Source organism: Mustela lutreola, chromosome 9 (assembly GCF_030435805.1).
Source record: "Mustela lutreola isolate mMusLut2 chromosome 9, mMusLut2.pri, whole genome shotgun sequence".
Classification (NCBI taxonomy): Eukaryota; Metazoa; Chordata; class Mammalia; order Carnivora; family Mustelidae; genus Mustela; species Mustela lutreola.
Genome location: NC_081298.1, coordinates 48406317 through 48478405, shown reverse-complemented (window position 1 = coordinate 48478405; position 72089 = coordinate 48406317). Strand labels below are relative to the sequence as shown.

Below are 72089 nucleotides of genomic sequence, written 5' to 3'. Positions count from 1 at the left end.
AATCCATACAGAATAAACGATGCATTTAGATAAAACACCATTTGCAACTATAATAATAATTGATTCAGGCAACAATTACTACTGAACGCTAGAAAGTGAAAATCAGTTAAAAAAAAAAAAAAAGGCAGGGGGCTGCCTGGGTGGCTCAGTTGTTAAACGTCTGCTTTCAGCTTGGGTCATGACCCCAGGGTCCTGGAATCAAGCCCTGCATTGGGCTCCCTGCTCAGCAGAAAGCCAGCTTCTCCCTCTCCCACTCCCCCCACTTGTGTTCCCCCTCTCTCTGCATCTATGTCAAATAAATAAATAAATAAAATCTTCAAAAATATAGGATATAAACATGTTTTCAAAGTATTGTTTTATGATACTTATTAATTATTAGGGACGAATATTAGCCTTCCTGACACATATGTTCCAAACCTAGAGATCAAAGTTAACCTCTCTCAGCAATGGGACAAACTGAGATTACAGACCTCCTGGTATGATGTACTGAGGACACTCCTAGTATGATGTACTGAGGACACATAATTTTCCTGCAAAAAATGAATAGCCCGAATCTAACCCATGGACAAACTCAGACTGAAGACATTCTGTGAAACCACTGGCCTGTACTCTTCAAAAATGAAGGATCATGAAGACAAGAAAAACTGAGAAGCTCTTCCAGATTAAAGGAGACTAAGAAGACATGACAACAATTGATAATGACATGGATGTATGATAAATACAACTGATAAATGCTTGAAGTCTAAAGTAGACAACAGTACCTACCCACATTCTTTCATGATGGAGATCATTACACCAAGTTTGTATAGAGGATGCCCTTGTCCTTAGGACACACAGAGGAGTGCTTAAGGGCAAAGGGCATCATGTCTGCAACTTTCTCTCAAGTGGTTCAGAAAAACCTATAATTATATGTATATGTGTAAAACAAGAAGGATAAAGCAAATTAGCAAAATGTGAGCAATTGGAGAATCTGGTTGAAGGGTATAAAAGAGTTCTTTGTATTAGTCTTGAAGCTTTTTGTAAACTTGAAATTGTTTAAAATAAAGGTTAGCAATAAAAATAGAAATTAAAATTAGAGTAATGTCCTGTTTTAGGACTGACAGTCCTAATCTGGATCCACAGGTTGGATGGGTCAGATGCCTAAGAGATCACAGAAACATACCACATGGTTTTCCCCAACACAGCATAGCATGTTTAGAGGAGATAGCCATGTTATGTGCTTTTTAAATTTCAAGCCAGCTAATTATTAAGGATAAACTTCAGCAGCTTCCACATTTGACTGTTTCCTTAAAGCAAGGTGTTAGGAGCTTGAGGGTGGGAGGGACTGTGGTGGTAGAGGTGGTGGTACAGGGGCAGAGGGGCTGAGAAAGAAAGCGTCCTTTGCTTTGGCCAGACTCCATCATCTCATTCCATCCTGAACTTCCCTGTGCCAGGGGATGGATTCACTGCTATTTTCTATCCTCATTCGTCTGTTTAATCCCAAAAGGCACCCCCTCACTGACATCCAACACCCCATACCAGGATTTGGATGTGATTTAGATAGCACAGTAGCTACATGCCTCATGAGTGGTTTGGGGGGGAAGGGCAGGAAAAGGGATATATCCTTCATCATGAAGAACTCAGCAAGCAATGAATCACAAGGCTTCGGGCTAGAAAGGACTTTGATAAACTACGCCCTTTAATCTCTCCATTTTTATAGAGTAGGAAGCTGAGGTTCTGGAAAGGGAAGCTGTCATCATTTAAAGAACCCCTACTCAGGAGCCATGGCTTCCCAGATATCCCAGGGTAGTGAAAAGAAGATAAAGAAAAGGCAGTCTTGCCAACAGAAGTGTAGCCAGCAACTGCCAATGTGAAATCCACAGTTCCATGGAAATATGTATGCAATGACACATGCTCATTCTAAGGAGAATCTTGTTTTCTCTAAGATTTGATTTATGTGATAAAGACAAGGACAACTTCTTGGCTGAAATAGAAATTACACATCTATGCCCTCTGCCATGTGGCTTCGCAGCACAACCTTCTAGAAAATGTGACATAATCCTCCACCTCATTTCCTTTGAGAATGATCGTGTGACTTGCTTGAGCCAACAGAGTGTTTACTGCGTCTGTGTGATTTGGATGGTCCTCCTGCTCTGCTTTGAGCCTCCAGACAGTTAATGCCCCTTCAGCATGAAGACACAAACTGTGCAGACCAGATCAGCTGAACCACACCTACCTGTGGATCTGAGAGCATGAAAGGGATTATCTGTTGCTATAAACCACTGATATTTTAATGTGTTTGTTATACAACAAACTAATACATTGCATGTTTTTAAATCTTTTCCCAAATGAGCAGTTTCCTGCCCCTATTACAACTCATATTCCATATGGAGTAAGTAAGGTGGTTACCCTTAAGACCAGAAGCAGGAGCTTCAAATGTTTCCTTCTATCAAATCCTAGCTGGTACCCATATCTATTTGGAAACACAAATAAATATAGTAATCCTGATAGTTTGTGCAAATCACGATAAGTGTGTTCTTACTACCAGATACCAACCCCCAAACATAGGAAGTCTATTACCTCATTATAGCACATCAGTCAGGGAAAAGGGGAGGAGCCCAACCCAGATACTCAAACCATGCCTTAACCTATAATAAAATGCTAAGACACAGAGAAGTAAAAGGAATGCAAAGAGTCATTGAATGGGTATACTTTTAGGTAAGAAAATGCAGAAAATTTTAGGAAAATTTAATCCATTCCTAGGTTTATAGATTGATGCACAAGAGAAACAAATAGGATTGGTGATTTCCAGGTTGGCTAACCCAATTCTTTTTGATTTTCCCCTTTCTAATCCAATCCAGAAGGAGTGATTTGATCCAATCACATGATGAATAAGTATGGAGACAGGATGGTCTCAGTTCTCCTGACTCCAGACCTTTAACCCTTCTTCTGTACCTTGATACCATTATTAAGAAAACCAAATCTTCTCTGTCCACATATTAGAGGGAACTTTATTTTCTTCAAATAGCAGTCCTTAAAAGTACAAGACTGAATTCATGACTCTTCTACTGAGTTCCATGTAGATGTAGCACGTGAATGTATTAACAGCCCCCCACCCCACCCGTGCATCAATACTGGGGACACCTACTTCCTGTAAGCCCCTCCCACTCTGACTTTGGGCTTGTCCACGTGACCTGCTTTGGCCAATGAGACATTAGCAAACATAGTGTTTCTCAAGGTTGAAGCCAGGCTTAGTCATTGGAGCTTGTTCTCTCAGAAAGTTTTCTCATGTTAAGAAGTACTCTATATCCTCTTTGAGGATGGAAGACTGCATGGAAAGACATCCAACTGTGTCTGCTAAGTCTATCCTCTGATCTACTGTCCGACTGAATGCAGTCACATGAATGAACAGAGGAGGAATCAGCAGAAGAGACCCACACACAACTACAGAATTGTGAGAAACAACAGCTCATGTTGTTTTAAGCCAATGTTTGGAGTGGTTTCTTGTGCAGCAAAGATAACTGAAACATTCGAACATCCCAAGTACCTCTCACTGCAAAGACTGTACTCCATCCATCTTCGGATTTAGGAAAGTTCAATCTCCTTGATCCATAGGCTGTGTGGGGTCGTCTGCAGTTCATGATTGATTGCTATGCTAGCTTGGACCTCAACTCTTTTCTCCTGAATCCAGTCTATATTTCACTGTTCTCCCACCTGTCTCCTCCTTTCAAGCTTCCATCCTCTTTCCAAAACACTGGTATATTTAGAAACCATCAAGCTGTATCAGACAGCATCCATCTTCCAAGGGACCCAAAAGAGATCCAGAACCAGTGCACACAGGATTGCAAGACTATGTCCACATAATGTTTATAGTCTCACCCTAAAGACCAAGCCAGGCCAGAACCCAACTGCCTGCCAGCTGCATCAGGGAGCAAGAAGGAGCATGATCACAATGTTATATGTCATGCCATATACTAATCAGAGTTTTAATTTAAGTTAGAAACCATTGAAGACTTTAAGCCAAGAATTGCAATTCCCTTACTGCAATGGGTTGGAGGGCAATGGAGAAGAAGTGAGAAGCACAGTCAGGGAACATTAAAGATAATTCAGTCAAGGGACATCCATGAGCTTTCTTATAGCTGTGGCTGTAGGGGTGATAGTTTCAAAATATATTTATAAGAACTTTACACATCTTCAATTTTTCCTGGTTAGGGAAAGATGAAGAATAGAGAGGGAATAATATAAGCAGATAGGTAGGTAGACATGTACGTAAGTTGATGGGTAGAAAGATAGGGGAAGGAAGGACAGAAAGAAGTAAAAAGGGGGGGGGGGAGGGAAGAACAAAATGACTGTACTGTTCTAAGCATTTGTATCATTCAGTTGTCCCAGCAACCATAGGAGGTAGTATGACACACTATTGTGCAGCTATGAATTATAATTTAAAAATATTCCCTCCCTCCCCTACCACCACCATGCTGGAGTATACTTCATCACTTCAGATGAGTCGGACCCTGTGACTTGCTTTACACAACATAATATTAGCAAGTGAATATAACAAAAGACTTTAAAAATGTACATTTTAGCTTGTCCCTTTGTGCATCTGCCATTGCCATGAGAGAATGTGGAAAATCCAGGCCTTTGGTCCATGCTGAAGGATGAAAGACATATGGAGCAGAGCCAGCCCATTTCTGATCTGCTGACTCCCAGCTAGATGGCAGATGTGTGAAAAGTAGAAGATAACTGTCCTATTCCAGTGAGATCATGTCACTACTTGTTACACAGCATATCGCAGTAACAACTCAATGATGCAGGATATCATTGTTATCCCTGTTTCATGAGGACACTGAGACACTGGGAAATTAAATAACATGACTGATGGTAACTGCTTTGTCTCCAGTGAGAATAACCATGGAGAATGGTGGTATCATTAACTGAGATGGGAACACTGGTTGAGGGGCAGGGCTGTGGGCTAAAATGATGGACTTAAGGTTGGACAAAGGTGGTGCCTGCAAAATGAACAGTGACTATGTCAGCAGCCAGAGGAAAGTGTGGATGTCCTGTCTGGAGCCCTGAGCATAGTGGAGGCAGCCTGGAAAGGAAAGGGTTCTGAGGGAGAGTTGCTGAGAGCTGCACCTCCTGCCTGTGAGCCACCCCCGGTCCAGGGAAGGTCACTCTGAACTCCCTTGCACACTGCAGGAATAAGAATGAAGAGCAGGGCTTGAATGATTTTTAAGTTTCTCCATTATGAGAAACAATCACCGGGTTGGGAATAAACCGACCAGCCCTTCCACCACTAGGTTTCTCCTTCCCAATGTAACCCAGAGTCACAGCATACATTTTTCCATATTTATTCTTAGTATTGGTTTTCCTATCATGGGATAAATGACAAACACCAGCTGAAACAGAGCTCTTAGTTCCATTTGCTCTCAGCTGAACCTGGTGATTGAAGAATGCATGATCATATTATTTTGGCAGAGGTCCCTTTTCCTCTGCCATTATTCCCTGTGTGAGAAACTACAGCATGCCTCATCTGCTCATCTACCTTGTTTGTGGTGGTCTTGGATTGAGTTGTCTAGAAGCAGAGCCCAGGGTGGGATGCTTTCAAAAATGCTTTCCTGAAGGAGTGCTCCCAGGAAAAAATTAGTGCAGGAGTGAGTAGGGAAGCAAGAAAGAGCAGAGGAAGCAGCCAAGCAGAGGTGGGTTTTGGGTGAGCTCCAGCCTCAGGTTGGCCCCTAGGATTCCTGGAGTGAGTGACAGCACAGATAGTGTCCCCTGGAGGAACATGACTCTTGTCTCTTCCATACCCCAATCACTGTTGGGCCTCTAGTGAGTCAGCAGGCCCCCCAAAACATATCTAGGTGAAGCTGTTCCCCTTAGCCAAGGAGCACCCCTTTAGAAAGTTGTGTGAACCCCTAGTAGCCAACATCGCAGGATTAAAGAACAGGTGTGCCAGTCCTATGAGGGATCTAGGCAGGACATCAGCAGAATGCACTATAGCAGGAATCCTCTGCTTGATATAGAGAGGGGGTTGCCATGAGATTAAAGCCATGGCACTGGAACCCATGCCCCTCACTTTGACACGCATTCCCAGGCAGGACCTAAAGGAAGTTAGTGTGGCTTCCAGGGTGAACAGCATCATAAAGAAAAGGCAAATGACAATCTCAAACAGGAGTAATGTCACAGTAACACACATCCACTCTACCTGCAGATGCATTACTGAAGATGTGCAGAGAAGCACTCTGCAAACCCATGTGGGTTTCTCCCTGTGGCCTTCCCCTTGAGTTCAGACATGGGATCTCCCCCACCACAAAATACCTTGTTCCCTAAATACAATACAGGATACTCATTTCATAAGAAGAATTGAAGCCCTAGGTTCTAAAGTACAAGAACAGTTTTGACTGTTTCTTATCCATAATCTCTGTGGCCATCAACGCAGAGCACAGGGAGCTCTGCCACCAGCACACGCCCCCAGGAAACCACAGCTGCCTGAGGTTGGGCTGTCTCTTCCCTTTTCTACAGATGACCTGAGCATTTAGGAGGGAATAAAAGGAAAAGGAGGGTGAGTTCCAGAAATGAAACACAGAAAAAATAGTTTACTTTTGCTGCATGATTTCAAGAACCAGATTCAGTAACAGAGCTGTTGACGGGAAATGTTTAAAGTCCCCAGTTCAAACCGCATTATATATAAGACAGGTCACACATAGAAATGTAAATGAAATTGCAAATGGGAGACATGCAAAAGCTTGGCTTCACCTACACTTTTTGTTCTAGATCCTCAGTTTCCACTATTAGGTTTTTCCCCTCTATGATACTTTGCTGGGATGAACAAAGAGGTGGGCCAGTGTCAATCATGTACTGGCTCCTCTGCCTGCTGTTTTCTTGCCTGAGATACTCCCAAGTCCCAGCCAAATTCAAAGGCCCGAGTTTTTTTCAACCTCCCACTTCCCACCTCTACTTTTGCCCCTGGTACTGTGTTCCTAACTCACCAAGGGGCTGAGCCACACCTGGGGTCCAACTGGATGAGAGGAATGAGGTAGTTCAGGGTTCAGATGAGGTCTCTGTGGCCGCAGGCTGCAGCAACCCAGACTTACAGAGCCCCTGTAAAGCCCCTATCCACCCAGCTCTTATTAGAGACAAATCTCAAAACTTTTATCATTTTCCTAACCCCTACATCATTTAGTTTCTTCATGCAGATAAACCAAGCTTGTCTGGGATGTCTGGAGCGATGCAGCAGATGGTGCCATGATGACCCAAGCCTCAGATTCGTGTTTTCATGCAGCACAGGTGGAAAGCCAGATGCCTGGGACACAAAATGGACATGCCATGTGGGAGAAGCCAGGTAAAATCCATACCTCCTGGATGAGTAGCATACCTCCATGTCCCATACCTAGAAGACCCAGTCATGCCAGCCTGCTATGGGAGTGTGTGTGCGTGTATATGCGCATGCATGTGCATGTGTAATTTCTTGTAACTTTCACTCAGTGCCCAATCAGCATTTCCGAAACCACTCATTAAACCAGGGTTTGGGAAGTTTAAGAAATTCCTTCAGTTACCTTATCAAGCATGGAGAAATTCAGTGTTGGATTCTGGTGCTTAAAGGCGTTAGCTTCTTAAGTTTTATTTTCACGCAAATAAGTTTCAGTGAATAGTGAGTAACTTTTCACCTTCATCATTAGAGAAGTAACATGGAACTCATGATTCCATAGTTCTGATTTGAGATGGCTTTGTCTTGGATTTCTGCCTAAAATGTCAAGAGTGAGAGTGCATTTCTCATTTCCCTTGGAGGCACTGTAGAATGAACAAGGAGGGGGCAAGCCTTGAAATGCACGGTCTTCCCATTCTGGCCTCAGTTGCTGGTACAATTAATGCAACATTTGTATCAAGGTAAGGAGCTGGAAATTGAATGTGCAGTAAGTGCCAAGATAATTTCTTCTCTTCTTTTGTCTGCTAGCCCTAAAACCCAGGGGCATCTGTATGGCATCTATTTGAGAATGTCAGTGAGCAGTGAACTTTCACCGAGGGTGATGGCTGGTCACACATCAGAAAACTTCATGATGATTTGATCTAATGTCACTGTGCCTGATGCTGTCTGGCAAAGGAACCCTGCAGAATGCCCAACAGCTTACCTGGGGAGATGTGTCACCTTCAATTAGTTGGTTAGAAAGTAGTCCAATGGAGGGAAATAACACTGTCGCTGAAGATGCTGGTCTTTTCACTGTCACTGTCTTCAACTTAGTGCATCTGGATCTCAGGAGACGAAGCCATGCCCTGCTGGAAGCATGTTCTCTAGCAAATTAGCACATGGTAGTTGGACAAGATACTTATTAAATACACACAAATCATGCTCTAGGAATTACAACAAAATGGCTTGTAGTTGTGTGCTAATTATAGCTCACAATGGCTGTACTGTCTTTTTATTGAAAATAATCAGAAATCCCAGAAGTTCCTGAATCAGCAGTTAGTGGTACAAAAAGTGAGGAAACTAATGAGTGTTCTCTTTTTTACCTGTAGTGGGATTTTCTAACGGAAAGGCTCACAGAGCCCTGCAAGTAATTGAAGCCAAGTCTAAATGACTTAACAGAAAAGGGATTTATTTGAAAGGAAATGGGGTGGTTCCAAAACTTAAGGGAAGCCTGGATGGCCAGACTCAGAACATGAGCATAGACAGAGGGCATCAGGCAACCAGAACACAGCTGTGTCACACTTCATGAAGCACCTGGTTAAAGCTGCACCTCCTTCCACCTGGAGGACATGGACATACCCTTAGCACCATGATGCAATGGGTGGCAAGGAGGCTCAGCAATGCTGCAGAACAGTTATGGACACTCTGTCACCCTACTTCCCCTTAAATCATCCTCATCCCTTTGTCTTCCTATTCCCAACTTAAAATCCATCATCGAAATGTCTTATCGGCCTATCCTAAGGCAGGCATCTGTATCCTACCTCTCAGGAGACAAGAAGAGGTGTCTGACTTGGTGAGCTTGCATAAGAGAGGGTGGAACCCTGACTTCCCCCAGAACACATACAAGGAGGAACCCCAAAGTGGAAGCAGGTTCAGATGCGAGATACCCTAAAAAAGTAAAGACTAAGACTTCAATTATTCGGTACAGAAACAAAATAAAATTTGAAGTTTGGCTAAGGATCTAAATAACTAAGATTTTTTCAGTAGTATAAATTAGCAAAAAATTCACTAGGCTACTCTGAAAGAGTTTTTTTGTTTGCTTTCCCTCAATGCCTTTCTGAGAAATAACTAGGATTGCTAGATTTACAGTAATTGGAGCTTTCAGATAATAATGACTAATTTAAAGTTGTTGTTTTTATGATATTATTTAAATGTATGCACATATTTTGTGTTGCATGGCGGTTGAACAAATTTCACTTGTGCTTGTTAAGGGTGCTAGTGCAATGCTAGTCACTGCTCCTTTGATGCACAGGCACTCAAGCCTAGCCATAAGCTCCTACTTACATGTACCTCTAAATGCCAAGATAGCCAAACAAGGAAACTAGCGAATCATCCAACAAGAAGCATAGCAGACCTCCCAGACTGAACCCAAGGATCGACTCAACATTACTAATATTGGTCTTGCTGCTCATGCCCTGTGTCTGCAGGATGCCATGTCCACAGTCTGGCAGCATCAACTTCACCTGGGAACATGCCAGAAATGCAGATTCTTAGGTAGGTAGGCTGTACTACATTTTGACAAGCCCCATAGACACTTCTGGTACACATGCAAGTTTGAAAAGCTCCCTCTACAGCACCCAACCACTGGACAGGGATAGACTTCAAGGGAACTCACTTTCCTGTCTGGGATGCTGCTCACCAGCTCTGTCCACCTTGTCACCAGAGTCCCATCTCCATTCGTTAGCAAGGATGGACCTAGTGTTGAGATTGTTTTCTCACTGGGTTCCCTGACTTGGCCTCACACCCCTGTGCTGTGTGCAGACTCTGTGTTATGACATCCTGTTATCTGTCATCTTGTGATGTTCAAGCCTGTTTTTAGCCAGTGAGATTGTTATCAGGGACTCTACACAGGGCTTGCTTCGTATCATACCATTTCCCCTCCTCCTCTCTCGGACTGCTCTCCAAAGAGGCACGCAGGGAGAAGGATGCCCAGAGTGAAGGAAAGTTCCAGCCTGGTTTCTGGACAGCTCCCAACACCTCCCAGGGTGGGTCTTTCTGGTCAATTCCAAGTTGCAGACCCAAAACTGTTGCCCTCCCTCTCCATCTGGACTGCAGGTCCACGAGGTGAACACGGGAAGAGTGGTCAGCCCACCCTCTGGGCAGTCCTCAGCAAGCACTCAAGGCTGGGGAGTGGGAAGTGAAAGAGGAAAGAAGGCGGCTCAGACTTCCTCCTAGTGTTGGACCAGGATTATTCCGGTCCCTCAGTGAGGAAGTGAAAGAGGAAGAGCCTGCCGCAGGAAGTGCTGGACCTAAGGAAATCCCCATGACTCAGCGAAGACCCTGTTCACAAGTGGGCTTCTCTGGATCCTCTGCGGAGTGGCAGTCAGGGCTGTCTGTTGAATGGTGTTCTTAGGGAGCAGGTTTGCAACACGAAGCAGAGGAGACCATTTTACTGGGGGGATGTGCACCGAGTCGATTCCACTTGGATTCCCAGACCAAGAGCCATATTCTAATATCTGCAGTGCAGGGAAGGCCTTCTCATATATGTTGTGGACACTGCTTCTTCCCCATCCAGGAGAGTCGAGTAGCAACGCCAGCAAGCCTGACATCATCTGGCAGAGATTTCTGCCACTCAGTCTTAAGTATAAGAGAGTCAGGCTGAGAATAGAATCCTTTATTCTACTCTCTTCTGTTCTCAAGAGGAGAAATTTAAATTCTGGAAGGGACAAAGCTTGCATTTATCCAGGCCAGTTAATGAGGAATGCCTGACTAAATGTTGAGAATTCAGACTGCTTAATAACTCAGCTTTAGAATCCCCAGAGGATTCCACAACTGAGCCAAGAGCATTTTTCCCATCAGTTATTTGTGTTGTTTTAATAAACCACTTCAGGTCAGGATCACTAAGCTCACCAATAATCATATCATTTAAAAAATGTATTATCTACACTCATTTTTTGTTTGTTTGTTTGTTTGTTTTCTTGAAGAATCAACACTGAAACCTTGAGTGTATTTTATAATTGATTTAGTCCTTCTAAATTTAGATCTTCGGGACTGGAATCACTGAAGGTTACAAGTGTAACCAGAGAGGCAAGTGTAAGCTGAAGGTTACATGAACAATTACAAGAATACCTGGATGTTTACAGATAGTGATAAGCCTGATTATTTCCATGCTATCTGTGCTGTGGCTGGCAGAGCGAACACTGACACCCCTTCCCAGCTCCCACCCTGGCTGGATGTGCTCATGGCGTCCCCAGCTGCAAACCCATCACTCCCTTCTTTGTTTCCTGCTGGGCCTCACCCACCACTTTCTAGACCCTACTGCAGTCTCCACACTCAGCTCACTTCCCACTTGCACAGAAAAGGAACAGTCTTGGTTTGCACCCCCTGACTCAACATCTACAAAACAGGAGTAGTACCTCCCAGGATTGTCTGGAAATTAAATAAGGAAGCACATATGAAAGAACCTGGTACAAAGCTAGGTAAGCAGTAGGTTTTCTCAGAAGCATTCACTTCCTCTCTCTTTCTCAGTTTCTGCCTCCTGCACTTTGTTCACACCTGTGGCCCGTTGGGTCATCCCAATGTCCTTGTCCTGCTCCATCGCCCTCTTCCCACTCATGTTCATGGCCTCAGGGTCAGAGGTGTTAAATAACAAAACTTCAACTAAGTAAATTTGAAGAACTAATTAGGTTTATTAGTCAAGTCGTGAATCAGACAGCATCCCAACTAACAAGTGGAAAGGAGCTCCAAAGGGCTACAGGTAAGGAAAGACTTTTAAAGGTAAAGATAAAGAGGAAAAAAGGAATTAATAGCGAAGAAGTTTTAGCAAAAAAAAAAAATGCATTGTTTTAAGCAAGTTTGCCCTCCTTTGTTTTCTTAAAGATTTTATTTATTTATTTGTCAGAGAGAGAGCACAAGCAGAGGAGAAGCAGACTCCCCACTGAGCAAGGAGCCCAATGCAGGACTCAATCCCAGGACCCTGAGATCACGACCTGATGACCTGAGCTGAAGACAGACACTTAACCGACTGAGCCACCCAGGTGTCTGGAAAGCTTGCACTCCTAAGGGGAGTGGAAGGGCCTATCAGTTACAATTCCTAGTGCCAACGAGGAAACTTCCCTGTGGACTGTTAAAGGCTACATTTTGGGGGGTTGAAACTGAGGGCAGGTTTGGCATTAAGTCATGGTTTACTCATATGGCCCATACTTTACCAAAGTGACATGTTGGGTCCATTGTTTTTCATTTTGTTTTTTTGCTTTTGTTTGTTCGTTCGTTTGTTTGTTTGTCTAACACTCCCTCCCTTTGATAAGACTTAAAACTTACTTGAGAGATATTATCAACACTTAAGGCATGAACAAAATGTCCAGCTACCGCTCTGTGGTTCTCAAAGCTTCTCTTCTTTTGTGTGGCATCATGACATTTTTGCTTAACCTCTATGACATTCACAGGTTATGACTTGGTAAAATTTTTGTTCCTTTTCTCATGTTCCAGTCATAGGAGATTTTGCTTGGTGGTTAGAGGCTGCAAATACATTCACTGAAAGTTTTTAAGAGAATACAACACACAAAGGGGATCATTATGATTACTATAAGCATGATAATGCCTAATGTTTGGACTTCACTTCAGAGCCATGGTCCCTAAGACTGAAACCAATCAAAACCAAGTAAGTTAAAGAAAGACCCTTTAAGCCAAGGGTCTTCCTCAGTAATCTTATGTAACTTCCCCAGAGGTGTTACTCCAGGTATAGCAGGTGGGGTTGGCTCCAGCAGACACCTCCTTACTTAGCTAAAAGATAATCAAGAGCCATTCTGTTATGAAGAACAACTTTGGCCAGAGAGTCTAAGCATTTTTATTGGGCAGCTATAGCCTTTGCAGTGGGTTTTGCAATATGTTTAAGGATTAAGGAAAAGCTTCTGAGTAATAGCTTCATATACCTTATCCCCAGCCAGCAAAGTAGAGACCTGCCAAAAGGAGAGAATCCTGAATCTTGAAAGTCTGCTGATGGATCCTTCCTAACTTGATGATGTAAATTTAAAGAAGATGTCTTATTTTACTTGTGGAAAGTTAGGGCCCCCATTAGATTTTCTCCTAGCCTGAAATAAAATGGTTTTTTTTTTTAATTCCAGAGGTTGCCCCCTTTAGTAATGGCCTGGGAGATACAGATGAGGCCATTATCTTTCTAAGCGAATGGCAGAGTAAAGAAAAGGAAAAGAAGGTCAAAGGGTTTCATGTGTAGTTAAAGTAGGAAGTGTGATCCATCATCTTGGGTGGAAGCAGTCTACCTCAATGTCAGCTACTTCTCTTCCTCCTCAATTTGATGTGGAAGCCTCCAGATCTGTAGAGGATCGGATGTCAGGTGGAGCCTCCCTCAGCTATGTGGTATGTACCCAACGCTCAGTGCCTTCTAGTTTTGCAACAGTGTTAGTCATCAAGAGCCCCTTATAAGGTCCTTTCCATGGGATTTGAGGGCCATCTTCCTTTGAGAACATTTCCATTTTACTAACCACCAGGTTCTAAACTGTGACTAACAGGATCCTTTGCACTGGGATCTAGGAAGTTTTCCTTAACCTATTGATAATAGGCTTCAGCATAAATATCAGAGACTTACAGTTGCTGGCCATACAAGCATGAGACAATGAGGGATGGGCAGGTTTTACACTGATAGAATTTTAAGAAGTCTGCAAGATTTTCATTAAGTCTCAAGTGATTTGCCCAGTGAAGTGGGTGCCTCAATCACCAGAGATTATAGAAGGTATACCCCAAGTGGGAAACACATTTATTAACGTGTCCCCTCCCCCCACTGTGAGGGCATCAGCCTTACAGCAGGGAAAGTCTTTAAACCACCTGGAAAACATACAAGCACAACAAGAACATATTGATAACTGTACTAGCTGGCTGCTGAATGAAGTCCATTTGTAGTTATTCAAAGTGTCTGGAAGGAGGAGGTCTAAGACCTCTGAAGACAAAAACATTTTCTCTAGGATTATGGACCTGATGAGTCAGACAGGGTTGGTAGACTGTTAATTGTGATATTACAGAAGTCTCTGCACCAATGTGTACTTATAATTTGAGTCATCTTAAATGCCCTATGGTGGGCGAAGGAATGTAAAACCCAAAAAGTGGGTTTTGTCAGGTAGCCAGGAAAAAACAAACTTCTTTTTTAGTTTTCTCATAACCCTAACTTTTTAAATTTACTGTCATTGTTTGACCACCTTACTTTCTCTGTGTCAGGAGAAGACTGTTGCCAAGTTGCAGGGACATCAGGACGGTGAGTGTGGCAACAAGGGGACATTTTTTGTAGAGGCGGAATGGACTTTACCCACATGTGGCAAAGCCTTACAACATAAAGAAAACTTGGAATTACCTCGTATTTGACAATGCTTTCTGTGCTACTGAATATGCCAAATAAGCCTAATTCGTTTAGCAAAGCCTTTGGAATGTTCCAGGTCAAAAAGATTTAAGCAGACCAAAAGTTTTTTTCAAATTTTAATTTTGCACCAGCTTACTTTTGATACTAATACTTATTTAACTTTAGTCAGTCCTGACCATAAATAGATTTCCCAAACATTCTTTTTCTAGAAACCTTCTACAACTTTTTTTTTTAACATTCAGATTTTGCCCTGAGTTTTCTGTCTTTAAATAACCAGACTCGCTTTAGAACAAAATTACTTTTTTCCCAGCAAAAATGTGTTTCCAGTTTTTATACTTTTTTTAACCAAAAACACACATCTTACTTTCCTTATGTACCAAATTCTACTCCTTATTCATATTTTTAACTTTTAGAAACCTAATTTCTAGTGGAAGCTAAGAAGTAAGCAATTGTGAATGGTTTGTTATACCAGCATTCTTGAGATTGGCAAACTGATGAATAAATTTCATAATTTTTAGAAATGTACTTTTTCATAATGTAATCTTTTAATAAAGCACAAAAGATGTTACAAGCAGACCCAAATTTATCTTTAGCTTCTCTGTATTAAGATAAAAGTAGGTAAACCTCTGTTCCATAATTAATGGTTTAGTATTCTTATTTGGAAATGATCTAGGTATTTAATGAATTTAAGTTTATTTATTATTAAACCTAACTCAGCAGAGTGTCTGCCTGGTTCAGTTGGGGAAATGTTCACTCTTGATCTCCAGGGCCATGAGTTACAGGCCCCTGCTGGGGATAGAGTTTACTTAAAGAAAATAAAACATACCTCAGCAAAACTTTAAGATTTAGATTAAGAAAAAGATTTGGGAGACTACTTAAAATTTTACCTACTTTTTAAAAATTTTAATTATGCCTATTTAATTTACTTGTTCTTAACAATTATGTGCAGATTATTGGAAATCTTATGAGACATTAAAGTCAGTCATTCTCCCAAGCTGCTGTTTTGGTTTTTTTCTTAATATTTTGTAGCAAAGAGCACATCAACATATTCTTTTAGTAAACTCAGGCAGAATAAAGGTTTTAATGCTGATAATTCTAAATACATGTCTATTTGATTAAACAAAAAATTAATATTTTTCTATATCACATGAACTGAAAAAAAATTGGGTTACTTCTATTTTTTTGAGCATTTTTGAACATCCAGTCCTTACAAGTGCTTGCCTTTAAACAACTAAATACAACTCTTTGACAAATTAATTTTAATAATACCATCAGAGCTGGAAAAATATCTTAAATTTACAACATATGTATATGGACACACAAAGAGACAGGTGTGAAGACTCTATAGTTAACTAATGTTTGTGAAGATTTTAAAGATTTGTATTTGTCCCTAGAACTGAGCTTAAGTTTGGAGGTGCTAGAGTTTGGGTACAAGAGCCCTTTTAGAAGTTTGTCTTTTTAAAAGGCCTCTCTCTTTCTTTTTCTGTTTTTTTGTTTTGTTTTGTTTTGTTTTTCTTCTTCACTCTCAGGTGTATCTGTGGGCTGTGTTCACATTTTAAAAACATGATAAGATGTATAACTTAGATGCATTAAGGGACAGAGAAAAAAGGCAAATCCTTCCAAGGACTTTGGTTTTTCCTAAAGCCAATAATTTGCAAGCCATTTAAGATAAATAGGGGAATTGGCAAAGAACAGGTGACCTTTGAAGTGGATTTAGAAGTACATTTCTAGTTTTGTAAAGATCTGTAAGATAAGGACAGTTGCCTTCAATTCCTCAAAGAATTGGGTTGTAACTTAAATGACATCGTGATTTACCTGTTCAACTATATTACCTTAACTTGTTTTTTTTTTTCTTTGTGTACATAGTTCTAATTTTAAATGTTCCTTGTAGTATTGAATAACCCCCCTTTGGTATAAGAGGAGACCCCAAAAAGGGTCCAAAGAATTACCAGTTCAAAATCCAGAGTCACTCTCAATGACAGCCAAAAGAAGACCAACAACCCGTACATCCCAGGCAGTTAGAAAGCCAAGCCCAGTTACCGAAACCAGATAAGCAAGAAGGCAGTAGGTATCTCTGGGACAGAGAGGATCAATAATCAAGGGGTTTGGATTTGGAAAGGAAGAAACAATGAGAAATTTTATTTTCTTCTCTCAACTGGGCCCTACAAGGCAGAGATTTGGAAGAGTGGATTGTGGTGAGAATTTTCACCCTTTACTGGCTTCTGCCCGTTTTTCCAGGATCCCCTCTGGGGGCTCTGGTATCCACCCTTTTCCCCTGATCTGTTTAAAGGAGTGATGGAGCACGTTCCGGGAACACCCCTCGGGGTTGTCAGCGCTGGGAGGGATCCATTTGCAGGTAGGTAAGAGGGGAGGTAAGGACCTTAACTTGGTTTGCAGCTTCAGAGTGGAAAACCATTCAGGCAGGAGATTAGTAGAACGAGCAAACAAAGGAGGGCAGAGGGAAGAAGTTGGAGTTTCGTAGGTACCTCTTCCATCTTCAATTCAGAAGCCTTTTGCAATGAATCTTTCAATGAAACTATTTGGAATTTGAGACCTTTTGGAGGTTTCTACTTGCCAATTAAAACAGGTATCGTGTTCTGTTTAATTTGGGGACCACTGCCTATAAATGTACTTCTTAAAGGATCTTACATAATTGGAACATCCCCCCATAAGGGCCATTGCATTTCTAGCTGGGAATTCCCTTGAGGGCTGGGAGCAGTTTGGTAGGATCCTAGCACCATGTGGGATGTCACTCACATTTCTGCCTGGCCTTATTTTGGGGCCTCAGCTTGATGGCCATCAAACCAAGTTCCTCAAGACACAAAACAAGCTTAGTAAGATGTTGCCATTTTGCTAGATGCCCATAACTTCCGAGACTATTGGTCTTAGCTATAAACAAGCTAGAAGGTGGTGCATTTGACTCTAGATTTGAAGGGTGCCATTAGCTAAGCTTTTAGGTCTCTCGTAGCCCAACTAATTCCTAAGTGATGGGCTGTAGGGTTGGGATTGTGCATATTTTCCTGTTCACTCACTGCACGGAAGTTTTCTTTAGTTTGGCAGGTGACCTGGTGTTAATCTAAGCCATTCTGAGAACCAGCTTATCCTACCATGGGAGTCTTCCTGAGGGGGTGAGTGCTCTAGCAGCCTTTCAATGCTCCGCCCAGGCCCATCAAATTGATGGCATTTGGCACCTGAAACCCCCATTAGCAGTAGCCTCTATTTACACAAAACAAAACGAACACATGCACTTTATTGCATCTGTGATAATGAAGAGATGTTACTGTATCATGGTCACAAGAAGGCCCTGTGTGCATCACCACCAGATCCCATGGAAACTTGCTGAAATGTTCAACCCAAAGAATTGTGGTCTGAAAACCTATGGGCTTGGCTCTGGGCCAACCCTTCTGCCAGCCCAACCAGGCTGGAGGCAGACATGCCAGCTCAATCGGCTCTGGTCCTAACCTTTTGCCCGTGCACACAGACCTGACCTGCGAAGGAAAGCCAGTTAGACCAGGAGCTCTAAGGCAAAACATGCAGAGCTCAGGGAAACTTACCCACTCCAAGGGTTTATGGGACTAGGTCTGGGTTTCTCACTGTCCCCAAATGCTGCCAGAAGATCACTTCCCTCCTGCTACTGCCAACAAATCTGTTATATAACAAAAATTTGTCCTAATAAGTTTTAAAGATCTCATTGGCTTTATTAATCAACTCATGAGTCAGGCAGCATCCCATCTAGTAAGCAGAGGGGAGATCCAAAGGGCTATCAATGTGGAAAGGTTTTTAAAGGTAGAGAGGGAGAGGAAAGAAGGGAATTATTAGCAAAGAAACGGTTATTTTAGTCAAGTTCACCATCCTAAGGGGGCCCCGGGATCTGTCAAAACATTTCCTCACGCTTACCAGGAAACCCTGGGTACTGGTTAAAGACTACATTTCTAGGGGGTTGAAACTGCAGGTTTAGGTTAGGTATTAGGTCAGAGTTTACTGACCTGGGGCCTTGAGTCACACCATTGTAGGCCTATGTTTTTGGTTTTTTTATAAGAGGGAATTAATCTCCCAAACACCATGGTGGCAATTTTAGGAAGAAACCCACACATATTCATAGGATGAGCCTTCCAGCCACAGATCCCTTGACCTCACTTCCCCATATAGCCCTTGGACACTCACTGCCAAGGGAATTTGTGTCAGCACAGCCATGGGGCCAGAGTGAGCACTTCTGACTGGTAAACTGTGGGTAATATTTGTTGAGTGTTCAGCTTGTCAACACAGAGGAGCAGAACTCCGAGACCACGTTTGCCTCCAGGTTAGAACTTCAGAGCCTGCTCCCCACCCCACCCCCAACCACCTCGTGCCCTGAGAAGCTTGCACTTGGGACCAGACTGTGATTTTCACAAGATCTGCACCCAAGACTCGGTGAATGGTGTTTTTTATAAAAATAAAAATATGTGGTAGCATGTGGGTGTGCATTGTTCTCCAACAGTGAGAATTGTCTTGTTCCAGGAACTTTAGCCAAGCTCTATGTGGCATTTGGGTCCAAGCAACAACCTGTAGCCACCACTTCATCCCTGCTCCATGGACCATGACCCACCTGCCTCTGCTGCTCCCTTCCCACCACAGCTCAAGGGCTTGCTGCCATTCTAAACAGGACATCTGAGACCGCTAGGCATGAGTTTAAAAGAAACTTTAGAGCCGAAGCCCCCAGCACCCTCCACTGCAGACACTTTTGTGTACTTTTCAAAACCCAGGCCATATTAACTCTCTCACTCATGTGCTTTAAACTTTAGCCCATGGCCCTTGATGCTCACTGCCCTATTCTAGAATCACCTGTGAACAATGAAAACCATGGATGTCTGATCCCCACCCCTGAGCATTGACCAGATTCTCCTGAGCGATGTCTGGCCTTGAATGGCAGCCAGAGGATCCTATCCAGTGACTAGGGAGAGAACCACTGGCTGGACCATGAGCCAGACTCTCAGAGACAAGCTCTCAGAGCTGTCAGCCTCAGGCAGGCTGTGTACCACTCCCCTTGTCCTGACCCCAGAGGGGACAAAGGAGAGAGTTCCTGTGACACAAAGTGGGATCAGGGAACACTTCCGTCCACTTATGGAGGACACAGAGATCACAGATGACAGAGAATGGGGTGGGGTGAGGAGGGGTGAAAGCAAGGTGGGAATCAATGGCTAAAGAAATGTAGCTTCAATTAAAATCCCCTCACAGCTTACAGCCCACTGACAGATACTTGAAACATGCAGAGTGCGACTTCCTCAAGGAATTCATGGCTGCCTTGGAGTCTTAATGGTTAAAAATAGCCTTATCTTGGCAGCAGTGGGCCCCTCAAGGCCCTGAAAGCCTTGCTTCCAGATTTCTTGGAGATTTGTGCTCTCCCTAACTCCCACTAATTCAAAAGGGGGTCAGTCAGTCCTCACAATCCCAGTGCAGCTCTCTCTGCCCACAGGTCCCGTCCTGTGAATCCTATGAATAGGGAAGGGGTGAAGGTCTAGGCAGGAGACACAGGGGCCTCCTAGACTTGGAAACTCTGCCTGGCAGGTGGGGATTCTGACACAGAGTGGAACAAGAAATAGGATAACAAACCAAGACAGCATGAGAATCTCAAGGTCACGAGCTTCCCCGTCAGTTCTCCGTAGAAGACTACCCGTAAAACCCTAATGGCAACGCATTCGGGACCCCTCTCACTCTAAAGGGTTTTGGTGGTTTTTTTTTTTTTTTTTCCTTTCCTTTCTGTTCTCACCTTCAGTTAACAAACTTTTACTTCCCTTTGCCCTTTTGTGTCCGGGTCAGTGAGATAAGAACCCAGTAATCCGGCAACAAGAGGAAGGAGGAACAATCTGAGATCTGTCCCGAAGACCAGGATCTCCTGCACCTGTGGCTGCAGGAGCAGTGACCCTCGATGTAGTTCAGAAACAGAAGGAACGGGGGGAACAGACTGAGCCTGGGGGAGTGTGTGGGTGCCTTGGGCTGTCCCAGAGACTCAGTCATTAGGTCCCTCCTTCAGAGACCCCTAAGATTCATCCTCACTCTTCTTCAGCGCCAGGCTGCCCAAACACAAGCACCAGTCCCTCTCTTAAATACGTATTTCCTAATTAATTACTCTGGTGTATTTCAGGCACAGCACTGGCTTCTAAATTTAGACTACTGTCTTGACCCACTTCCAGTGACCACTGGACATATTTAAGGCCTCTATACATCCATGATTAAAGCAAAAATATGCCTTTATAAGTAGCATTTACCAGAGGATCCTGAAGTCCTGGAAAGGGGCTTGCTAACAAAACTCACCCAAAGAGCCTCACTTATTGCTCAGAGGGAAGGGATGTTTTGGTTGACGTGATTTGTGAGTGATGGCTCCCTTGCAGCCCGGGTTCTGTGCCCGGCACTAAGCCCAGAAGGAGGTCACCTCCCCACCCCCCACAGCCCACTGCAAGCAGGAGCCTTAAGGCAATCACAGGCTAACAATACTAATAGGTTTGGATAAGAATCACCAGTAGCTGCTAAAATCACTGGAGAAAGTGATTTGAAAACAAGGTACTTACAGAGTTTCAGAGAATCCTCCTACAGATGACTTAACAAATTACAATGTGAGCAAGATCTATGGAGAAACCTGTCAGACTCTACCTTACACAAATGATCAGAATCAATGTCACTAGCAAGGAGGCAAACCCACACGGTGCATCTCCTGATATGATGTCCTGAGAAGCACAAAGCATCACCCATGCGGTGCTTCTGCCAAAAATGTGTACCTTGAATCCAATTGTCAAGAAACCATTGGGCAGACCCAAATTAATAATCCAAATATAATAGCATATATATATATATATATATATATATATATATATATTTTAAAAACTTTATTTTCTAAGTGATCTCTACATCCAATGTGTAGAGTTCACAACCCCAAGAGTCATATACTCTACCAACTGAGCCAGCCAGATGCCCCTATAAACTATTATCATAAACAATAAAAATGTGCTGTGTACTCTTAAAAATATGGCATTGAAGACAAAAGCAAAGCAGTTTTTTCCAGATTAAAGGAGATTAAGGACATAATAGCTAAATGCAAAGTGTAATCCTGCCCCCAAACCTGGACCAGATGGGAGGTGGGGGAGGGAAATGCTGTCATGGACATTATGGGGACAACTGGAATTTTTAAGAAGAACTGATTATTAATGATAATAATATTAATGATGGTGGATCAGTGTTAAATTTTCTGAATTTGATCATTATGTTGTGTTTAGATATACATTTAAAAAAAGAAAGAAAATCCTTTTCTTAGAAGTACTCCTTTCTAAGGCAGAAGTATTTAGGTGTAAAGGGCCATAAAATCCACACATCTCAAAAGGGTTAACAAGAAATTACAATTAAAATATGTATTTGTGTATATAATTCTGTATTTTAGATGTCCTTCGTGACTCTTATAATGAGCCTGCCTTTCAGAACGTGTATTTTCTTTCAAATTACTGTTTCTAATGGCTTATGGACTAGAAAACCAAAGAACAAGATTTCTTTGAATTGTGTATAAAGTTAAGAGTTAATCACCTCTGAGTGGAGCCTTGGGGACTTCCTGATGAATAAAGTACATTAAATAAAGCAACGGGCCTTTTGTCATCTATCTGGGTATGTAGGGTCATTTTATACTTGCTTTTGGATTTTTGGTTTGTTGATTTCCTGGAAAAATAATTTTTGGATAAAATGTACCAATTTTAAAATAATTTATTAGTGATTAGAAAATTAATTTATTAAAAAAACATTTCTTAGAAAATTTCAGATATGTTCCTGAAAAATTCTATGCAGCACAATTTTTGTAGTCTATTTAATGGGACCTTGCAATGGTTCTTTCTGTGAAGTATAAAAGAATTCAAAACCATATGCTTGTTCCTCCAAAGTTAACTTGCTTAGAGCAGGTCATGTTGGGCTTTTAATTTCTGAGTGTGCACATTAACCAAGCCTAGGAAGATCACAGAAGGACTTGCATTTCCAGGAATCAGGATCAGACCAACCTCCTACAGGAAAGAGTCAAACATGTTTACTAAAATTAAATGTCTTTAATTTTGTTTTGTTTTACTTCTTAAAAGCATCAAAGATTTGGCAAGAGAGTAAAGAAATAAAGTCCAAATAAAAGGGAAAACAAGATCTTGAAAGTAATGTGATATCCTAATGCTGTTTTGAACTAAGGGCATTTGCCAATGTGGGCCAACTTGAACTTTTAATTTGATGTGTTTTTGCCATATGTATATATATGTGAGCATACATGTAGAAGAGAGAAATAAAGCAAAGCCTGGCAAGTGGTATATGGCTGTATATCCATCCAGTTTAAACCAGAGAAACAGAACCAAAAGAAATTTACATTCAGAGGTTTACAACAAGGCATTGGCTTGTAGGGTTGATGACCGGGTGGGCAGTACAGAGAAAGCACTCAGGAAAGGCTGGAAACAGGTCCCTAGACAGACAAGACCAAGCCTGCCTGTTACCTGAATCGTCTCCCTTCCTTAAAGCAAACCGACCATGAACTTTGATCACACCTACAAAATGCCTTTACAACCACACCCAAATAAGCATCCAATGAGGACAAAGAACTACCCAAGATAAAACTGACCATCTATTTTTGCAATGTGTCTATAATTTTGAAATCTTTCTAAACATAAGGTGTCGAACACTCCGCTACCCAATTCCTTTCTCAAACCGGGTGAAATACAAGAGTCTGAGGACCCCTCAGTCCTCCCACCTCACTGACCCACAATTCTGACCCTGTGGTGAATACAGCAGCGATTTCAGGACCAGACCTGTTTCTTTAACACCCTGAAGAAATTAATTTGCAGCATTTGTGATGGGGTGGTATGCCTCAGTCACATGAGGAAGTGCTTCTCAAACTTCAGTGTGACTCATTTGTTCCTCACGAAGAAGGAAAACAATCACATCTACATAAAGAAATGGAGAGAATGAATAAGTGAAAACAAAATAAGATGAATTATTTTTCTTATTTATTTTTCTCTCAATTCCTGCAAGCTAACCTGGATCAGAGGGATGCATTGTATATACATGTTAGTATGATATAGGCTTCTCCCCAGAATAAAACTTATCTGTGCTTTATTTTTATCCTGGCTTTTTTTTTTTTTTGTGGGGCATATCCCAAGGGCAGGGCGGCTTCCCAAGTAGCTCATGTCTTTCTTCTCCGTCTTGCAGATTGACATGAGTATTGTGTACACTGGCACATGAACACAGTTGGCTGTACTTATAAGCATTAGTATTCTAATGAGAATACAATGGCTGGGCAGTCATTGGTGCTGGAGAGATACTTTTGGTTTTTCCACAGGATCAGCTGGTAAGAAGAGCTTAAGGAAGAATATGGGACAAAGGTTGGTGAGCACAAGCAGGTGGTGGTAAAGATCAGGTCTTAGGGTCTAGAATGTGACATAGCCCCTGATGAGGGAAACCAAGGCAAGAGAAATGTGAGTTAAATTAAATCTCCTTACAGGGGCACCTTGGTAGCTCAGTGGGTTAAGCCTCTGCCTTCGGCTCAGGTCATGATCCCAGGGTCCTGGGATCGAGCCCCACATCGGGCTCTCCGCTCAGCGGGGAGCCTGCTTCCCCATCTCCCTCTTGCCTGCCTCTCTGCCTAGTTATGCTCTCTGTCTGTCAAATAAATAAATAAAATCTTAAAAAAAAACCTCCTTACAGCTTACAGCCCACTGACAAATATCTGAAACATGCAGAACATGACCTTTCTCGGGAATTTGTGGCTGCCTTAGTGCCTTAATGCTTATGTTATTAAAGACTAAAAGTAACCTTATCTTAATGGCAGCTAGCCCCTCAAGGTTCTGAAGGCCTTGCTTCCAAATTCCTTAGAGACTTACATGATTCCTAACCCCCACAAATGAAAAAGGATATGGTCAGTCACTCCTCACAGTTCTAGCGCAGCTCTCTCTGCCCACAGGTCCTGTCACTGTGCTATAATAAAATCACATTTTTGCACCAAAAGCATCTCAGGAATTATTTCTTAGCCATTTGTTCACAAATCCAAAAACTTCCAAATTTCATCAATAACCTTCAACCTGGGGTATATCAAGAAGAGCTCAACACAAAGCAGTTTTATTCTTGTGATGTCCCTCTGGTGCAGAAAACATGCTTCTGGGGGAGCCGGGCAAGAACCAGAGGAGAATAGAATTACCTCTTAACTGTTCGTACCTTAATAACCAGCTATTGTCAAACAAGTATATTCAGACCCTGACTTCCCTAAGGCAGTCCTGTCAGCCCTCTTTTTACCCCATTAATATAAACTTAGCTCTGCATGCAGGTTTCATTTCCTACAATTTGAGACATTAAAAACAAGTGATATAATGACTGTTTTCAACTCTACTTCTTTTTTCCCATGTCCCTTGGGGATTCATCCTTCCTTGTCTCACTGAAATAATTAACTCCGATTCCATAAGACTAAAGCTATAATGGAAGGAAATGTTGACATCATTTTCTCAAAAACAAGCTTAAGAGTGTCAGCAAGCTCTCTTGCTCAATTCTAGGCCCCGATAGTTAAAAAAACAGAAATAAATAAGACTGCTTAACTCATGCTCTAATAAAAACCCATTGTGCTTCTTTCTTACCGCACTTTCTTGAGGCATTGACAAAGATGTTTTGCAATGACCAAAACGTCCCAACCTCCAGACTAGAAAAGCCCTGATAGTGAGGAAATGCCTAGAAGACCATGCCCCATTGGCCCCCTTCTCTGCCCAAGATCTTGGGCTGAGCACTTACAACCCCACCCATGGTCACGTGCTCTCTACAAGTACCTCTCTGAACCTCTCTCTACAAAACTGTAGGGGTCCATTTTGCTGGTGGGAGGTCTGATGTTAAGGTTTGAGCCTGCCACCGCTCCTGGATGATAACACCTGAAATAACTCTCTCATTTTCTCTTTTCTAAATCCTTATCTCTTGAGCTATTGGCTTCTCTTGCAATGAGTATATCCAAGTTTGTTGCAAAGTTCCGACACAACAGTGTTGGCAAACCTAGCCAAGAGCTGCATTTTCAATTTGTCCAGCCCCTTCAGGACTCCCCAAGATAGAACAATGGCCATGGCAGTGCACCAGAGCTCACCTGTTCATTTCCTGAGTCAGTGGCTATGATAGACTAATCAGTAACAAGAGCTACTCCAGTTCATTTATTAATGCAGCTAACACTGATCCTTCTTATGTGCCATGCACTGAGAATCACAGTGAACAAAACAGACAAAATATCAAGTTTACATTCTGGTTGGAGAGAGAGAAAAGAAGAAAAATATAAATTAGCCATTCAGAAGGTGCAATGGAAAAAATAAACCAGGAAAAGAGAATGGGAAGGTGGAGAATGATGGGGGCAGAGGGCAGGTATCACAATTTTTTTTAAAAAGATTTTATTATTTATTTGACAGACAGAGATCACAAGTAGACAGAGAGGCAGGCAGAGAGAGAGGAGGAAGCAGGCTCCCCACTGAGCATGGAGCCCAATGCGGGGCTTGATCCTATGACCTTGGGACCATGACCTGAGCCAAAGACAGAGGCTTTAACCCACTGAGCCACCCAGGTGCCCCAAGTTGTCACAATTTTAAAGAGTGAGATCAGGAAGGGTTTCATTGATCTTTTAGTAACTGCCCTTATTTGAAATGGGGAACACCTGAGTGTTAGAGGGAGGTACACAATTCACAGTTTAGTTTGGGGTATGACCAGCTTGAGTAGCTTGGGCCACCCAAGCAGAAAGGCCATCAGACAGATTTGGAGGTAGGTTCTGGTACCAATTTATAATTCTGGTCACCAGTTCAGATATGTGTTTTTTTTTTTTTTTTTTAAGATTTTATTTATTTATTTGACAGATAGAGATCACAAGTAGGCAGAGAAGCAGGCAGAGGGAGAGGAGGAAGCAGGCTCCCTGCTGAGCAGAGAGCCCGATGCGGGGCTCAAGCCCAGGACCCTGGGATCATGACCTATGCCAAAGGCAGAGGCTTTAACCCACTGAGCCACCCAGGTGCCCCTGTGGGGGTTTTTTGTTTGTTTTTCTCTACACCACCAAGCCGAGTTCCAACACCAGCTGGGTGTCCTATAATTTAATTAAATTTAATTCAATTAACAATCTACCTGGTGATTGTTAAGGGCTCAGTCCTACAAGACATCACTCCTCACTTCAAATGCTTGTCACACGTCCAGGTTATCACCTGTGCTTCTGACCAACCTGCTGGAAATTGGATGTTCCAACAACCCCCCTTGGATTCTATTTACTTGCTAAAATGGCTCATAAAACTCAGAGTAACATTATCATTCAATGTTGTTGCTTGTTTATTTGTTTTATGTTTTGCTTTGTTTTGAATAAAAAGACAACTCAGAAACAGCCAGATAGAAGAGATGCACAGGGCAAAGTATGGGGAAAAGGTATGGAGCCCCCTGTCCTCTCCAGGTACACCTTCTCCCTGAATCTTTAGGTGCTCATCAATCTGGAAGCTCTCCAAACTCTATCATTTTTTGGGTTTTTATGGAGGCTTAATTGCATTGTCATCAATGATTAAAACATTGGCCAGTGGCAATTCATTTAACTCCCATTGTCCTTCCTCCCTGGAATTCAGGGAAGTTGTGACTGAAAGTTCCAGCTCTTTGGTCACATGGTTGGGCCCCCTAGCTTCCTTAGGTGGGAGTCAAAATCCATTAACATCACAAGAGACACCTGCATGCTCTCACCACTTAGGAAATGTAGGAGGTTTTAGGAGCTCTGTTCCAGAATCAAAGACTAAAATCAAATACACATCTCTTACTATAAATCACACCATCACAGGAGGTGGGGTGGCAGTTTGAGCTGGAGATATCTGGTGGCCCTGTGGGCACAGAGCTGGTATTAAAGCCACGAGACTGAACCAGACTCTGAGGGGAGAGGTGCACCTAGAGGTAACAAGAGGTACAAGGCCTGATCCTGGGTGAACCCCTTAGGATAGGCCTGGATGAGATTCTCAAGGAGGAAGCCAGACCTAAAATTCTTCACATGTAGACCAGCAAAGATAAGCAACACTTCTGATCTTTCAGAATAAGAAAAGAATCAGGATCATACTGACCTTCCTAATCTACCTCCTGAGATCCCTTGAGAGATACCCCAGGCAGAATCTGGATCCCTGGTCCCTGTCTCCCTGCAATCTGGGACAGTGTGTTGTGTTGAAGTACCTGTTTATATGTGTTTCTCCTCATCAGACCCAGGACTTTGGGAGGGCAGGACCTGAGCTTTTAGATCTCTAAAGTCAGTACCTGACATCCTGTGTGCCATGAGTACTTACTGGATCAATGATTGATAAATCATGCCATAGTCAGGGAACTGATAGCATTTTTTATGGAGGATAAATGAGTGCTGGGTGGATCTGCCATGATGATACTGACTCAGGTCAAAGAGTGTAGTAATAGGAGGAAAAGGCCCTCAGGGGCACCACCAGGCCCAGCCTGAACTTTGGAGGACAACAGCACTTGCAGATATTATTGAGTAAAACGAAGCACAAGATGCTGCTGTTGATTGAGAACTTTCTCTTCAGTACTTGAATTTGGGTTAAGTCAGACATATCTTTTTAAGGAACTTTGACAGTCCGTAACTGAAATTCTTTGTAACCTTTGTAGGGGCCAAGGACAGGCCACTCCAATATGGACCACTTTGCAATTAAGATTATTTTGAGTTAAAAAAACAATCAAAAGGGGTGCCTGGGTATCTCAGTGGGTTAAGCTTCTGCCTTCAGCTCAGGTCATGATCTCAGGGTTCTGGGAACAAGCCCCACATTGCATCGGGCTCTCTGCTTCCCCCCACCTCTCTGCTTCCCCCCACCTCTCTGCCTGCCTCTCTGCCTACTTGTGATCTCTCTCTCTCTGTCAAATAAATAAATAAAATATTTTAAAAAATCAAAACCTATCATATTGAGGAAAACTCTTTGCCTCCCCTACAACTACCTAAAAATAATTTAGATAGAAAGCCTGCTGCAGGCAGAGAGCTACTACCATAAATAATTAGATTTTGATATTAACTAGATATGATGGGAAGGTACCTAGAAAGGCCTATTTGGTTTACACGTTCTGGGCCCAGCGAACATATTACCAAACTTTTGCTCTTTCTCATTCTTTCTGAGGATAATATTCTTTCCCTTTGAAGTCCTAGACCCTAACCCTTCTCCTGAATTCAAGATGATGTAGCTACTTCAGTTTGCCTGACCATCTTTGGAATTTTCTTATCTGTGTGGACTCCTCATACAGACAAAATTAAATTTGATTTTCTTCTGTAAATCTATCTTGTCAATTTGATTCTTAGCTCAGCCAGAAAGATCTAGAAGGGGACAGGAAATTCTTGTTCCTGACATGGTAATTTCAATTCTAGGAAGAAAATAATCCAAAATATGTACCGAGGCTGTTTTTTCCTATAATAGTGTATATCCTATTATTACTCATTTGGGGGGGAAGCCTATGAACAACCTAAAGGTCTAGCATTAGAAAGGAAGTTAAGCTATGGAATAACTAATTGAATAGTTAATAATAAATATGATTGATTGATTGATAACTTATTTATTAATAGTTAACTTTAGCAACTTAGACACGTTGCTAGAGTTTTCGCAGATGATTTAATATATGAAAATGTTCATGACAGGGGCACCTGGGTGGCTCAGTGGGTTAAGCCTCTCATTCAGCTCAGGTCATGGTCTCAGGGTCCTTGGATCAAGCCCCAAATCCACAGCCTAGGGCTCTCTGCTCCCTGCTCTCTCTCTGCCTGCCTCTCTGCTTACTTGTGATCTCTGTCAAATAAATGAATAAAATCTTTAAAAAAAAAAAAAAAAAGAAAGAAAGAAAGAAAGAAACAAAATGTTCATGACATAATGACGATGCAGAAAAACAGCATTGAATTACAATCATCACATGGGATCAGCGTGGTCAACTGTGCATTCAGTGCATACAGGTCCAGGGACACACATGCACAGAATCCATATTCTTTATACTTTTCTTTGTGTTCTCATTTGTTTTTATACTAAATACATTGTACTCATTGGATTAAAAAATAAATTCTTATTTTCAAATATGGGGGAGAGTTGCATAAATCTGCTGTCTTTCAAAATCATGTTTTCCTCACCTCGTGGTGCTGACTTTTTTCCAAAAATTAAAAATAGCTTGGGTGGTGGGGGAAGGAAGGAGAAGGAGGGAGGGAGGAAAGGAGGAAAGCAGGGGAGGGAAGCTGAGGAGATGGGAGGAAGCTGTTCCAAGTTAAAAAGGAAAAAGAAAGAGAAACTGAAGCAACCATTCTAAGGAATCAAGGGCTGCCCTCCTCAGTGTGGCCGCCAGGCCTCATTCCTGTGCCTCAGACCTTCCTAAGACTTCCAGAGGAGATCCCTGTGCCAACCAGGCAAACCTTGCTTTATCCTATTTCCCTGTCACCGCTTTCTTCAAACTGGAGGTCTGCAGCAGCTCTGCCTGCAGCAAGTCTGTTGGAGCCATTTTCCCACAACATTTGCTCCCTTCATGTCTCTGTGTTACATTTTGGTGATTCTCACAATAATTCAAACTTTTTCATTATGATCAGACTCATTATGAAGATCTTTGATTAGTGATCTTTGATGTTACTGCTGGAGCCTGAAGATGTGGCTGAGTTGCTGTAATCTCATGATAAAGCTTTCACAGATGAGGACTTGCTTCTTACCGATGAGCCAGGAGAGTGGTTTCTTGGGATGGGATCTCCTCCTGGTAAAGATGCTGTGAAGATTGCTGAAATGACAACAAAGGACTTAGAATATGACATCAACTTAGTTGATAAAGCAACAGCACGGTTTGAGAGATTGACTTCGTTTCGGAAAGTTCTACTGTGGGTAAAATGCAATCTAACAGCATCGTGTGCTAAAGAGAAATCATTTGTGAAAGTAGGATGAACATCGATGCAGCAGACTTAATTGCTGTCTTACTTTATGAAATTCCCAGCCTCCAGCAACCGTCATCCTCATCAGTCAGCGGTCACCAACATGGAGGCAAGACCCTTCACCAGCAAAAAGATAGACTCGTGAAAGCTCAGAAGACAATTAATGATCTTTGCAACAAAGTATTTTTTTACTAAGGTACATACATTATTGATTAGCTATAATGCTATTGCACACTTAATAGACTACAGTATAGTGGAAACATAAATTTTATATACACCAGAAAACCAAAAAAAGAAGGACAAAAATCATTTGACCCACTTTATTTTGGTATTTGCTTTATTGTGGTGGTTTGGAACCAAAATTATAAACTAATTTACAGTGAAAAATAAAATAAAATCACTGTAGCCATTGTCTCTAGGGATAAGGGCCCAAAATGACTGGGAAGGAGAATGAAGGAACTTTCTGGTTGACGGTCATGTTCTGTACCTGATAAGGGATAAGTTACACAGGGCTACACATTTGTCAAAATTAAGTAAATGTACACTTAAAATTTGTGCATTTTACTATAGGTAAATTTTATAACAAATGAAATATCTGTAAATAAATGTTGTCCTCTAGTTCATGTTATGCATGTTTAAGCATTTAGAGGTGAGATTATACTGATGTCTTTACCTTATTTTGAAATGCATGCAAATAAGAGGGGTTGATGGATGAATAGAGAATAAACAGGTGAATAGACATGCGATAAATAAGTAAAGTACAATATTAATGCTAGAATCCAGGTGGTAGACTACAGATGATGGAGATAAAATTCTCCTAACTTTGTTGCACGTTTGAACATGATCATAATACAATGACAGGGAAAATGCATTGCCCTCCCAACCTCCCCACCTCACCTTGGGCCCTTCCCTCCCCTCCCCTCCCCATCTGCCCTTCCACATCTCGCCTCCATTTCTTCCTCCCGTCCAGTATCACAGGCCCCTTGGCTCCTACTTTCCAACAGTATTTTCACTAAGCTCCAGTCAAACCAGTGGTAGCACAGAGCACTGGCCTGGCTGGGTCCCAGTATTCAAGATACATTATTCTGACATTTACTAAAATGTTAAGGAAGACTTTATTCAATACTATTGCAATAGGGATCACGATTATCCAAACAGGAGAGAAACACCAAGCTCAACTCTAAAGACAGCAAAGACAAATGGGGATTTACAGCCAAGGCGGGACAGTGGTGGTGGTGTAAAGCTTGCTACACTGACCTAACAAGACTCTCGCAAAGGACTAGACATTAAAGCCGGGGACAATGAATTTGACAAGATGTCAAGGTTGGGGGATTCTCACTAAGACAGGGTTAGCAGGCCAGCTGGGCAGGGACAAGCCTGGGCAAGGCCCAAGCTTTGTGGAGAGACAGCTTGGAGAAACATCACTAAATCTCAGTCAGTTCTTGTCACTAGGTCCAGCTCCTCTGTGAGTGGCAGGAAGGAGAACAAAGGGACAGGAGAGGACAGGGCTATCCTCAGTGGCCTCAGAAGTCAAGATCCAACACCCAGTGCACCAGTTCCAATGCTATCCCAGGCAGGAACAACAATCCCTCCTCTGCCCTGTGCAGATTGGTAAATGAATTGGAACTCAGTTGCACAAATACTGAGAGGAAAGGCAGAGCAACAACCTCACCATGAATTAGAAAAGGAAACTGACCACACTGCAGAAATGTCAAGGGTATTGCTCAACTTGACTCACATCCGTCTTATTTTCCTTACCACCAGAACTGAAGCCCAGAGAGACTTCAGAGGACCCAGCTGCACAAGCAACTGGCCTATGTCCCTGGATGTCCTCTCCCAGCCCCCACCCCTTTGGCTGAGGTGCTGCAGACACCTGAGCTGCTCCGGTCAGTGTGCTCCTGTGAAATTAAAGGGTATTGTAAAGCAGTGGGGATTGTTTACATGGTGGGCCCTGGGCAAAAGCTTCCAAAAGATTCTCTTATGCAAATGCAAAACAGATAGTGACCACTGTACTCTCTCTTGCCTCTTTCTATGGGGGCTGCCAACAGGCTTACCTGTGATTATCAGTTTCATAATGACATGGCATCAATCCCTATCAGAGCCCTAAGTGCTTTACACCAAGGTTTAAGTGCAAGTTTTAGAAGCCCAAATGTTCAGAAGCTCCATTCTGGGTCAACTTGATATAATCACTTGCTACTTCAGGCCACGTTTTATGCACTTGGCCACTTATTTATTATAGCATTATTGAATATCTGCTTATTATTTATTACAGAGAACGTCTGTCGTTCTCTCTATTAATTTCTTTCTCTACTAGCTCAGATCATGGAATCAACAGCCACATGAGCAGCCTTGTGGAAACAGGGTTTTTCCCTTCATCTGGCAGAAGGGAAACGTGCTCGCCTCCTGGACACATGTGCTCTTTCCTCCACAGTGCATGGGTGCTGGAAGCCCTATGCCTCAGTCTTGAGCTTATTTTTTCTCTCTAGGTCTCTGCTAGTTTATACTTGAAGCTGCTAGTTTATACTTGAAGCTCCTACCGATGGGGGCTGCTCCATCATTTTAAACCAGGTTGAAGAATTACCACTGTCCCCTGCTCATCTCTGTGGGTTCTGACTCCTAGACACTATAATTAACACTATAATTAACAAAGACGCCCACCTCTCCAAATCTGTTACGTTTACCCAACCAAGGTCATTCAAATGGCTGGGGCAGATGTTCAGCCTTCCACTTCTTACCTGATACACTGTAGGATGCTCTGGTATCTTCGGTAGGTACCCTCTATTAGGGTTAGGGATGTGGCATATGCCAGAGTCCTAACAGAGAATTACGAATAGGCAGTGTAACCAACATGCAGCGGCATGTGTCAACACACAACTCTCCACCACACTCACATCAGCCATCATGCTCTGGGGATTTGGGTGCCCTTCACTTCCTTCCCCATGACAAAAGATAAGAGGATCCCTTACATCTCAGCCTACCCTCTGTGTGACAAACCCTTCTAAGATGGAAGCTCCAGCTGTCCTGCGTGGGTGGAGAAACCACAGTTAGAACCAATCCCCACCTTCAGGAGATAGTCACTCCTGCTCAGAAGTACCTGGCCAGGGGGCACCTGGATGACTCAGTTGGCTAAACATCTGCCTTTGGCTCTGGTCATGATCTCAGGATCCTTGGACCAAGCCCTGTGTCAGGATCTCTGCTCAGTGGGGCATCTGCTTCTCCCTCTCATTCTCTCTCTGGCTCTCTCTCAAATAAATGAATAAAATCCTTGAAAAAGATGGAGGAGGAGGAGGAGAAGTAGAAAAAGAGGAGGAAGTAGTAGTAGTAGGACTAGTAGTACCTGGCCAGGGAAAGTCCTCTCTTACCCTGCTCTGTGTATCCCTCCTTTCTGTATAACTAAAACAGCCTTTGCCCACTCCCTTTTGCAGCTATATTAGAGCACAGACTTACATAGTCCTGAGCTGGGGGCTCTGTTAGCCCACCTGGTACCCAGCTACCATGTCTTCTTAGTGTCTCTCCCTAGTCTCAGCAGACCTCTTGTCTGTAGGTTTTGGTTGAAATACCTGTGTTCTTCCTGACCATGTCCCGTAGCACCTCTCTCTATTAACCCCCTCTATTTCGCTTCCAACAGAGCACCTATCACTCAGTAATGGTATTTACTGATCACTGCTCCCCACCCCACCACACACACACCCTAAACCTATGCAATATTTCAGCCACCAGCTACACATGGCCATGGGGTGCTTGAAATGGTACCGGTCTGAACTGACACTGCTGTGTGTGTAAAACGTACACACAGGATTCCAAGTACTTAGCACATACACAAAGGACATAAAAATATCTCATTAAACAATTGCTTGTATATGTTGAAATAATATTTTGGATATACTGGGTTAAATAAAAAATGTTAAACTCACTCTCACCTATGTCTTCTTCCTTTTAATGTACTAGAAAATGCAAAGTCACACATGGTTCACATTGCATCTCTATTGGGCAGTTGCCCTGTGACAGTAAGTCCAAGGCTCACTAGCCCATTCTTCATGTACAGGCTGGAGACCTCGTGGCTAGGCAGAAGTTCCAGTAAGATTTGTTGGTTGAATAAATAAATGAGTTGTGAAAAAGAGAACCCGAAGATCTTTTCCCAAATAAAGGTTAACTCATCTATGTTTTGCAAAAGAACTCCCCAGAACAGAGCGCAGAGTTCTCCTTAGTTTCTGAAACCGACCTACTCTGGGGATTCCTAGACTTAGACCCAAGGCTCAACACTCAGGAAGCCCAGAGCGCTACTTCTCCTTTCTCCTACAAACACTGCAGGCCCCGGGAGGAGTGACACCTTCTACTCGCCCACAGCGAGCAGGACTTGGGAACGCAACACCAGGGCCTGATTAGGACTGGCGAGGAGGCGCCAGAGTCAGGGCACCGCCAGAGGAGATAGGGAGGATGCACTTCTCTGGGGCGGAGAAGCTGGGGGGTGTGGCTTGGGGGAGGCAAGAACGGCTCACAGCAGAGGGGCGGGACTTAGATGGGAGACGCCGAGAAGGGGGCGGAGCTTGGAGGAGGGAGAAAGAGCCTGACCTGCGGAAATAAGGCCCGGAGATGGAAGAGAGGGGGCCCCGACTCAGGACACAGGGCTGGGATTGGGAGGGAAGAGCTGGGTTAGGGGAGCACAAGAAGCAGAGGTAGGACCTCGGAGTAAGGGCAGGACTTCCGCGGGGGCCGGACACGGTCCCGGGGAGGGGCGGGCAGGGGCGGAAGAGGCGGGGTCGGGGTGGGTCGGGAGCCCCGAGGGCGGGGCTGGGGTAATAAAATCGTGGCAGCCAAGTGGGGTGTTTCTCGCAGCTGCTGGATCACCTCCTGCTGAGCTTCACTAGCCTCGGAGCACACCATGGCCGGGCACCTCCGCACCCCCCTGCTCCTGCTGGCCGCCCTGGCCCTGACCCTGGCACTGGCTGTGGACTTGGGTCCCAGGGCAAGCCGGAAAAATGGCAAGTCTCCAATGGTGGGCGGCCTGTTGGACGCCGATGTCAACGAGGAGGGCGTGCAGCAGGCGCTGAACTTCGCCCTCAGCGAGTACAACAAGGCGAGCAACGACGCGTACCACAGCCGCGCAATGCGCGTGGTGCGCGTCCGCAAGCAGGTGCGTACCCCTGGGTGCCGCGGGCCGGGCTGTGGGGGCGGGGCGGCCCTGAGCTCTGGGCGCCGCCGCTCGGCATCCCCAGCCCGACCCCTACGGGTCAGCCCAGCATCTTGGAGGGATCAGTCTCCGAGCCCCTGAGGGTTGGGTGGAGACTGCGGACGCTCCCTTGCTCCTCAACGGGCGGTGTCCCTGGTCTTTCTGGTCGCCCACAGCCTGCTTTACGCATGCCTGTCACTGGGAGTGCCTGGGTCCCAGCTGGCACACCGGGTCACCCCCATGGCCTTCATCTGTGTTTTCAAACTCCATCCTGGTCAGAGGCAGCGTTGTGGAGGTCAGGGCACCATGCACTTCCCTTGCTTTTGCGCCCAGCGTCTGGGGATCCTGAGGCTCACTCAGTGAGCTGTCAAATAAATGACCATGGGCGAGGGAAAAATGGACCCCACACCTGACTGCCCTCCCAGCACTGACACTAAATGATTTTTTTAAGCACTTTTGTAACTTTTAATTTCAAACTTACAAAGCAGTAGCAAAAATAGTGCAATAAAAGCCTTGTAGATTCTGCACCTAGTTTCCTTATATGTTAAAGATTTTGCCATTTTGCTTTACACGGGGCACATACGTGTGTGTACGGGTATATATGTATTTGTTCCTGAGTCTTTGGAGAGTTAACACCTCAGTGTGTATTTCGTAGAAACAGAGGTGTTTTCTGACCCATAATAACGCTTTGGGAATCAGAACCAACCCTGACACAGTTACCAGATTCATAGCCCTTTCTCAGATGTCACTGATTGTCCCACTGATGTCCTTTATAGCCCAAGACTGCCAGGCTATGTGCTGCAGCCACTGTCCTGCAACTTTCTTTACTCTGGAGCAGCCCCTCCCTCTATGAACTTGACATTTCTGGAGGATCTAGCCAGTCCTGGTGCACACTGGGTCTCAGTTTGGGTTTTCCCAAGGAAACCTGAAGGTGATTGGGGTCATTCAGAAGAGGCCCATTCTCCTCCAAGCCTCCTCTCAACAGGTGCCACTAAACTAACCTAGCCTCCATATCCTCAATCTGCCAAGAGTTTGGGACCCACACCAAACATCCTCCCTGAGCTCCCAGAGGCTGTCAGCAAACACAGATGGGTCGAGGAGCTGGCCTGTGATACTCAGTGCATCTCAGAGCAGAGGGTCAGGCATATGAATTCAAACTGGTCCAGACATGCTGGTGGAAAGGGCCTGGAGTGTTACTTACCTCCACAGGGCACGTACATGGAGCAGCCTCTCATGTAGGCCATCATACTCCCTACCCCAGTATGGCCCCACCATCACCAACACCCAGAGGATAAGGTGGGTCTACTGCTCCTGACCCCTGCTTCTGCCAGCCTGTCCTGGAATTCTGGTATGCTTCTATCCTATATTTTCAGGTGTAAAAGACAGGTATGTGATACACTTCAGAAATACTCCTATAAAAAATCACAGTTAAGGGGGTGCCTTCCTTCAGGCATCTGAAGGATCTGCCTTCAGCTCAGGTCACTATCCCAGAGTCCTGAGATCTAGCCCCGCATTGGGCTTCCTGCTCAGTGGGGGGCGTCTGCTTCTCCCTCTCCTACTTTCCACTGCTTGTGTTCCCTCTCTAGCTGTGTCTGTCTCTATCAAATAAATAAATGCAATCTTTAAAAAAAAAAAACACACACACACACACTTAAGGACGTTTGGGTGGCTCAGTTAAGCATCTACCTTTGGCTCAGGTCATGATCCCAGGGTCCTGGGCTTGAGCCCCACTTCGAGCTACCTGAAGCCTGCTTCTCCCTCTACTTATGCCTGCAGCTCCCCCTGCTTGTGCACTCTCTCTGTCAAATAAATAAATTTAAAATTCTTAAAAAAAAATCATACTAAAAAGGTAGGCATTCCAGGGGCAGTATCTTAATTAGCCTAAAACATGTGTGCATGTGTATGTGTATGAGCACACGGATGCATGAGAGAAAGGCTCTCGTTTCCTATTGTGAAATGAGGGAGTAAATAAACCTTTGTTATGCTGCAGAAATGTGAATATCTATAGGGTTGACCTTATTAATTGGATTTAGCTTAAGTGTATAACACAACTGTCTTCCTGAGTCGGACCCACTCTGCTCCAGCACAGAGCCCTGGCTGTGTGCTCAGACCCAGCCCTGGCTCCTGGCACTGGAGAGTTTATTACTCAACACTCATGCTGGTCCCTGGCTTCCACTTTCTGTCTCCTGCTTCTCCTCCTGCCAGGGTGCCTGAGACCTTCTAGAACCCTTCTTTGAACAAGTTACAAGGAGGGTCTGGGCCCAGTTGCTGGACTGGCCTTCAGAAGGTGGCTTTGGTTTTCTGGGATACCTGAAAGGTAACCCAGGCCTCCCACTGTGGTGGCTTCTGGTAATCATGCAGGGGAGAGGGGGAACCTAAGCTGCTGATCCTAAAGACTTGTGTGCCATGTTTGAAAAGTCAGATGGTGAGTGGACCAGCCCTCAGAAGGTACCTTTGGTTTTCTGGGATAACTGCTTTGACAGCAGTGAATTCTGGTATAAGGGCTCAGTAGCAGAAGGTACCCGTGTGCGAAATTGGTCAGTATTGTAAACAGGTTATGTTCTTGACATGTGCAGGTCGTGGCTGGATTGAACTACTTCTTGGAGGTGGAGATCGGACGAACCAGATGTACAAAGTCTCAGCCCAACTTGGACAGCTGTCCCTTTCATGACGAGCCACACCTGATGAGGGTATGTGCCTGTGGGGCGCATGGTGTGTGAGTGCTGGGGGTGTGGGTGTGCATGTGTCAGGGTGCACGTGGAGGAAGGGCGTATGTGTGTGCACATGACCAGTTTGAGTTTCTGAGTGGGTTTTAGCTGGTGAATTGGGGCACCATGTGCTGTGTGGGTTGTGGCCTGTCGGATAAGGAGCAGCTATGGGGTGTTTGCTGGGGAAAGAGATGAACCCTTAATCCCAGCCTCAGCCACCTGAACAGATTAGAGGGAATCAGAGGTCTGTAAGCAGCCCAGATCCTCTGGTCTTGCCCTGCTCACCAAATACTAGTCTCTCTCATAGGGAAGGCCTTGGGGTAGGGAGGGGCACGCTCTCCCCATAGCTACCCCATTCTGTGTCTTTACGTGTTTCAGAACTCTGATCCTAGCCCCTCGATACTTCCTGCTGCACCTGTCTTAGTGCTGGACCACTGGAGGTGCAGGGGACCTGGGGGCAGCACCCTGTCCCTCAGGGGCTCTGATCTTGCAGAGGCTGCTCCTTAAAGGGATGTGCAGGGGGATGAGTTTGTGGGGATACTGCTGATTGGAGTCAGGGGGCAGGATCTTATGTCTTGGACTTACGGGGTGGGTGGAGTAAATGAGAGGGGTCACTGCCAATCCCTGTTTGTTGTTCTGGGCGTCAGCAGGGTGGGGACTGAGAATCCCACCACCACCCTTCCTCACTGGCACTTCTGACACCTTGAGGCTGGGCATGTTCCTTTTCCATTGTAGCCCTAACTATCCTTCTCTCTTCCCTTTCACAGAAAAAGCTCTGCTCTTTCCAGATATACACTGTCCCCTGGCTGGGCAAGACCTCCTTGGTGAAGTCCAGCTGCCAGGATGCATAGAGGACCCTATGACAGGCTGGGCCACTCAACCCCCTTTCTCCCATCCCTATCCCCTTGTAGAGTTCCTAACCTTTAGAAGGTTGGCTTTGTCCAAGTGACACCCCCTCAGTGTGCTAGTCCCAAGGGGCAATGGAGAATTATTCTGGGGGCATTTTTTGAACAGCTAAGCAACTGTAACTCCTTTAATTCCTTTCCAAATGCAGCAGTATGTAGTACATGTATTCTGTTCTATCTCAATAAAACGTAACATCAGCTACTTCTTGAGTTATTTATTGTCTTGGGAATATATACAGAAGGGTCTGGGCCGTGCCTTTAAGAGTTCTCCCACTGACTATAGAGGCCAGACAAGGAGCAGAGAGCTGACAGGTTCCTGGAGAGGAAGTCGGGGGTGCATGCTGCCACTTTGGGGATGACTGAGAAAGGAGCAGGCTGGGAACCCAGGCCTCCCGCTATGGTGGCTCCTGGAAGCCATGCAGGGGAGAGGAAGGGACCTAAGCTGCTGATCCTAAAGACGTGGCTGCCGTGTTTGAAAAGAAGTCAGATGGTGAGTGGACTAGACAGGAGGGAGGCGTCGGATGGAACCCATAGCCCAGGGCCACCCTAAGCAGGGCTCTACCAAGTCATTTCAGCCATATGTGCTGAGATCACACTTCTGGGCTGATTTTCATTGGTCAAGTTCTTTAGAGACTAAATAAGTAGTGTTTTATGTCTACTTCTTCAAAAGCCTGCAGGCACCTGCAGGTGACAAAGTATATGGTATATGTATACCCATAAGAATCAAGGTCAAGACAATCAGAACCAGAAGTGAAATAGACTGAAAACAACACCTTCATTGGTTTCCAAGAAGTGGTTTCTAAAGTGTTTTACAGATTTGAGCACTGCCTGTTTCTGGGATGCCATTTAAAATCAGTCCTTTTGTATAGCTTCATGTAAGGGATGTAGAACTGAAACTATAAACAGGATTGACATAGAGTCGGCTTGTTGCTTATTCTGAAGTTTTGGAATTAATAACCACCATTCTGGAGATGATTGGATACCTCAGAACTCCAGTAGGAAATGTCCAGTCCTAAACAAAAGAGCTAAACACACACCCAGCCCCCTCTGCTGCCCTTGTAATAGCCATTCACTGCAAAGGGGTGAAGCTGTCTTATAGCACTGGTAGTGCTGGGGCCATGTGCCCCTCCTGCCCCATGGATGAAGCCTTGTGACATGCTGCTCTGAACACAGAAGGTGAAATTACAAAGGGAACCCCCCCCCACCAAGATGGCCCTGAGTCTCAGGGCTCCAGGAACAGCTGCTATGCCAGGCAAAGGTGAACCCAGCACAATGCTGGGAAGGGGTGGGATGGGGACCGACCCTCCAGGTGGCTAGCTGGGCCCCAGCAGGATTGTGTGCCTTGTCTCGTCTCATATTCACCATTATGAAAGAAGAGGCACAATTGCTAAGAGAGTCCTTCAAAATAGGGTCCACAGGACGTGGACGAAGTAGGGCCTGTGCACCACTGTCTTCAGTTTCAGTTCCCTGAGCACTGGTCAGTTGGAACTGTACCACCCGAAACACAGCCTTCCACTTTGGACCTAAATAGAGATACTGTAACGCCTGTTTGCCAAATAGCCAATGATGTATGAGATAGTGTGAACTCTGCCAGTACCGAATAGTCTTTGAGAACAAGTCATGAAACATTATGGGTTTTGCCTCCATAATAAACTTTAACTTGCAGCTGCAAGTTGGGGGCACACTTTGGATTTCAGTGGCCTCTGTGTCTCCTCGATCAGAATCTTTAAGACCCCAAATAAACACTCTGGTTGCCTGACAGTCTCTTCCTGATGGACACCATGCTTAGCGGAAGAGGTCAGGGTCAGAGAGACAAAGCACTGCCCCCAGGCCTTTTGAGGTGGAGTATGAGCCTGGACGTCATCCCTGCAAGGGTGCATGGACTTGGAGATGTGTTGGTGGGGTTGGGGAAACCCTGGCAGAGCAGACAGGACAGAGAAGTGGTATCCTGGGGCTAAGGCCTCCCTGCACAGTCTTTTCTACCTTGGTGAAAAATCTTGGGTTTATACAAACAACCAGCATGCAGGCACCACGCTGAAATGCTGATTTTCTGCAAAGCCATCGTTTTGTGGACACATTTCCAATTCTCTTTTGCTTGTGGAAGTGGGGGTGTGGGGAGTGGAGCTTGGCTCATCTGAAGCTCTCCACACCTCTCACCACTAGGCTTTGTGTCCCACAGCTCACACTACAGGGGTTCAGGTTGGTGCTACCCTGGGTGCCCCAAGGTAATGGTGGGCCTACAGATGCTATAAGCCTGGGGCTCTGGGTGAAGTGGTATGACTAAGGTGGCCCTGTGACCTGATGGCACATAGACCAGTGTGTCTACAGGTGGAATCAGAGCCCCAGCAACTTTTATCTGCATGATTTTTAAAATTTATTTTAAATGTATCATTTATGAAAATTACATAAATAGCTTTAGCATAGTGCTGGGCTCTTAATAAACACTAGGTTTTTGGTATTTTCTTCATTGATCTGATTACATATTGTGGTGCTTTAAACCCAGCCCCCATAATCTTTGACACTCCTTTCACTGAGAGGTGGGGTCTGTGAGCTGCATCTTGACTCCCGGTTGGGGAACATCATCAAAAAGGTGTGCCAGGATTAACCTGTGACCTGGACCTGGGCACTTGGAGGCTCCTCACCCCCACTCCCCTGCCATGGGAATGTGGGTTCTACTGGCTTTTTCTGCTCCCTGAGACTGCTCTAAAGACACAGTGGTATTGAAGGAGATAGTGATGTGGCACTGAGACCATCCGAATGGTGTATGTGACTGACTCCAGTTATAGCCTCTTTTATAAACTTTAAAAAATTTGGCAGATGAGTGAAGGGTCCATACAACTTGCTGCCACTTAAGAGCAGCCATGAGCCTTCCCTTTGCTTATGAAAACTGCCATTTATCAGCCTGGAGGGACCTGCTGCTTCTCACCCTCTCCCTGCCCTCTGAGTAGAGGGACAGTCTCAGATTATACCAAGGAAGCTCCCAAGAGGGCTGTGAACCACCCACCACTCTACGTGAGTTTGTGCAGGCTTCAAGAGAAGAGGGCAGAGGAAGTGACCTTGTGACCTCCAAGGCAGGGCCCAAGACAACCCCAGCTTCTGCCAGCATTCCTGGACATTTGCCTTATGGGACACTGGCATCCCTATAAGGAACCTGACTCCCCAGTATCTTTGTGTTGGAGATGCCCCCCCCTGCAGGTACCTGCTTGCACACCCCAGCTGAGCTGCTGGCCAAATGAATGGGTCACCATGGACATGCAGCCCGACTGAGCTCTCAGTGACTGTGACCCTGCCTGTCATCTATCTGCAGTCACAGGAGAGCCCCCCAAGAAAGAACTGCTCACCTGTTTCCTTCCCAATGGGTTCACAAAGCCTTGAGCAAGAGAAAATGGTGGTTTTACCACACCTCCCAGCGTTAGTGTGATGTGTCACACAGCAGTAGTGTCTGGGAAATACCAGTGCATGTGTGTGCATGTGCATGTGCCTGCATGGGTGTGTATGTACACACACGTGTTGAATGGGTTGAAGCACAGGCACCTAGAGCCAGATGCCCTGGGTGAGAAGAATGCCACAGGCTGTGTGACTTGCCCGAGCTCCTTACTCTCTCTGAGCCTCACTTGTTACCAGCAAAGGGATAGTGACAGCAGGAGTCCCCTCCTTATGGGGTTATGGAAATTAATGTGTCCTTATCTGTAAAGCACTTTGAACAGTTAAGTTTGTCACATAAATACATATTTTTATACCAGTCAGAATATTAATAGCTTCTAATTCTTTTTGGTATAAGAGTTTTAATTTCATTTTTCAAATGACATTATTAGCTTTCTTTTTTTTAAGGTTTCCAAGAATTGCTTTAAAAGGTCATCTTTTGTATACTGAATTCCTATAACATCTATATTTCTGTCTTAAATCTAGCTGAGTTTATTTTTCTGTGCTAAATACTCCATTTAAAATATAATAATATCTCCTAGGTAAGGACCATTCTCTTTATTCTTTTCTAAAATTTGTTCCTGAATATTCTGTATTTATTCTCCTTGATGAAATTTTTTTTTCCAGTTCATAAAGTAGAATTACTGTGTTTTGAACTAGGACTATATTGAAAGGAATATTCTGATTAGGGAGGAAAAAAGACAACATTTAATATTTGAGCTTTTCATTTTAGAATGTCATATATTTTGCAATGTATTTATGCTTTTATTATGTCCTCCAGTAGTATAAAGTTTTTATGTATCTTTCATATTTCCTATGAAATCTATGCCTGGATATTTTACATTTTTCATGAGCATAACCCAATTTGATTTCCTGGCAAAGTACAGTTACTTCTAAAACACCTGCCTCTAAACCTGCTTTTGACATCAGGTATCTCTGCAGATGTTCAGCCTAGCCCCCTGGATTCCTAGTAAATAAAACACAACCAAACAAAACTAAATGAAAATCCCCTTCACCCAAAGCATATGTTAGGCCTGTGAACTTTTGTGTAGATTTCAGGCAGCTCAGCAGGTTTCTTCTACCCCAGCAGTGGCATCTCTGATTTGGCAATACCCTTGGTCTCACTTCCAGAGGGGGTTGTCATTTGCCCTTCATTCCACTGAGGTATTGACCTTATTTGTCTCACTGTTTCCTCTTTCCCTTAGCATTTTCCATTTGTCCACCCATCCCTTCCCTCCAAATCCCTCAGAAGTTTCAAATCCTCCCTATGTAGGGTAGAACAGTTCAGCCCTTTCTAGATTTCCCCACAGCCATGAAGGTGTTCAAAAAATAAAGGGCTTCCTGGTGAACAAGAGCCAACATTTTGGTGAGTTACTTTTAATCATGAAGATCAATGCTTATTTTTCTTTTACTTAAATCCAGTCCCCTGAGGAATAGACCAACAACAACAACAAAAAAGTCCACCCTTCCTGAATGGCTATTAGCTGAGAGGCGGTGCTGAGGACTGTTTACCCCATAGGCTGTGTGCATTCCTCACTGGTCATACTGTCCACGTGAAAGCAACGTCATCAGACAGCCCCAGAGGTTAGTGCTGACTCATAACCAATGGCAGCCTGACCTTTTTTTGATAAAAACCAGGAGGTCATCCAGATGATGATGCATCCTCCTTCCTCTCCCTCCACCAGTTTCCAGAGAAGCTGACACTACCATTTGGGCGATGACTTGGAGAATATGATCTCTGCTAAAGCAGTCAGAGCAGCCAGTCTCCTCCAAGCCTTAGTGACTGGCTTAAAGATGGCTTGTGACAGAAGTCTGGCCACTTATGGATCATGAGACTTCATCGTGGTTGGTGGAATTTTCTATCAACTATTTGAATAGTAGGCTCTCTCTTTTTTGCTATGCATGAAGATGAGAAGACAGGAGGTCCAGAGCAGCTGTTTGAAAACAAAGTCAAATTACAGGGGCCATCAGAATTGAGGCGAGAGACAGCAAACATGAGTCCCTATTTCTAGCAGGGACAGATGTCTGCCATGCCCCAGTAATGGGTCTGTGATCAAAGGAGTGAGACTGATACAAAGCGAAGGTCAAGCTAAGCTTTATTTCGAGCCAAGCATCAAGAATCAAACTGACCGGCCAGGGCCACACCTCTTACAGAGAGGGCAACCCTGCTCTCCTTTACGGACTAGCTTTTAAGGGCAAAGGCCATGTGGTTGGGTCTGGCCACACACAGGTGGCCAATGAAATTGTAACAAACAGAGAAAGCTGCACAGTGATGCTAGTTGACCCATTGAATTACAATTTACCCTATAGTAGACATTTGACCCAGCCTATCACCTTGGTTAGGAATGGCGCCCAAAGGGCTCCCAAAGGGCGGGGCCCATACTCCTTGGTAGCTAGGGAGACAGTATGCAACCCCCCACTGACTGGATGTCTCCACCTGGCCTGACCCATCCTTGTGCTTTGTTACCTGAGGCTGGTTTCTGGGACTTGTTTTTAAGTAAGTCCCCTGGGGGAAGGGGAGCAGGAACAGTTTAAGGGTTAAACAACAAGGTTAGCTAAAATATAAAAATATAAAATAGGTCCTTACAATGTCAACCCTTCCTCTAGACACCTTGGTTATGTGAAACAATTGTCCCCCTTCTTTGGCCTGTCAGGTTGGGTTTTCCAGCTGTAACAGCTCAAAGGCCAAAAACCTAAACAAAAAACAAAACAAAACAAAATAAAATTACCTGGGCCTCCCCCATTGCACCCTCCTAGGGGCCCATCAACAAAACTTTGGCCCAGAAATCAGTGTCTCATTTGCAATCAACTGAAAAACTATCCTCAAAGGAGGGCCCTCCAGATGGACCACCCCCAGGATTGATGGGACTGTAGTAAGAGATTCTCCAGTAAAGTCTTAGTAGTTATTTCTTAAATGGCCAAAGGGGAACTAATGTTCAAATTAAGGGAAAACCTTGGTGAATTCTGGTAGACAGCAAGGCTACACTCCCTACTTTAAACCCACTTGCTCCAGAGCCTACAGATGGCCTTCTGGGAAACTTGGCAGAAGCCAGGAAAGGTTAAGAATTCCTACCAAAGTCCATTCCTCCTGGATTTCTGCCCTTAGTATCTAGTCAAGGGAGGAAGGCAAAATTTCATGTCCTTTAATTTTCAAGTTCAGACTCCTGCGAATATGGTTTATGGGTGTCCATTGGTTATTAATCATTTTCTTTCTCAGGAGATGAGGGAACAGAAGGCAAAGCAGAAGCTGACACTCCAAATTGCCCCCCTCCCATGGATAGATGTGACATTCCTCATGCACTCCTAGCTGCCTTACTGCTAAGGAGAGGAAAAACAAAGTTACAGAGATCACAATCCTGCAAGACATGAGTCTTCCTAGTTTACAAAAGTCTTAGTGATCTACCAGAACAAAGCATTTCTATCAATAACCTAGCTTCTAGAAGGAAATGTAGATACAATTAAATGTCGTTATAATCTGCAACCAATTGGCAAATGCTTGAAGTGGGCAGAGCATAATGTTCCTCTAGGAAGTTTCAATTATCTTCATGTTAATGCCTTGCTGGAGGGAAAACCTAACAATAATGGCAAGGTCTCTAGTATCTTTGATATCTTGTAGGTGCTCTTTAGCACCTGAAAGTTCTTTTTAAACATCCCTCTTTCCTTACTTCCTCCAACCCCATAGTGTATCATCAGCCACCCCGAACAAACTCTGTGCAGCCACTCTTTCTGCCCACAGGTCCTGTCCCTGGGCTTTAATAAACCATCATTTTGCATCAAAGATGTCACAAAACTTCTTGGTCCTTGACTCTGACTCCAACTCACTGAACTTCATCTGTATTCCAAAACCACATCATCGGGGACAACTATTACCTTCTTATTCTGTGTCCTGAGAATTTGCCTTGTCCACCATCAGGTTGGAGGCGCCCAAAGTATGGCCAGAAATATGGACTTCACTCCATTTGCAGCTAAAGTCCTACCATCATAGCCAGCTCTCAGGGAAATTATGTAAGTCTTTCTTCCTTTTGGTTATACTTGAGCTCTAAATCTTGGGAGAGTGTTATCTTTCGCACCCTGTTGGGAGGTATTTCTTAGAGCCATGGAACTGTTCAACACTGCCAGGAATATTTACTGTTTGTCCCAGATGAAACCTGGCAAGATATTTGAAAGGATTTTTTTTGAAATACGTCAGAAGTTGGCCAGATTGGAAGCTAATATTTTGAGGCTGATGGAAAATTTTCAGCCTTATTCCCTAAGCTAAATTAACTAGGTACCCAGAGGGCAAAACAGGCATTCTGAAGACAAATGGCTCTAAATACAGAACACAGGAATTTTTTTATTCCCATTTTTGTTGGAAATTTGTCTCCCTGATATAAAAAAGAAAATTGGAGATAATACAGTGGATGACTGTCTCAGTCCCTTGATAACATTCAGGTGGCAAATCAATTCTTTGAGGAATTAAAACAATTACCTTATTTTATAAATTGAGTTTTTACAACAACAGAAATGCAGAAAGGGCCCATTCATCTAAGCAATTAAAGCCCGCCCATCCTTTTTCACAATCACAAATCTCCCCTAATCATCTCAAAAGGCTTGTAGGCATGGTAAAATATTTGGACTTAGGAAACAAAAATTCTCCTGCAGGAACTTGAATTATTTTCCTGTGCCTTTGAGATGTAAATTTTCTATGATCTTCTCTAGGAATGTTCTACATCTTTGACATGCTAATTTCAGGTAGGTAAATCTTATCAGAAGGGAAATAAAGGCTAATATAGGCAAATATAATTTTTAAATCTTTGGCACAAATATTACTAAAAAGCTTAAACTATCTGAGCAGATAGCCTTAAATTATTCCATCTGCCAGAACACAGTTTGAACCCAACTGTACTTGTATAAACTAGTGAAATTGGCACCATGGTACCTGTTCCACAGCTAAAATTTTAAAACAGAAGCTAGAAAATCTCTGTATCTGTCTGTATATATTATACATGTTACAGATGTGTGGGCTTTTGGACCTCAGATGGTATTTAAATTAAATTAAATTAAAATTTAATTTGTAAAGAGCTCTATTTAATTGGCTTAGAGAAAATAAGTACTCTATAAATTAAGTATACTCTATAGAAATATACTCAAATACAGAAACAAATGTTTTTCAAGTTCATGTGGTCTACATTCATCTTCAGTAAATAAAAAAGTTAGCTAGTTTAGTTAAAACAGCTATGTCTTCAGAGTTACCAGCATTAAATACAAATGTGGACATGTAACTTTTGTTCTATCTAGGTTTCCAGAAGTCAAATAAGCTCATTTTGTATTGTAAGGGCCTATTTAGCCAGAGCAGCTCCACCTCGGTTGAACAGACATTTTGTTGTTTATGCTGTAAACCTTAAATTGACCCTGCCCCCACCAGGGGAACTTACTTAAAAGCAAGTCCGGGAAACTAGTAAAATATGGTTGACCAGTCCCTAATAACAGAGCCCAAATACAAGGGTGGGTCATGTCAGGTGGAGATAACAGAGCCTGAATGCAGGGATGAGTCAAATGCAGGGATGAGTCGGGTCAGATGGAGACATCCAATCAGTGGAGTATGCATATTGTCTCCCTAGCTACCAAGGAGTGTTGGTCCCACCTTTTCGGTGCCAATTCTGACCAAAGAGATAGACTAGTTCAAATAGCTACTATGGGGTGAATTGTAGTTCAATTGGCCACCCATGTATGACATAGCATGACTGTGCAGCTTTCTCTGTGTGTTGCAGTCTCATTGGCCACCTGTGTGTGGCCACGCTCAACCACATGGCCTTTGCTCTATGAAAGTTAGTCTGTGAGGATGGGAGGGGTCGCCCTCTCTGTAAGAGGTGGCCCCAAAAGGTCAGTTTGATTCTCAATGCTTGGAACAAAATAAAGCTTTGCTTTGTTGCTTTGTTGGGTCCATGGTCAAAGGAGTGAGACTGATACAAAGCGAAGGTCAAGCAAAGCTTTATTTAGAGCCAAGCATCAAGAATCAAACTGACTGGGGTGCCTGGGTGGCTCAGTGGTTAAGCCTCTGCCTTCAGCTCGGGTCATAATTTCAGGATCCTGGGATTGAGCCCTACATCGGGCTCTCTGCTCAGCGGGGAGCCTGCTTCCCCCCTCTCTCTCTCTGCCTGCCTCTCTGCCTACTTGTGATCTCTCTCTCTCTCTCTCTGTCAAATAAATAAAATCCTTTAAAAAAAAAAAATCAAACTGACCAGCCAGGGGCATCTCTTGCAAAGAGGCGACAACCCTCTGCCTTACAGACTAGCTTTTTTTTTTTTTTTTTAAAGATTTTATTCATTTATTTGACAGACGGAGATCACAAGTAGGCAGAGCAGCAGACAGAGAGAGAGGTGGAAGCAGGCTCCCTGCTGAGCAGAGAGCTCGATATGGGGCTCCATCCCAGAACCCTGAGACCATGACCTGGGCTGAAGGCAGAGGCTTAACCTACTGAGCCACCCAGGTATCCCTACAGACTAGCTTATATAGAGCAAAGGCCATGTGGTTGGGCCTGGCCACACACAGGTGGCCAATGAGATTGTAACACACAGAGAAAGCTGCACAGTCAGGCTAGGTCCCACACGGGTGGCCAATTGAATTATAATTCACCCCATAGTAGATATTTGAACTAGCCCATCACCCTGGTCAGAATGGGCATCAAAAAGGCACCCAAAGGGTGGGGCCCATACTCCTTGGTAACTAGGAGAGAGTATGTGCCCCCACTGATTGAATTCCTCCACCTGGCCTGACCCACCCTTGTATTTGGGCTTTGTTACCTGGGACTGGTTTCCAGGACTTGTTTTTAAGTAAGTTCCCTGAAGTGGGTGAGGGTGGGGGCAAGTTCAGGATGGAGCTGCTCTGGCTAAATAGGCCCTTACAGCTTGACCTTCACTTTGTATCAGTCTTGCTCCTTTGATTACCGACCTAACAGTATCTGTTAACAAAATCTGTTAACAAGAAAGATTGCTTAAGATGATGTTAACTGTTTAGTGTCTCAGGAATTCTTTTTATTAAAAAAAAAAAAAAGCTATGCATGATTTAGAACAGGTAAATTAGATATAAGTAAGATGTATGTTTATAAATTAATTTTTCCACTATGTTTAGGAAAATATTTTTGGTAATTCTGATGTAGGAATGACGTTAGAGCTTGATGCCCACGGCCAAGAATATTCTTGAGACGTCTTTGGTGCAAAATGGTCATTTATTAAAGCATGGGGACAGGATTTGTGGGCAGAGAGCTGCTGTGCCAGGGCTGTGAGGGGCGGCTGATTATACACTATAGAGTTGGGGGAGGTAAGAAAAAATGGAGAAATGGAGGTAACTTTTATATGCTAAAGAGCACCTACTAAATACCCAAGATACTGGAGGCCTTGCCATTGTCAAGGTTGTTTTTTCTTCTCTACCAAGGTATTAACATTAAGGTAGTTGGGAGATTCCTGGAAGAATGCCATACATGCCCCACCCAGTATTGGGGGGTGTGGGGAGGTTGCAGGGTGTCAGCTTATCCTTTGTCTTCCCCCACCTTCTGTTACCTCATCATTTACCCCCAAACAACTTGACCCTGAAATCTTTAAGGCTATTGAAGGAGGAAGGGTCTTATCTTCCTGCTGAATAGGGGTGTAGAGTTATCCCTATCTATGGATCAATACTGGTCAGTTGGGGAATGTACGGTAGGGGAGTTACAAAAGGGGGACGCATCTAAGTCTAAAGCCAGCAACATATGAATCTCCTTGAGAAGAAAAGATCATCTGTTAGCTAGAAAGGGTCGTCTGTTAGCTAGAAGCTAGTGAAGGAGCCTTGGCATTAGGAATGGAGACACCAAAAATAACAAAATAAGGCTAATATTTTAACTGAGAATCAGAAGTCCAAATAAAAGACCTTTGATAGTTTTGACCTTTGATGATGTTCCTCCAGTCCAGGAGTTTAAAGCAATCACTAAAAGAAAGAGACAATTTAGCGTCAACTTTGAGTATTCACGTCAGTTAGAAACCCAGAAGTATTTTTTGGTAATCTGGACTGGTAATCTGGTAATTTGGTAATTTGATAATTACCAAATCTGGTAATTTGGTAATCTGGACATAAAAACATCCTGTTTTTATGCTAGCAACAAGTTTCACCTTGTGTAACAGTTAAAACATTTTATTCCATTCCATTATGTAGAACCACTTCACACACCTGTGTTAATTTTGTATTTAGTGGAGAAATGCTTTGACTGTCCTTTAAAGCTTTGACCATGTAATTAAGAGCTTCCATGTGTCAAGCAATGTTCTCCAGTGTCAAAGATGTACCAAAGATGAATGCTAGATGGTTATACCAATGTAACACAAACCATGTCCACCATTGTTTTAAATTTGGAAGGTTATGTCCAGACAAAAACCCAGAGTACAGTGGTCTATATAGCCTGGGGGAAGCCATGGTCACAAGTTAGAGTCACATAGTCATTGGATCCCAGCCAGGAGCCATTCATATAATATTGGGCCTCTTTGAAGTATAGTCAGGATTTCAAGGGCTACTCAGTTTTGGAGGACCATTCTTTGAACATGGAGTCATTTTAGGCCCATATTGAATTGGAGAATTATGGTTTAATAATCCCATATTTGGAGTCAGTATAAATATTTAAGACTTTTTGCCAATTGCAAAGCACAGCTGGGCATTATTAACTGTGCTTTTGGGTCAGACATATTTGCTGACAGGGCTTTGGCCTCAATAGTCTATTAGACTGACTACGCCATACCTACCCAGCTTTTCATAGCCCTTTCCATGAAACTACTGTCACTAGTCTTAATTAAGGAGGAATCACTGGCAAATGGGGGAAAACTTATCAAGAGATAAGGGTATCCCCAAGTCATCATCCAGTCCAATCACAAGGAAAGTGTTGTGTCCATTATCTTCACAAGCCCATAGTTAACCCTAGGGAGTGGGGTTTTCTTTGGCTTTCAGGGAAGGATTTTTGTCATCACAGCCACATAGAATTGGTCAGGGTGCTGGTGGAGTTACCCAATTGTTGGGGAATCAATCCCATTTTCCAGTTGTTCAAATAAACTGTGTTATTATCCCCACAGAATAAAAAGCACAAAGATTGTCTGAGCTATTGTGGCAATTTCTCTGAAGTTTGCCTCAAGTTGTATAGCTTAGGTAAACAATTGATATTTAAAGACAAGCAGATCTAGAATTTAACATTCATGAAGTGTGTTATTGAAACTATATTTTTTTCTTTCTAAAATAACCCTCAAAAATAAAATAAAATAAAATAACCCTCATTTCGAGAGATAGCCAAATCAAGACTAATTTGTTTGCAAAGCAAGTCCAGTTTTAACAAACTTGGTGTATTTATTTGCATAGCTCAGCAAGAATAGTGATTGATCATATAGATCTTTTAAAACCTGCTTTGCTGGAACTTTTTATAAGGGATTTCTAGGTTGCACTTTTAGTAGCCTCTCCAGGCCAGAAGCCAAGCCCAAGCACTTGCCATCAAACATGCCTGCAATACCTTTTGGGTATTTGGCTACCCAATACACCATTTGGGTACCCAATGTACACCAATGTACATTAGGATGGATTCCTCTCCAGAGGTTCCCAATATATCCTGCGGTTCCTGTACCTGCCAGGAAGTGACATTCTTTACTCAGCCATTGAGACTGCTGGAAACTGTGTAAGCAAAGTATCAGGTCAACATTTCCAAACAGGCTTTATAGCTCCAGGTTTCATAAACTCAACCTTAGCTCTTTAAGACTGGTCATATCTGGGTCTATACATGTGTCTGTCAAATATGATATCCCAGTCAAAACCTTGGTAGAATAACCAACGTTTTCAATGGTGTCCTGTTACAGGGAGAACAGATTTTTATTGAACTTATTATGCAAATGATGATTGCCATGGAAGAATACTTTCTGAGACCTTTTTAATTTCAAAGGATTCAGGTAAAGAGAAAAGTCAAACACTTTGGTTTGCTTACAAATGAGTATTTTCACATTTCTGTAAGTCATAAATATCTTAAAGAGAAAGTATTTTTAGTCTGCAGGAGCAAAGATTAGAGATCCAGCAATGTTTTAAATAAGAATCACAAAAATCTGTATATATATATTTTCCAATTCACTTAGTCCCATGTTACTATTTCTTGCTTAGTTTGAATGCAGCTTTAGTCATTTCTGGAAATTCTTAGCCATTTTAGTTTTAATCTTAAAAATAAATAAATAAATAGATAGATAGCTTTTCATTATTTTTATTTTATTATGAATCTCCTTGAAGACGAATCTCATTTTACAAGAGAATTGGAACTATTATAAATGACAAAAAGCTCAGAATGGACAAGATTAAAAAGCTGATGAGATGAGAGTTTACAATTAGCTAACAAGGAAGTCTGGTTATTTCTGTGACACCTAATACTTTAATAGTCAAAATATCAAGTAATGGCTTTACATTCAAATTTTAGGAATTGCAACTCTAGAATAGTTATAGCATTGACCCCAAGTTAACCTAAGGCTTATCATTTGCTTAACAGTACTTTGGAGTAACCTAGCATACCAAATAAAAAAGCCTAATGAGTTAAAGAGACAGCATTTACAACAAACTTTCCCAAGATTTAAAGTTATAGCAGTGCTTGAATAGGATTATAGATAATTAGAAAACAATTATTTTTAATTAACCAAGATAGGAATAAGAGATTTGAAAGGCAAATATGTAGGGTTCTGTAGTTGTTAGCAAAACTTATCTCCTTTAATACTGAGAAGTTTTAATCAAGCAATGGAAGATGTGATAAAAGACAAAACATAGAAACTGGTTTTCTGGGCAGACAAAAGAGGAAAAAAAAAAAACTTTGTTTACCTTGTCTTTTGAACAGAGAGAATTTCAGTCTTATACCAGTTTACCTTTAAAATCCATTCATTTCAGTCTTAGTCCGTCCTGGCCACACCTAAAATTCCTTTCCAAAGACTTCACAAATCTTCTACAACTTTTTTTTTTTTTTTTTTTTTGCATTCAGATTTTGTTCTGTGCCATCTTTCCAAACAACCATCTTATTTAGGACAAAATTACTTTCTTTTATCTTCAAAAATGCATTTCCATTCCTTATATCTTTCTCACATATCTCCTATTTTTCTACATACAGAGATGCTTGCCTTATTTCCATCAGCCTTAATGACATTTAGTAGACTTCTGCACTTTTTTTTTAAAGATTTTATTTATTTGACAGAGAGAGAGAGAGAGACAGTGAGAGAGAAAACAAGCAGGGAGAGAGAGAGAGGGAGAAGCAAGCTTCCTGCTGAGCAAGGATCCTAATGTGGGGCTTGATCCCAGGACCCAAAGATCATGACCTGAGCAGAAGGTGGATGCTTAATGACTGAGCAACCCAGGCACCCCAGAATTTTGCATTCTTTAGAACCTTTGTCTCCAGTGAAAACTAAGCAGTAACCAGTTGTGAACTGCTACTCCACAACTTTTAGACGGCAAACTTGTTAATCAGTTGAGCAAAACATGTTTACTAACAGATTCAAATATCCTTAGTTCTTTGTAATAAATCAAAAGCACTAATCTGTATCCAGTACTCCATGTGTTAGCACTTTACCCTATTTGGAAAAGACCTAGATGTCCAATGAATTTAAATCCCATTTATTATCCAATAACTTTAGTTTCAGGTTACCAAAGACTTGGAAAGCTATTTTTAACAACTACCCACTGAAACTTTGATGAGACAATCATTTTAGTCAGCTTTTTACTAACACATTGCAACAGAGATAACATGAGCTTATCTGACCTTCAGTAAACCTCTACAGAATAAAATGTCAAGTTTAGTGCTGATAACTTTAAAGACTTGTCTATCTTAATTAAACCAACAAACTTAACTTCATTTAAATACCCAATGCTGTTCCACCTGGACCCTCTGCATTGTCAAGTTTTTACCTGGTGGGGAGATCTGGAGTGGGTGGTGATAAGTCCAAGGGGTGCTCTTCTTCTCCTTGAAGGTGAGGGTCGAAGGAGGAGCCATGGTGCCTGAGGCATCAAGGTTGGTACAGAAGCCAGTTATGTAGGCCACACCCAAGGTGGTGCAGAAGAAGGAGGAGGAGGGGGAAACAGATGAGACAACATGCTGTCAGAGGCAAAGAAAGGGTTCCCAGTTGTAGAGCTCATCAGCTCTAACAGAGGAGCAGAAGCCATGTTTTTCCACCAACAAAGGGGAATAGACAGTCCATGTCAAACCATAGAAGACAGGGAATTTCCCTGAAATGAAGGGAGTTTCAGCAGCTGCTTGGGAATATTCCTTAAAGTCCCTGTCCCAAGGGAGACTCACCACAGTTGGCTCCAGTTACGGCCATTAACCCAGGTAATGAGTGAGGAAGAAGTCCCCACATCTATTAGGAGAAACAGTGACAGTGAGAGAGGGAGAGAGAGAGGGTCAGAGTCCCCTTTGCTAGGAATGGCCTGGGTTTCCTCCAGCAACCTGGGTTTCCTAGAAGGCCTATTTAGGTAATTATCACCCAATGTCAGAATAGAGTTTACTAGCCAAATATGTTTTGCAAGAGGCTGTTGGGGTGCCAGTGTAGAGCAACAAAGGCCTAGGTACAAGCAATAAAGGTACCCCAGGTCCATTTGCTCTCTTTCCTGCAGAAGAGATCTGACAGATTCTACTGAGGCCATGCAGTGTTATAGGATATCAGTACTTTCCTAAATTTCGCAATCCAAATTGTTTCCAATGGGTTAAAAGGCATCCCAAGGGAGACTCTTGGGGACTGAAAAAGTTCCCATCCCTCACTAAAGAGGGTGCTACGGAGGGTCCACTACCAAAGAAAATCCCCTCCTGACTCCAGGGCGGCATCCCATGCACAGGATATGTCAGAGATCCCTGGTGTTAAATCGAGCCAAGGCGACCCTTAACAAAATCACTATGATCACCACCGCCACTAAAGGCCCTTTTTGGGGGGGGCCTGCCCTCCCCAACTTCCCCGTGGCATTCTAGACTATGATGGGTGCCAGCAAAGGGACCGTCCATTCTTGCCTTGAAGAATCTGCCATTTTAAGCCTGTGGAGAACACTAGAAAAGTTTTACGAGGGGGAATTACCCAATTTTGTAATCTAAATAGTAGAAAACATTGACAGAAAGCAGTAAAGATAGAAATACATCATGATTCTATGTGACATTCCAACACTTGTGGTCCTTACAACCAATTTATTCCATCAGGTACTGGTTTTGGCCAGCTCCCAGTGGAGATCCCAAGGCCAGAAGTGACTAGACCAGGGATGTGAAGGGGATCACATTAGATCAATCAGGAGGAAACCTCACATAGGAGTCTTAAGATTGGCAACCGTGCTAATCACTTAAGTAGCTATCCCGTGACCAAGACAGATGACTTTGTATAAGGACAGCAGTAAAGAGAGAACATCAAGTTTCTGGGTCTTATTAACCCCCTGGTCAGGTTACTAGCTTCCAGACAAAAGGCAGAATTTCTCCTCCCCATAGAGTAGCCATGGGGTAGAGGAGTGCAGCCAGACCAACTGATATGAAAATGTTATGATAAGACCGTACTCCTTGAAGAATCCCTGAAATGAGAGTAAATGAAGATAAGAGAGAGTACTCACCAAGTTTGCATAAAGACTCAAAGGCCCATGATCTGGCCCCAAATGATTTAAAAAAGATGTCATTAGAGTTTGAAGTCCATGGCCAAAAAGAATTCTTGAGCCATCTTTGGTGCACAATGGTAGTTTATTGAGGAACACGGACAGGACCCATGGGCAGAAGGAGCTACTGCACTGGGGTTATGAAGGGTGGCTGATTATATACTATGGGGTTAAGGAAGGTAAGGAAAAACGGAGGTTTTAAAAGAACTTTCATATGCTAAAGAGCACCTACAAGATACCAAAGATACCAGGGGCCTCACCACTGCTAAGTGAAGGTTGTTTTCCCCCTCTACCAAGACATTAACATTAAGATAGTTGGCAGATTGGGTGCCTGGGTGGCTCAGTGGGTTAAGCCGCTGCCTTTGGCTCAGGTCATGATCTCAGGGTCCTGGGATCGAGTCCTGCATCTGGCTCTCTGCTCAGCAGGGAGCCTGCTTCCTCCTCTCTCTCTCTCTCTCTGCCTGCCTCTCTGCCTGCCTGTGATCTCTCTCTGTCAAATAAATAAATAAAAATCTTTAAAAAAAAAAAAAGATAGTTGGCAGATTGCTGGAAGAAGGTCACACATGTCCCACCAAGGAGTGGGGGAGGTAGGGAGGTTGCAGGGTGTCAGCTTATGCTTTGTCTTCAACCAGCCTTCTGTTCCCTCATCAACTTGAAACCTTAAAGTTATACTAAGTGAAGTTATATGGTGGATATTCGTCAAATATCTAAATATCTTCCAAGTCATATAAAATTCTAAAACTTGAAATATTAAACACAAGTATATCTACTTTTGGCTTCTTAATACAAAAGGAAATAAAGATATTTGGGTCTTTCAGTAAACATGTCTGGTGTCACACTGAAAAATTTACTGTGAGTAAAAATACACTGTAAGAAATCATGAAGTATATTTATAAATGTTGGTGTAATGGACAGTCCACAGTTGCTTACCTTTTTTTTTCTTTTTTAAAAATTTTTATTTTTTTAAATTTCTTTTCAGTGTTCCAGAATTCATTGTTTATGCACCACAACCAGTACTCCATGCAGTACATGCCCTCCATAATATCCACCACCAGGCTCACCCAATCTCCCACACCACCCCCAAAACCCTCAGATTGATTTTCAGAGCCCATAGTCTCTCCTGGTTCACCTTCCCCTCCAATTTCCCCCAACTCCCTTCTCTCTATCTCCCCATGCCCTCCATGTTATTCCTTATGCTCCACAAATAAGCAAAACCATATGATAATTGTCTCTCTGCTTGATTTATTTCACTCAGCATAATCTCTTCTAGTCCCGTCCATGTTGATAAAAAAGTTGAGTATTCATCCTTTCTGATGGAGCCATAATACTCCATAGTATATATGGACCATATCTTCCTTATCCATTCTTCTGTTGAAGGTCATCTTGGTTCTTTCCACAGTTTGGCAACTGTGGCCATTGCTGTTATGAACATTGGGGTACAGATGGCCCATCTTTTCACTACATCTGTATCTTTGGGGTAAATACCCAGTAATGCTATTGCAGGGTCATAGGGAAGCTCTATTTTTAATTTCTTAAGGAATCTCCACACTGTTCTCCAAAGTGGCTGAACCAACTTGCATTCCCACCAACAGTGTAAGAGGGTTCCCCTTTCTCCACATCCCCTCCAACATATGTTGTTTCCTGTCTTGCTAATTTTGGCTATTCTAACTGGTGTAAGGTGTTATCTCAATGTAGTTTTGATTTGAATCTCCCTGATGGCTAGTGATGATGAACATTTTTTCATGTGTCTGATAGCCATTTGTATGTCTTCATTGGAGAAGTGTCTGTTCATGTCTTCTGCCTATTTTTTGACATGATTATCTGTTTTGTGTGTGTTGAATTTGAAGAGTTATTTATAGATCCTGGATATAAGCCCTTTGTCTGTATTGTCATTTGCAAATATCTTCTCGCATTCCATGCGTTGCCTCTTTCTTTTGTTGACTGTTTCCTTTGCTGTGCAGAAGCTTTTGATCTTGATGAAGTCCCAAAAGTTCATTTTCACTTTTGTTTCCTTTGCCTTTGGAGACATTTTGAAAGAAGTTGCTGTGGCCGATGTCAAAAAGGTTACTGCCTATGTTCTCCTCTAGGATTCTGATGGATTCCTGTCTCACGTTAAGGTCTTTTATCCATTTTGAGTTTATCTTTGTGTACAGTGTAAGAGAATGGTCAAGTTTCATTCTTCCACATATAGCTGTCCAGTTTTCCCAGCACCATTTATTGAAGATACTGTCTTTTTTCTACTGTATATTTATTTATAAATATATATGTGTATATATTTATATTTGCTTTACCAAAGATTATTTGACCATAGAGTTGAGGGTCCATATCTGGGCTCTCTCTACTCTGTTCCACTGCTCTATCTGTCTGTTTTTGTGCGAGTACCATGCTGTCTTGGTGGTCATAGCTTTGTAGTAAAGCTTGAAATTGGGCAATGTGATTCCCCCAGTTTTGTTTTTCTTTTTCAGTATTTCCTTAGCAATTCGGGTCTCTTCTGATTCCATACAAATTTTAGGATTCTTTGCTTCAGCTCTTTGAAAAATGCCCGTGGAATTTTGATCAGAATTGCATTGACGGCATAGATTGCTCTAGGCAGTATAGACATTTTAACAATGTTTATTCTTCCAATCCATGGGCATGGAATTGTCTTCCATCTTTTTGTGTCTTCTTCAATTTCTTTCATGAGTGTTCTATATTTCCTCAAGTACAGATTCTTTACCTCCTTGGTTAAGTTTTATTCCCAGGTATCTTATGGTTCTTGGTGCTATAGTAAATAGAATCAATTTTCTAATTTCCCTTTCTGTATTTTCATTGTTAGTGTATAGGAAAGCAACTGATTTCTGTACATTGATTTCATTAGGAATTAAGAACTACAAGGATTAAGAATTCTAAACAATTAAAATCTTCTAGAAATAAGAGTAAAAGGAAGCAACTGTAGAGGCTGCTTTTAAGCAACAGGCTTGAGCTAGACAGAAGGGGCCCCAGCTCCCATAAGCTGATGCCAACAGGCTCAGTAAGCAATTGGCCCCAACCAACCAATGATATACTTACAACCAGGCACAGCTCCTAAGATTACCAAAAAGGAATATTTCATATATTCCCATACCCCCCACACTGCCCTATAACTATAGCCCCTCACCACCACCTCGTGGCAGATGGTCTCTTTTGCTGCCATGCCCACTGCTCCTTGGCTCCTGGGCAGTGTATTCAATAAACTTTCACCTCTTTTGTTCTGCATTGGGTGAATTTTTTCACTGTCCACACTGCCAGCCCCAGCCCACTCTGGAAACCCCATAACAACTCTGTATGAAAAGTAAATAAGTATTACTGTGTTTTCTAGAATAAGAAAAAGGGGGGGAAACATAAATAGATATAAAAGATGTGGTAGAAGGTTTGTGGAAAAGAAATCCTGGAAAAAAGAATTTTATGTGTGGGCAAGCTGGCTAGGTTTGGAATGGATTTATTTTTTACAGAATGTATCATAAGTACCCTGAAGCATAATTGAAATTTGATTATCTCTCTGTTAAAAAGATAGGGTTTATTTGTTTTTGTTTTTGTTTTTTAAAATTATCAGTCTGTTCTTAAAAATAAATGTTTTTTTCTTTATCCTTTAAGTAAATTGCTAGAACAACAACAACAACAGCAAAAAACTTGTATCTTACCAAAATAATGTACTGTGCTTCATGTCTTTATTAGGTCTTCGATTACTTAAGAAAATCTACTCTTCTCAGTATTAAAAGATCTAAGATTTTGTTGTTGTTGTTTTTATAGCTATGTAAATTTCTGTACTTGCCTTCAAAGTCTTCAATGTGATTTTGATTAAATGGATAACTAAGTATTATTTCATGGTGACCTATGATCTGATCTGATTAAGTATTTTAAAACCTTTTGATATTTTTGACAAACTTCTCAGAGATAAACTCTTCTGGGGGGTTCTTTTTTCATTTAAATTCAATTAATCAACATAGTGTATTCTTAGTTTCAGAGATAGAGTTCAGTGATTCATGATTAATTACAATATGTGCTCTCCTTAATGTTCATCACCCTATCCCCCACCCCTCCCCTCCAACAACCCTGTTTGTTTCCTATGGTTGAGAGTCTCATATATTCAGCAATTCATCAGTTACATTTAATACCCAGTGCTCATCACATCTCATATCCTCTGTAATGCCCATTTCCTAGTTACCCCACCCCCATCCACCTCCCCCTACCCCAGCAACCCTCAGTTTCTTTCCTATGATTAAGAGTCTCTTGTGGTTTGTCTCCCTCTCTGATTTTGTCTTGTTCTATTTTTCCCAGGTTTTTTTCTTTTAGTAACCAGAATCATGCTGTATGTATTTTTCATAGTTGTGCTTGTTGAAGATGTTCCCAGCCTAGCACAGTTCTTTATTCCATTATATATTCCACAGAATTAGTGTTGCTATTTGGGTTACTTCATTCTGCTATCAGGCACAAACTTAAGCACAGGGGCTGGAATTTGAGGGGAAGAGTATCAGTTTGAGTCCATGTAGATCTGAGGTAAAATCATGTTGAGTAAGTATTGAGCAGGTGGTAGGCAGTGCATGCTGACTCAGGCAGGAGGGTGGCTGGGCTGTGGATCTGGGACACACACACAAAAAAAAATTCTGTTTTTTTTCTGGAAAACTCTATCCCTCCTTCTATTTTGAATGAAAGCCTTGCTGGGTAGAATATTCTTGGTGGCAGATTTTTTTTTTTTTTTCCTTTTAGCAGTTTGAATAGATCATGCCATACTCTTCTGGCCTGCAAAGTTTCTGCTGAAAAATCCACTGATAGCCTTATGGAATTTCCCATATGTTTACTGCTTTCCTTTATCTTGCTGCTTTTAAAATTCTCTCTTTATCACTACTTTTAGCCATCTTATATACTTTGTGTCTTCATGCAGATCTCTCTGGATTGCTTTTGTTGAGAGTTCTCTTTGCCTCCTGGATCTGGATTTCTCTTTCCTTCCCCAGATTCAGGAAGTTTTTAGCTATATAAGTCTTCTATCCCTTTTTCTTGCTCTTCTCCTGGGATCCCTATCATGTGACTCTCGTGCTTGACAGTGTCCCTGAGCTCCCTGGGTCTATTCTCATTTTGCATATTTTTCTGCCTCTCTTTTGCTCAGCTTGGTGAGTTTCCATTACTCTCTCCTGATCAGGAAACTCATTTAGCGAGTTCATTATCTCTAATTGGTTCTTTTTAGGTCTTTTATTTGTGGAGAGTCCCATGGAGGTTCTGTGCTGCTTGCCCACTGCCAGGTTTGTGTCACTCCTTTCATGGGCTCTTGCCAAGAACGTATCAGAGGGTGTGGATCCACTTTGCTGTGGCCTCTTGTCTATATTGGGCTATGGAGAGTCTGTTCTGCCACTCTTCTAATCATTTTCTGGGGTTATATATGCCAATGTGAGTGTTCTCTAGGTGGTCATGTGGTAATAGGTGATCCCAGGGTCCTCCTACTCTGCCATCTTCTCAGCAGTCTCTCAAAAAATAAATTCTAAATTAAGTCTTTTTGACCTCAAACTAACTATGGGATTTTCTAGAGGCTGCCTTGGAACATCTCAAAAGATTTGTTCTCTCTCCTTATAAAAAGAGATTAAATTAATTAGACTTATTTCATATGTTAAATTATATTGAAAGTATTGTCAAATGAGAAGTGATATTTAGCTTTCTTAGGTTATATTTGTATATGTTTTAATACAAATGTTCCAGAAAGTGTAAAGAATTCTTAAAAATCTGTCATGGTATAATGCTATCAGTTATAATTCCAGTTATCTTCTTAAAATGTTAAATGAAATTTCTGTGTCAATTGCATTATAATAAACTCTCATGATATCTTTAACCATGGCCATTTTAAAATCTTTTACAATTTGTGACAATTATTGTTTTAATTTGATAGGTTTGCAAAAGTGAGACTCATTGAAATGGTCCTACCAAGTACTCTTGACTACTAACACTGCTGCCAAATTACAAGGTGTCAAACCTCCAGTCCATATTTCAAAACTGAAGGATACAGCTGACATCTTGTTCTGCACAGGTGCTGGAAAGCTCAAAATCAAATTGATGAGGAAGAGAAGTAGCCAGTGTTGAGGAAGGCTGCATCCACCCAAGATGTTGGATCAAGAACATTTGTTTTCCTTTCTTTTTCCTTCTTTAATCATCCTTTTCCTAATTCTTATACCATGAAGATATTTTTCCACTTTTTCTTCTTGCTCTGGCCTGGAAATCTAATGTCATTATTTACATATTTCAGGCTATTGCAAAGTTTGGCAGGAGGGGTAATCCAACTTCCAAATGCTTGTTGGAAATGCTATGATGGTGGTGGTTCTGTAGTTCTGCCTGTCACACACTTCTGATTCCCAATGCCTCAGCTTCACTGGGGCACTCAGCTCCCATTCTATCATATTAGCTTCCTTAACCCTTGGGAGCCATTTCTTACTCCAGGAGAAAGAGCAGGGGCCATGACCAAAGCTATAGCTGCCTGGCTCTGGACTACCTAATTGCAGAACAAGAAGGACTTTATGCAATAATCAACAATACCTGCTGTTATCTGGAGAAACACTTCTGAGAAAGTAGAGACAAATTTACATGAAATACATAAAGAGGACAACTAACTTAAAGAAGTAGTCATTTCTTGACTTACTTAATTCTGGATGATTTGGTTCATGGAGACCCTGGTTCAGGAATAATTTCCAAACCCAGGGTATCATTTTATTGGTAATGACTACTATTTTCTCCCTAATACACTGAATTCCCTCAAGAGTCTTAAATGTATGTAGGCAGCCATTGACTGGGTGATAGATGGTCTCTGACCAACTGAAACAACAGAAGAATGCAACCAGCTCCAATAATACAGCTTGATATCTCTTGTGAATATTACACCAAGACCCCAGAGGCAACAATCGCAGAGAGTCACAATAACGCCAATTTTTTAATAAGATTGGTTTATTTATTTATTTAAGAGAGAGCGCTCCAGTGGGGGGAGAGCAAAGGGAGAGAGAAAATCTCATGCAGACTAAGCAGACTACCTGCTGAGCACAGATCCTGACATACAACCCTGAGATCATGACCTGAGCCAAAATCAAGAGCTGGAAAGTTAACCAGCTGAGTTACCCAGATACTCCTAAGGCCAATATTTTTTATCAAAAACTCTTGAATGGTCAAGAGAATGATCAGAAGTGGAGGGGGGCTATTGAAATAAATTATTAAGTTCAAGATAGAGCCACTCCTGCTCAGGATTCCACACCAACACGTTTAACTTTCATGTTCCTGTAAAGTCTTCACTTGACAAGAAACACAAAGTATCCAGTCAGCCAAACCCTAAGCACCAATCCAACTCTGGGCTTTATACTTATTTTCTTGTTCCTTGATCTTTCCAAATAAGGTCAGATATGCAATGGTAGCTAATCATGCCCTATCTCCATGTTGCGGCTTCTAATGCTATATCAAACTTTCTCTTAACCAAATTTGTCAGGAAGAGTATGCTATCATTTGGTTAATACTGTATTCTCCCAGCCCATGGATTGTTTTTCCTTATAAAAACGACATCACACTTATTACTAAATCGTTTTAGTTTTGTCATTTCACAAACTCACGCATAAAGAGAAAAGACAACTGCAGAATGGAAGAGAACATTTGCAAATCATATAACTAATATGGAATTTATATCCACAATATATGAAGAACTACTACAACTCAATAAGAAGACAACTAACCCAGTTTTAAATAAATAAACCTCAGTTTTAAAAAATTAAAAAGTAACCCAATTAAATTAAAAAAAAATTTTTTTTTAATTCCAAAGGATTTGAATGGACATTTCTCCAAAATGACAAATGACAAAGAAGTACCTGGAAAAAATGCTCATCATTAGCCATTAGGGAAATTTAAGTGAAAATGAGATACCACTTTACACCCACTTTATGGCTATAGTAAAAAATTAAATTAAATTAAATTAAGTTAAATTAAATAAAAAAACAAACAAAAATGAAAACAGACAATAACAAATTAGAATCTGGTATTGCTGGTAGAGATGTAAAATGGTGGAGTTGCTTTGGTAAATACTTTGGCCGTTCTTGGGAATATGGTTACCAGGTTACCATATCACCCAACAATTCTTCTCTGATATAGATACCCAATATAAATGAAAACATGGCCACACAAAAACACATATGAATATTTGCAGCAGTGTTCTTCATAATCTCAAAAAACAGAGAAAAAAAACACATATGTCTGTCAATTGATGAATGAGTAAAGAAAAATATATATATAAATAGATAATAGATATATATATATCTATATATAGATATATATAAATATATAAAATAGATATAGATAGATATACATATAAACCATATATATATGATTTATAAATAAATAATGGTTTGGCAATACAAAAACTGAAGTACTGATACATGCTACAACATGGAAGAACCTTGAAAACATTATGGTATTCAATAAAGTCAGCAACATAAAGAGCACATATTGTATGATTTCATTCATTTTAAATGGCTGCAGTTGAAGTTGAGCACTTCAACTGTAGCATATGTGACTGAGTACTTGAATCTTTAATCTTTGTATAAAGACAAAATGTAGGCAAGTGGTTGCCTAGGGCTGGGGGCAGCGGTGATGGTGGTGGTGGGGTGGACAGCAGAAAGTTGGAAAGAGGTAATGAAAATGTTCTAAAGTTAGACTGTGGGGATAACTTGCACAATTCTTGGACTATACTAGAAACTACTGAATTATACACATTAATTGTTTGAATGCTGTGGCATGTGAATTATATCTGAATAAAGCTATTTAACAAATTCCATCCCAAAGCTCCATTTATCCAAGCCAAAAGTTTACTGTGTTCTCTTTCCCATTTCAAATAATTTCCAGCCACATTGTCCAATCAAGCTTCAACAAAATTAAACAAGTACAACTAAACAATTGTACCCTAATTACAAGCCAAAATAGAAATTTCCCACCACATCCCCACCCTCATTATCTCATTCCCAGGAAAAATTAAAGTTCTAGACTAACTCCCCTTGCAAGTTGAATTCATAAGCTATTAAAATCCAAAGGAATTAAAAGCCCTCATAGAATTCTATCATTTTTGTATGAGTTAAAAAATCCAAAATTTTAAGTTAAGGTTTATAAACTATCCTCTCCAAATTCTTATTCAGCTCAGACTCAGCCAGAATCTGAGCCATTGAGACTCCCAGTCTCAATGTCTGGGTGAAGTCCAACTTCCTGCAGAAGCTGGAGCCTGATTCTCAGTCTGATTGGGTGTCGGATTTTCAAAGCAGCAATTCCCAAAGTGTGGTTCTTGGATCAGTAGCAGCAGCAGTAACTGCAGCCAGGAATTTATTAGCAATTCAGCCCTGCTGAATCAGAAATTCTGGGGTCCAAAAAATCTATGTGTTAATAAACTGTATTAGGCAGCCTTCTGGATGGCCCCTATGATCTCCTTTTCCTAATCTTCAGGCCCTTGTGCACTAAGTCCCCTTCCCCTGAGCATGGGCTGGTCTTAGTAACTAGTTTATAATGAAAAAGCTTCAGGAGAAGTGAAGAGATGCCACTGGCAAACATGGTCTGTACAGTCTAGAAAGACTATGGCTTCCATCTTGGGCACTCCCCGGCTCTCTATCTCTCAGATCACTAGCTGCTGTGAGGTAAGGACACTTGGGCAGCCATGTCAAGGAGCTTGGCTGCAGTCTCCCCACCCACCACCACCAGGCAGACCTCCATCAGAGTTTGCATCTCCGGCCAATAGCTTGGCTGTAACTTCATAGAGACCCTGAGCTAGAGGCAGCCAATGAGGTTGCATATGCTTTCCGGACCAATGGAAACTTAGATAATGAATGCTTATTGTCTTAAGGTTAGAAGTTTTGCAGAAATTTGCTACACAGAAATATGTAACCAATTTATATATTATTATGTAATTAGGTGATTCTGACACAGGCTAAAGTTTGAGAACCACTGCTTTCACTTCAGGAATGGTCAGTCACCAACTAACGCAGAATTTCTCACTCTTGCCCTTGTCTTTTAGTAAGGATCGGTAATGTTTTGATGGCTTCACCTGCTTCTCAGGTTGGTAACTAAACTTTCCTAATTCTGGTGGGGCTTGTTATTTGCCAGACTGAGTGCCACCCTTTCTTGCCTTTACTTTCTCCTTGCTTTCAAACCCCACTCAGTTCCTGTTTTATACTACATTTTGCCTGAGGGGTATCTTATAGAAAGATATAAATCTGTAACTGCTAGTTTGTTAAAGTTCTCTGCTATTGAAACAAGTCTTGCACATTCTCCCTTCCTGAGATAGGTAACTTTGTCTAAGGAGATATTTCCCATCTCCATGTCCACTAATCCCAGCTGCCTGTGGTGATTGTGTCCTGTCTCTGCCACACCCTCCCTTAGCTTCCTGCAGTTCATCAAGCACACTCTCCTGGAGCTGAAGCAGACCTGTATTTCCACGTATTGTGTCCTCATCACCTGGAAATCCAGCAAGGGAGCTCTGATGAGTTTAGGCTGGTGAAATTGATCAGCAAATCTGACCTAGCTGTGGTCCTTACCACTGGCTATACATAGAATCACCTAAGAACTTTGGACACATGCTGATCCCCAGACCCTACCCAGACTGCTAAAGTCACAGTCCTTAGGTGACTCTCAGTTTTACAGGGCAGTCTATTAACTATTCTCGCTGTGGGTATTCTTTGTGTACCACCCCTCCCCCCAGTAGATTTGAATCTTCACCGTCGTCTAAAAGTGCCATTCCAGTTTGTCCCGAGACCTCTTTTCTCTTCATCTGTAGGATGCCTTTGGCCCCAGCCACTGTTTCTAATTCAATAATAGCAGATGCTTCCCTCACCATTTTAGTGCCCCCTTCAAGAGCCATTGGAACCACATTCGTCCCCATCTCCTTTTCCTGGCTTTCAATCCCATTTTGTGCTTAATGTCAGTCTCATTGGTCCAGGTACTTAAATTCCTAGGAAAGACTCTTCCTTTAGCTAAATTAGTGGATATATCAGTTACTGTTCTCCAGAGAAACAGAGTCAAGAAGATCCATGTATATATATTAAGAGATTTATTTTAAGTAATTGGCTCATATGATTATAGGGGCTAGTAAGTCTGAAATTTGTTAACTTGAAACTCAAGAAGAATTTACTATCTTAAGGCAGAATTTTTTCTTTTCCTGGAAACTTCAGATTTTGCTCTTAAGGCACTAAATGGGTTGGACGAGGTTCATCTGACATTGCCAAAGGTGATTTCCTTTACTTAAAGTCAGCTAACTGCAGATGTTAATCACACACATAAAAACACCTTTATAGAAACCTTTAGACTAGGGTTTGACTAAACAACTGGGCACCATAACCTTAGTCAAGTAGATACATAAAATTTAACATTACTGTTGATTTTCTTCCTTTTTGTTCTCATTCTTCCTCTGTTCTTGGTTTGAAAATTAATCTGAAGAATGTTTTACAAAATACTTCTGTTCTTGCTTATGTTTCTAAAGAAATCTCATTCCAGGAACAGAATGTTCCACACACTGGCTTTCCAGTGGCATTCCTGGCATTTAGTTTTACAATGATATCACTGAGAAGATTAAAAAAAATAGATTTTTTATAATTAAAACAAGAAGTACAGTGACATCTGCAAGAATGCTGTTTTGTGCAATAATATGGACTAAAAATTATGTGAAGACACTCACCTGGACCCAAGTTTGCCTTTCAGAACCAATGTTATCATTGTACAGGTCCTCATGGTTTTTATAACAACGGTAAGGTCCCCTCAGTAGTAAAGATCAGAAATATGTAGAAACCCATATAGAATCAGCAACAACTACTAGAACAAATGAAATCAGAAAAGTCACAAAATACAAAACCAACAGAGAAAAATCTGTTGCATTTCTATATACCAATACAGAACTATCCAAAAAAGAAATTAAAAAAAAATCCGATTGACCATAATACCAAAAAGAATAAAAAAGAAATAAACCTAACCAAAGAGGTGAAAGACATATACACTAAAAACTATAAAATACTAATGGAAGGAATAGCATGGGGAACACTATGAGAAAGAAGGGAAAAATGAAGCAGGGGAAATTGCAGGGGAAGACAAACCATGAAAGACTGTGGACTCAGAGAAACAAACTAAGGGTTTAGTGGGGGGATGGGTTGGCCCAGTGATTCGTATTAAGGAGGGCATGTATTGCATGAAGCACTGGGTATTGTATGTAAACAATGAATCTTGAACAATGAATATCAAACACTAATGACATCCTGTGTGGTGACTAACATAACATAATAATAATTTAAAAAGTACTAATGAAAGAAGTGAACACAGAAACAAATAAATGGAAAACTTTCCATGTTCATGGATTAAAAGAATTAGTGTTGTTCAAATGTCCATATTACCCAAGAAGTTCCAGGTACAATGTAATCCCTATCAAAATCCCAAATACAGTTTTACAGAAATAGAAAAAAACCATCCTAAAATTCCTAAGGAAGCACAAAAGATCCCTAACAGACAAAGTAATTTTGGATAAGAAGAACAAAGCTGAAGACATCACACTTTCTGGTTTCAAAACATATTATAAAGCTATAATAATTAAACAGAATGGTATTGTTATAAAATAACAAATATATCAATCAATGGAACAATAAAAAGCTCACAAATAAACCCACATGTATACATGTTTTTGACAAGGATGCTAAGAATAAACAAACAGAAAAGAAAATCTCTTTCCTTTTAGATGGTGCTGAGAAAACCAAATGCCCATATCCAAAAGAATGAAATCAGACCCTTATCTTTCACCATAACAAAAATTAACTAAAAATGGATTAAAGGTCTGAACATAGATTTGCAACCCTAAACTCCTAGAAGAAGACATTAAAGGAAGTTACTGGACATTGGTCTTTGGCAATAGTATTTTGAATGTGACACGAAAAGCACAGATAACAAAACCAAAAATAAATAAGTGAGGCAATATCAAACTGAAAAGCTTCTACACAAAAAATAATCAACAGAGTGAAATATCTTCCAGCTCTTGTCTTAGATCTACTTCCTTGGAATATGCACAGTCTTCTGAGAACAATCTCTTTTCAGATGTCTTTTCTCCTGCCTCCTCCCCGCTGGCAGTCTCCTGCCTCCTCCCCGCTGGCAGTCTCCTGCTGGTGCCGCCCTGCCCTCCACCCCAACTCAGCAGAGCCCAACAAGGAGGAGCTGGCAAAGAAGTGCTGCAGAAGCTCAGTGCCAGCATCACAGCACATTGGAAGTGGACCTTTGTGGCCAAGAGGTAGAAGTCACTGACAATTGGAGAACACAGTCACAGACCCTTGTTCAAGATATATTCAAAAACTATATTTTTCCCCTTTCTATATGTTCATCTGTCTTGTTTCTTAAATTCCACATATGAGTGTGGTCATATGGTATTTGATTTTCTCTGACTGACTGATTCCACTTAGCATAATATACTCTAGCTCTATGCATGTCATTGCAAATGGCAAGATTTCATTCTTCTGATGGCTGAATAATATTGCATTGTATATACACATACCACCTCTTCTTTATCCATTGATCAGTCAATGGACATTCAGACTCTTTCCATAGTTTGACTATTGCTGGTAATGCTGTTATAAATATCAGGGTGCATGTACCCCTTTGAATCTGTATCTTTGTATCTTTTGGCTAAATACCTACTAGTGCAAATTGCTGGGTTATAGGATGGCTCTATTTTTAACTTTTTGAGGAACCTCCATACTGTTTTTCCAGAGTGGCTACACCAGTTTGTTTTCCCACCAACAATGCAAGAGGGTTCTCCTTTCTCCTGATCCTCACCAACATCTGTTATTTCTTGTGTTGTTAATTTTAGCCATTCTGACGAGTATGAGGTGATATCTCATCATGGTTTTGGTTTATATTTATATTTGATTTGATTTATATTTCGATGATAATGAGTGATGTTGTATGAACACTCACCTGGGTCATTGTTCCATTGGTCAAAGATCAAAAGCATCTTTTCATGTCTGTTAACCATCTGGATGTTTTCTTTGGAAAATGTCTATTCAAGTCTTCTGCCCATTTCTTAACTGGATTATTTGTTTTTTGGGTGTTGGGCTTAATAAGTTCTTTATAAATTTTGCATACTGACCCTTTGTCAGATATGTCATTTGCAAATATCTCCTCCCCTTCATAAACTGCCTTTTAGTTTTGTTGATTGTTTCTTTCACTGTGCAGAAAGGAGAAAGGGAGAAAGGGAGAGAGAGAAAAAGGGAAAAAGTATAAGAGACTCTTAATCATAGAGATCAAACAGAGGGTTGATTGAGGGATGTGGGTGGGGGATGGGCTAGATGGATAATGGGTATTAAGGAAGGCAATTGTTATGATGAGCTCTGGGTGTTGTGTGTAAGTGATGATCACTGAATTCCTCTTCTGAGACCAATATGGCACTGTATGTTAACTAATTAGAATTTAAATTAAAAAAATAAAAATAACTAAATAAATAATTTAAACTCAGCCTGCATGTGTACAAAATAGTTTCCACCATTTGATAGTTTGATAGGTTTTTGTTCCTTCTTTAAATATGTGTGTATGAGTAAAGGAGAGGAAGAGAAGGGAATTGGCTCTCTGATGGGTTAGACCCTTCATTGGCTTGGGAAGACAGGAGATATTATACCTCAAAGAAATAGGGGTTTATAGTTTGAGGGTTTTATGATGTGTAAGTCAGCACCTCAAGGGAGAGTTAGTGAAAAATCACTGGCAGGACCGACAGGTGTGGAGCAACAGTCCTATCATTCCAGATACATCTATCTGCCCTTTGACTCTATATTTTCATATAAGGAATTCCCTTGTGGCCACAGATTAAAACTCAAAGTGATCATCTGTTGTTTAATCCACTGTTCACTCCGACTAGGACAGAAAAAATTTAACAAAGACAAGCACATTCTATTGCCATAGGAATAACCAGATTCCCCCCTAATTCCCTAAGGTTCTTCTTCCTTATCTTTTTCCTTAGCATTCTTACCTGTGTTTGAAAAATATGCAGGCAGGGCATTCCTCTGCCTGTAAATTAACCCCCTTCCCTAAGTGGAGCCCTTATTCCTTCCCTCTGATATTTTTTCTCCTTTGGCAATTCTCTTTTCTTCCCTGTGTCCTGTTTCAAATGCCCTTGAAGTTCTGCTTTTCTTTTTTCCTTCTCTCTCAGAGCTCCTATTTGGTTTTTCAGACAATAAGCATGTCTTTTCAGATGAATGCTATTTCCATATCTCTAGTTCAAATGCCATTCCCAACCTCTTCTTGGAGAATTTCATTTGAATGTAGAGAAAAGAAAGTCATCCAACTCCACATGGAAAACTGGACAATCCCAGGAGGTAATAATTTAACCCCCGGAAATTTAGTGTCTGAATCAAGATAAACTTTGTATTACAGAACATATTACTAATAATTTTTATATTGGTTACATTTAATAAATAAAATTATATTGGTTACATTTAATTAAATAAAATATGTTATTAAAATTAACTTCATCTGATTCTTTTTACTTTTGAAAATGCAGTTCCAAGATAATTTGAAATTACACACATGACTCACATATTTCTATTAGTGCTGGTCATTGCGGTAATGCATTTCAAAATACTTCAGCTTAAACAGTGGGAAGTATGTGCATTCACAGAGATAAACTCTCCATAATCTAAAAACAGCTGTGAGTGTTCAGCACTCCATCAGAAATCTCCATCTCAGGGTGATTCATTGGAATCAGAAGTCACTAATTCGCAAAATGGCAGACAAGTTAAACATTCACCATTGCAGAAATCCTCACCAGAAGGTTTAATCAACAAAAATGCTGATAGAATTTTCTTGTGTGTGTGTGTGTGTAAATAACAATAAGATTTGGCTGAAGAAAATCTTCACAGATTTGACCATCCTTGGATAACTGAGGTA

At 42.1% G+C, this 72089-nt stretch overlaps 1 protein-coding gene and 1 long non-coding RNA gene across 2 annotated transcripts; both read left to right on the top strand.

Annotated features, from left to right (window-relative positions):
• Positions 1 to 35140: 35140 nt before the first annotated feature.
• Positions 35141 to 39339, top strand: LOC131808242 (cystatin-C-like). The gene is made up of 3 exons (XM_059134223.1): positions 35141 to 35488; positions 38101 to 38214; positions 39000 to 39339. Exons 1-3 carry the CDS (start codon positions 35237 to 35239, stop codon positions 39081 to 39083), a joined length of 450 nt encoding a protein of 149 aa, XP_058990206.1. The 5' UTR covers positions 35141 to 35236; the 3' UTR covers positions 39084 to 39339.
• A 7133-nt stretch (positions 39340 to 46472) lies between these two features.
• LOC131808240 (uncharacterized) lies at positions 46473 to 71637 on the top strand. The gene is made up of 4 exons (XR_009344743.1): positions 46473 to 46565; positions 61378 to 61432; positions 66202 to 66242; positions 69255 to 71637. It is a non-coding gene; the product is annotated as an uncharacterized LOC131808240 (long non-coding RNA).
• Positions 71638 to 72089: the final 452 nt, after the last annotated feature.

Bases quoted from the DNA above. Each gene is read 5' to 3' on its own strand.
- LOC131808242 (XM_059134223.1), top strand. From the start codon at position 35,237: ATGGCCGGGCACCTCCGCACCCCCCTGCTCCTGCTGGCCGCCCTGGCC. The intron at 35,489-38,100 runs GTGCGTACCCCT...TGACATGTGCAG, and splicing joins TGGTGCGCGTCCGCAAGCAG to GTCGTGGCTGGATTGAACTA. The intron at 38,215-38,999 runs GTATGTGCCTGT...TCCCTTTCACAG, and splicing joins ACGAGCCACACCTGATGAGG to AAAAAGCTCTGCTCTTTCCA.